Raw genomic sequence first — 51,947 nt, 5'->3', positions numbered from 1 at the left:
GTATAAAAGGTTAGTGAAACCTAAAATAAATAAAATAAATAAAACACACAGAGCATGCTGCAAAACATGGCAAAATCGTTAATTGTGATCACATTGTTGGTTTGATCTGAGCCATAATTTCAACTGGCCTTTGAAGGTGGCGAGACTCGGGCATTCTCTGATCGAGGGAGGTAGATTATTCCAGAGAGTGCTTCCCATGAAGGATAGGGTCTTCTGACTAAAGGAAGTTTTTCTAAAGGGGACCTCACAGACCTTGTTCGTAATGGCCCGGGTGACACGGGTCGAATTGGCGGTCGCACGATATTTGATAAAGTCAGCAAGAGGAGGCGGCGCCAGTCCATGTAGAACTTTGTATATTAGACAGGCAGAGGTGAAATTTCTAAAGTTCTCAAAACTTAGCATGCCATATTTACGTATGATATGGCAGTGGTGATGAGAAAAGGGTTTTTTATCTAGTATTTTCAGGGCTTTTTTATAGAGTAGTTCGGCTGGTTTGAGGATGGTTACTCCTGTCAGCGACCAGCTAGTTATACAATAGTTCAGATGCGAAAGGATCATTGAGTGTAAAAATAAAAACGCAGCGTCTGTGGACAGACAGCTCCTTATTTGTCTGAAATTATACAGGTGGAATTTAATTTTTTTAGAGATAATTTTAATGTGATTGCTGAACGTTAAATTGGAGTCCAGCATCACGCCTAAATATTTAAACTCGTTAGCTACTGATAATTCCTCTGACCCCAGGAAAACATTGGAGCGCGAAGGTGCAATGTTTTTTTTAGAAAAGAACATACAAACGGTTTTTTTTGCATTCAGCACGAGACAAGATTTAGTTAGCCATGCCTGAATATGAGAGAGAGCTGAAGATAGGACACGTGCCGCCTCCACTGGGTTTTTAGCCCTTGTGAAAATAACTGTGTCGTCAGCATAAAGCTGGACATCTACATTAAAACAGTAATCTGGGAGATCATTAATGTACAGGGAAAAGAAAATTGGGCCCAAAATTGACCCTTGGGGGACCCCTACTGGACAGCTCAGGTAAGGGGAGCTGACACCGCCAACCACAGTGCACTGCTCCCGGTGAGACAAATATGATTCAACCCACTTAATGGCCTCAGCAGAAAAATTGAAGCTGGACAATTTAGAGAGGAGCACACTGTGGTTGACGGTGTCGAATGCCCTCTTAAGATCGAGGAACACAGCTCCCACACAACCATCCCTGTCCAAGGAGCCTTTTATTTTCTCCAAGAGCAGGACCAAAGCAGAGTCAGTTGAGTGGTGTGGACGAAAACCAAACTGCATGGGGTGCAAGGGGGTCTGGCTCGTCTCAAGAAATTCTATAAGTTGTTTAGCGACCCATTTTTCAATGATTTTAGAGATTATCGGTAAAATACTGATGGGTCTGAAGTTGTTCATGTCAGATTTATCACCAGCTTTGTAGATTGGGGTAACTGAGGCCAGTTTCCATGCCTTTGGGACGGTTGAGTACTTAATGGATAAATTAACTAGATGCATAATAGGTGGCGCTAATGTCTCTTTATTTAATTTCAAGAAGCTGGTGTTAAGACCATAAACATCTTTAGCCTTAGAGCTGTTCAAAGCACTAATTATGTCAATGACCTCAGGTACAGAGATTTCCTGGATGGTAAAAATTGGTACTCCATTGACTGTAGGGTTATTCACCATATTTACAGAGCATGTGGATACGCCAAACTGTTTCGAGATGTCATCAATAGATTTTATGAAGAAGGTGTTGAGTTTTTCAGCCAAGGTGACAGGGTTGCTCACCAGCCGATTGTCGACATTTAATTCCATAGCTTTAGAGTCCTGTTTCATTTGTTTACCTGTCAGTTTGCTAATATTTTGCCAGATCTTTTTGCTGTTCCCCCTTGCACTTTCCATAACAGTAACAAAAAAGTTGGCTTTCGCCTTCCTTAATTCAGCAATCACCTTATTTCTAGCTGAAACAAACAATTGTCGGTCAGTGCCTAGCCCAGTTGTAATTGACTTTTTAAGCAGTAGGTCCCTGACTTTCATCAGTTTCAAACATGACGAGTTGAGCCAGGGGAGGGAGGTTGAGTTCCTCCTCCTATGGCTCCCTCGTCTGGAGAAACCGAGGATTACATCCTTCAACCTAGAATGAAACATATCGCTGCTGATGTCTGCATCATCACACGTGGTGAGATTATCCCACTCAATATCTTTTAGAGCTCTTGCCAGATTTTGTTCTTCGTTTTTAGGGACAATCATGTTTGTACGGTTATCAGAAGTACTAGAAGTACTAGAGAATGGGTTTTGGAAGCGAGATTTATTAAGTTTTCTGGAGAAGAAAATCGCATTATGGTCCGAGATTCCTGTTAACAGGTTGTGTATTTTAGTAACATTTCTAGGTTTGTTCGAGAAAATTAAGTCAATTTTTGATTGAGATCGATGAGTAATTCTAGTCGGTTGGTCAATTAACTGAGTAAAATTAAAATAATCCATAATTGATTTCAGGCTTTTTCTATCTTTTTTCGCGTCCCAATTTATATTCCAATCTCCAATCAAAATAATTTCTTTTTTGTGGTCACATGATTTAAGGAGCGTCTTGAGATGATCATAAAAATCAATTTTAGCCGAAGGCTTGCGATAGATGCAGACAATCACCAGCGACATTTCATCGGACAGAGAGATATTTACACCAACACATTCTAGACTAAAATCATTGGGCCATATAATCTGGTTGCATTTCAGATGTTCCCTAACATACAAAATTACCCCCCCACCCCTCCCCTGACCCCCCCTATCCCTTCTAAAACTAGTATATCCCGGTAATGAGATAGCAGCTTCTGGTGAGGAGCTAGTTAGCCAAGTTTCAGATATCCCCAGAAAATCAATGTTAGAGTTACATAGCAGGTGTTCTAATTGCTCCCGTTTAGGTAGCATGCTACGGGCATTTAGATGCCCCCCGAACAACCCCCCCTTTTTACATACAGGGTCCCTGGGACGTATCCTCAGTGATGTACCCTGGGGTCATAGGATGTTTCGGGTCTCGCAACATCATACAATAGTAGACAACAAATAAGCAGAACAACGCCTTAAGTCTTTAAATAATAGTGAAATCATTTTTCTAATTCTGGCTTTCTGGCTGCCTGGGCTGCAGCACTTTCACCATGGTCCCTAATCCATACCACCCCACCCCCTGCGCGGCCACGCCCTCTTCTACCTGCTCGGAGCTTTTTCCCAGAGTGGGGGAAGGGAGCTGGAAGGTGGGTGCTGAGGGTGCTGCAGCACCCCTTGGTAGCAAGAAATGGGATTTTCGAAATTGTTGGATTTGGCTGTCTTGTGTTTATACCACCGAGATGCATTAAAAAACAGTTTGTGCTTCCCAGCTCTAATCTTATTTCATACGCTCTCTCTTCAAAAGTTTTAGATTTTCATCATAATCTGGTTTTCCATAATAATAATAATAAGTTCAGTTGTTATGCCCGTGTTGCTGTCTGTTGTAGTGTAAAACGACTAAAGGGAGAGCAGGTGCTAACATGAAAGTGAGTGAGAAAAGGAGAAGATACTGAATAATGACATCACAACAGTATAATCCTGATGTTAATTTAAAATTAAATATTCTTCTAAATATGGATGAAAGTCCAAAAACGTCAAATTTTCTTCGCCGCTGCCCTCGCGGGCAGCACCGAGAGTCCCTTTCTTACAGCACCCCCTACCTAAAAGTACTTCCAGCACCACTGGGGAAGGGACATTCTGAGCCTGCACTGCAGTGGTGGAATTAGCTGCGATATCATTTTTATTATATTTTCTTTGGGGGAGGGGGGGGGGGGGGGGGGCACCAGCAAAAATCTTGCCTAGGGCACCAACTTGGTCAGGCACGCCACTGGTGCAGAGTGCTGAATTTCGTGCAATTCGGCATAGTGCCACCTACTGGCAACACAAAAAGCAGTTTATCTTGAGAACCGTTTGTCTGATCGACTTCAAACTTCAATATCATCTAACTGTGGTGCCGGAGCGCCCATCACCCTGCCCACCCTGTACATTCTCAAGTGTACGCGTACAGACCCAAGGTGTACGTTCTCAGACCGGATGCTTTCTAGACCTACTCCTTCAAAAATAAAAGCCGTTAGTGCGAGCGAGGCAGGCGAGTTAAACACTGATGTTAGCTATAGCTAGATAGCAAAGTCCGCATTAGCAAGCAAGCAAGCTAGCTTTGATACGTCCCGGGGGACGGCTGCTACCCTGGGAGCGGTGCTTAAGTGTGGGCTACTGGCCCAGCAAGGTCCGGCCTGTGGTGCCGCGTCTATGTGCCGACGGTGTCCACCCGCTATGCTGACCACCCGCAATACCGACCTTAGGTTTAGGCGTGGGGGGTGGGAGAGGTTAGGTTTAGGGTTATGGTCTGGGGGAGGTTAGGTTTAGGCGTGGGGGGTGGGAGAGGTTAGGTTTAGGGTTAGGGTTTGGGGGAGGTTAGGTTTAGGCATGGGGGCTGGGAGAGCTTAGCTCCAGCCAGTCCACCGACACGCTGCACGCCGCATAGCTCAACTGGTTCTGCTTGTGGGCTATTTGCATTGCAGCCTGTCGGCACATAGATGCGGCACCGTGCCGACAGACCGCAGTGCCGACAGTCCGCAATGCCGATAGCCCACAAGCAGAACCAGCTGAGCCAGGCGGTGTGCAGCGTGTCGGGGGACTCCCAGCCCCCACGCCTAAACCTTACCTCTCCCACCCCCATGCCTAAACCTAACATCCCGCAGACCCTAACCCTAAACCTAACCTCTCCCACCCCAACGCCTAAACCTAACCTCCCCCAGACCCTAACCCTAAACCTAACCTCTCCCACCCCCCCACGCCTAAACCTAACATTAGCATTGCGGGCTGTTGGCACTGCAGGTGGTCAGCATAGCGGGTGGACCCGGCCGGTGGGTAACATAGGTCCCTGGAGGATGGTAGTACTACCAGGACCACAACGTTTAGATTGGAATACCAGGGCCACAAGGTCCTGGCGGGGCGGGGGTCTGTGTGTAGTCTGGGGTTCTTCTGGGAGTTCTTCATCCTAAAGAAAGACATTAATGCACACAAGCATAGAATATCATATACCTATGCCGATTTAAATTAATTAAATATCGAGTCTTTTATTTTTGAAGGAGTGGGACTAGAAACATACTGCAGTCTGTACGCGTACACTTCCGTGTCTGAGAATGTAGAGGGTGGGTGGGCCGATGGGTGCTCCGGCGCTGCAGTTAGATGTATCTCTCAAACTTGGGGAATGTGCTGCTGGGAACTCGACATAGTGCAGTGCCGAATTTAGTGCAATTCGACATAGCACCACCTACTGGCAATACAAAAAGCAGTTGTGCGCTCCTCGGAACCTGATGGAGTGCGGTGCCACATTTCATGCAATTTAGACACATGCATAGTTATAACGCCACCTACTGGCAAGACAAAAAGTGGTTTATCTCAAGAACCGTTCGTCCGATCAACTTCAAACTTGGTGGGTGCGCTGCTGGTAACCCGAGTAGTTGTAGTGTTGAATTTCGTGCAATTCGACCAAATGGATCATGGCTTTCACATATCTCCAGGACTGTCTGTCCGATCAACTTCGAACTGGGGAACAGGCACTACACTAGTTAACTCTAATGCAACAACAATAACAAGAAACCATTAAGAGCAATTAAAATGCTGCAAAAACATACCGCACTGATAGAGAAATGTGCTCCTGTACTGCAATTACACTTACTCAGACTTTAAGCGTACACTCACACTCACTCACACACACACACACACACACACACACACACACACACACACACACACACACACACACACACACACACACACCACGTATCCACATCAGAGAGAGAGACATGGAAACATTTTAACGCGTTAACACACAGCAGCAGTAGCCGCTACAGCATGAACAGAAATGCTGCGGCCGGCTCTGACACTGTAAGAAGATACAGTATATATATATATGCTGTCGCTGCCATGTAAGCCCTTTTCCAGGAAAAACTTATGTCTTGTGGCTGCATTGAATTCTGGGCTACTGAGGCTACTGTGTGTGTGTGTGTGTGTGTGTGTGTACATCATACAGCATTTTCCCCTGTATGATGTTGAATGTTTGTGCAAAGTCTAGGAAGAAACATACAAAAACACTTCAAAACATGTCACAAAGCAGCACAGCACCTGCCAGTGTAGGCTAGTTACTTGATATAATTGAGTCAATTCATAGTTGATTGGATGTTAACAGGCAGGTCTGTGTTCTGTTTACAGGCAGATGACATAATGCATTAGCTACAGATAGATGATATGGATTTAAGATAAGCCACAAGCCACTTACTATTAGACGGCATTTGTTGTGATCTCCTTCAGAAGTCAAAATGAGGTGGAGTAACATTAAACTTTCTCAAGCACAGAGAACTTTCTTTAAACATATCCAAAGGAGAATTATTTACAGCTTGGGAAGAATTGTGCCAACACAAGAGATGGTGTCATTATACCACACCTAAGGGTTATGCTTCACCCGATGCTGTAGGCGGAGGGCGAGGTGTGGAATAATGAGTATATATCACGGCCTGAAGTGATCTATTGCTTTTATAATATATGGTTACCAAGTAGGTAGGTAGGTAGGTAGGGTTTATTGAAAGTTAAAGGAATAAAAACAAATACAAAAAGCCCCCTTTTCCACATACGGGAGGGAATGCCACAGTAATGCAATTCCAATACATTCGAGGATAAAAACAAAGAAAAGTCCAGGACTTATTTCCACTGTGGTCCTCAGGATGGAAGAAGATAGACAAAGCAACATGAAAAATAAGGCAGCAACACTCACAATTATTATTATTGTTCTAGAGGGGCTATCTAACTAGGTTGGCCAACAGCCACTTCTTGACTGCTCTTTTGAACTGGCTTTTGGACCTAATGGATTTGAGAGATGCAGGCAGCCCATTCCAGGTAACTGCTCCAGAGTAGGCAAACGTGCATTTCCCTACTAGGGTCCTAAATCTAAGAATGTTTACATTATGCTCACTGGCCCTAGTACTGTGACTGTGGGAGTGTGACTCTAGTGAAATAACCACTGAAATAATTGGGCGCTAGGTCCCAGTGAATGCCATGAAGTAAATTAAGCTTCAGCATAGTCACTCTGTCCTCCACAGTGAGCCAACAAAGGGTTTTAAAGGGTTTTAAAATGTTGAACATCTAGGTGAGCAATATGAAAATGATTATTATTATTATTGTTATTGTTGTTGTTATTATTATTATATTTAAATGTCTTAAATCTGGAAGAAAAATGACTAGGCCTATGTGGGCTTTGTTTGTTTCAAGTTGTGTTCAGCCACAGCTATGCCGTTTTACGTGCGATCAGGCTGAAATCTTCAGGGTGTGTAAAGGGCACCCGTGCGGGTGACCTGAAGGAGCCAGATTTTTTAATTAGGCTAATTAGCTAATGATGTGATGTCATCAGTGATGATGTCATCAGTGATGATGTCAAAAGTGATGATGTCAAAAGTGATGTCATAAGGGCGCACACACACACACACACACACACACACACAAGGAGGCATTGTGACAAGACCACACACACACACACACACACACTGATGATGTCATCAGTGATATCATAGTGTATATTTAGGCAATAGATCACGACAGGCCGTGGTATATGCTCATTATACCACACCTAAGGGTGGCGGTATATTACCACCACTATCACATGTTATACTGTAGTTAGCAAAACACTGAATTCCATTTGATGTCTCCAGGTCAAGATGCAGTTCTTTACAATAATTAGTATTGTGGATAGTCATCGTTTTATGTGAATAACATTTAGGGTAAAGCAAGATTTAGCTATATTTCAAGAAAAGTGGCAGCAGTGTAGAAGCTAGTGTAGAAGTGAGTGATTTAGCTAATAACCATAAAAGCACAAATAAATATACCGTATTTACCCTCTTGAGAAAATTTGCAAACGTCATTTGCCACCCAGAAATGCGGAACCCCGCGGCAGTTAATAGTATGAGTTGTGCCAAACAAATGTTAATATCTCAAAAACTATACATCACATCGCTTACATTTTGACATTCTGAGTGAGAGCAGAATTAGCTCAAGAGTTTTGATGTATAATATATTGTAGCGAATCAGGTAATCGCTAGCATTGTGATGTTTCCGTGCGTACCTAGGAACTAATGTGTGTGGGTGTGTTCCTAGGGGAAAGGGGGTATATAGGACCAGCGGCCGCGTGCCGGAAGTGAGTCTAGCTATGCGAGCGAGCTGACCGGTTGCTGTGTGTAGAGCTAGCTGTGAAGCTAGCTGCTAGGAGCTGAATGAGCCTGTGAATAAAGAACCTGTACCAACTACAACTCTCCGTTCCTTGGCGGATACACGATCCGTTACAATATGCATGTCGTGTTAAAGTTGTGTGAACTGTCGCAGTTTTTAAAATGTAAACCGGCCGGCTAGAGTCAGACACTCAAGCCTCGCGCCACTTGGCCTCCATAGGGTTCCATTGCTGTTGCCACCCAGTGACACGGTTTGTTTACAAAAATGCTGCTCGGCTGATCCCTCGTATTGATGGTTAAACGTGAATAATGACATCACAACAGTCTAATTCTAAGGCCATCTTCAGACTAGGAGGCCAAATCTGATTTGTGAACTTTAGTGACCTATTAATGACTTTATCCAGATTGGTTTTATGAGTCTGGACGCTCCAAGTCTGATTTGTGTCACTTGTCCCAAACCACATATGGAGGTAGTTTCCAATCTGCTTTCGACTGATGTGACTTGAGTGTGGACGCGCAGATCCACCAAATCTGATTTGAACGTCACTCGCAACTCGTCATCAAATACTTCTGCGCAGGAAAACCACGTCACCAACGTACGTATTTACTGATGCCCACGTCATTACCATAGCAACCCATGCACATAGGCTGTTTAGGTCTCTGGACACACAGATCCGACTTGAAAATCAGATTTGTGGCAGTGCAGACACACTCCCAAATCAGATTTGGGAAACCAGACAAGATAATGATGATTAATGACTTTATCAGCAAATCGGATTTGCCTGTAATGTGAACATGGCCTAAATGTCCTAAAATTAGATATTGCTCTAAATCTGGCTTCAAATGGCCAACATTTTAGAAATAGTTAAACCGATTGATAGATAAATCAATCAATCAGGAGTGGATTCAGCACACGTTATCTGGGCAGATTGATTGAATCATTGCACATCTATTCAGACCTTAGGTCGCCGCCGAAAATGTTTAGCCAGTCGCCGCCAAATTTTCCCCCCTTCAGAATTTTGGCTTGCATGACGCCCCTGAGAATATAGGAATAGGTTATAGGTTATAGTGACTAGAAACAGAGTGTGCGCTCTGAACTGGCAGTGGTCATTCCTACTGTGCCTCGTCATTATCGTCGTTGTCCTCCTCCTCATCGCCCATTTCTACCGCGCCTCGTTAGTTTGCCCTCGAGGTCTCACCTGATTCGTGGGCTCACATACGCAACTCATGATTGGCCCTTCAATTATAGTAGTGGAGATACCATGGGGGGATCATACTGTATCACTATAATCTTACAATTGTGTATCACAGGCTAGTAGTCCCTTCCATAGGGATGTTATAACCTAGTGCAATGGTTCTCAAACTTTGTCAAGGACCCCTAAACTGACACAAATTAGACCTGAGACATTTTGTCCCAGGTTCCCCCTTTTGATAAGATTTTAGCTTTTGTGACAACCCTCCCACTCTCCTGGCCCTGTCTTGCAGGAGCCTATTGGGGTTAGGCTGATTGGGTGCACCTGGGCCTATATTGGGAAGCCCTTCAGACCATTCAGTCTCTCTCCCTCCAGTCCTCACTGATGCACATTTTGTTCTTTTTATTTGTTTAATGTAGTTTGTGTTATTTTCCCTTAGTTTTTCTTCTTCTGTAGACAGTTTTCACGGAATTAGGAAACAGTTTGAAAAATAGCTTACTTCCTGTCAGCTATTGCATTAGCATAATAGACTGTATACACTGCAACAGGAAGTTAGCTAGGGGCAAATTAGAATGTTTATGTTTGTCTATAATATAGAAGGTATTATAATTTATTATAGAGTCACGTGTCTGCATAGGTTTATGATCCGGGCGAAAGTTATGGGCAGGTTGGACAGTCCTGGAACCACCTGGAAAGTCCTAGAAACCACCTGAGGAGAGATACTGAATGGTCTGAAGGTCTTCATATGAGTGGGCCCAGGTGCACCCAACAACCCCAACATCAGGCTCCTGCAGACAGGGCCAGGTGAGTGGGAGGGTCATCACACTTTTAGATGTTTTATTACAGAAAGTGTATGAACCCCATGATCAAAATAGTCATCCATTCTGTCATTGTGTTACTTGTGGTTGGAATAATAGTGAAAATAAATTATTATCCTTTTTGCTGGGGACTACAGGAACCCCTTCAAGGACCACCAAAAATAATATATGATTAGGAATATGATGTTATTATCACAAAGAGCCAAGTGATTAACCTTTAGGTTATGAGCATAATATCCTTCATACAAACATAAACAGGGTTTAGTGCCATTAATTTAGTCTCAGAAGAAAATAGTGGGCTGTATGTACCACAGCAGAAGCAACTGCTGACGTCACCATAAATAGCTAGCTAGCTAGCCCACTCCAGTTGTTTTGGGAGAAGAAAAGGGTACAAGCGGAAGAAATACCCATTTTCTTTTCGGATTTTATACGTTTAAGGGTCAAGGTTTAGCTTAATACATTTTCAACGATGTCGACCCCGGCTAGAAGACGGCTTATGAGAGATTTTAAAAGGTACCCCCGTAACGTTTTGGCACTCATCGCTTCTGTTGGTGTGTTTAGCAACGTTAGCCAGCGAAGCTATCGTTAGCCAGCCTAGCACAGTGTTCGCTGCTGTTGCAGACAGATTATGAAGCTAGATCGGGGTTAATATGAAACATACACATGACTAGTTTCGCTTCCTGGCATCTTTATGATTCACAGACACGTTTGTCTTTTCTTAAAGCTAATCAGATGATATGTGAAGACAGCCTGTCTGCTGTCTTTGTGTGTCCAGTGTTGTTTGTTTGGGTAAATTGGGTAGCTAACTGACGTTATCTGAGTTAACGTTATGCATAAATCGGCAGGAGAAAATGTATGTACTCTCTAACGTTGGGGGGTTTAACAATTTATTGATGTTCTTTGAATTGTCACTGATTGGGGGCTTTTGCTGTGATGGGACGAATCCCAATGACTCTGCCTGCCTTCAGCTGAGTCTCGCGTCGAGGCTACTACGAAGACAACAAGCCATGGTGGGTTTTTAATTCTGCTGGTGAATTAGCCTCACAATTTGACTATTTCACTCTGAACACTCAATCAATTGTCGAATTTTGAGGCTACTGGTGAATGAGCATTGAACCGGTCAGCAACCAGATGTTTCGAAAATCTCCCCTAGCAGCAGAATCGATAGATAGGGCTCTTGGATTTAAACTAGTTTTGAACTACTTACTACTTTAAACTACTTTTTCATTATTGGTGTCTACAAAAACAACATGAGTGATTGAATTCTATAGACTACAACAACAATTAGGCTACCATAACCTGAAGATTACTGAATTTAGTTAATTGATTCAAACAATTCAAACAAACACATTTGAACCCAAATAGCTGCAAAAAGAATGGAAGCTTTCCATGGAAGCATTCGAAAGCAGACCAAATTGCCCCCCTCAATGTGTGACTGTCTCTCTCTTGACATACAGTACAGTAACAGGTTTTATTTTGAAAATCGACAGGATGTTTTATTTTATTATTCTTGTGAATTCCTGCCCAGCTCGATCTGCTCTGTGCTGCTTGACGTAACTCAAAGAGGGAAGCAAAAATACACAAAGCGCAAAGCCACTTCGGGGACGCGTCTGGTGGACACACAGGTGTTCACTAGACAGCCTTCGACCAGCTCTGGCGGCTGTAACGCAACACTTCCTGGTGGAATCTGCCGCTAGAAGTTGGTAGACGCAAATAAATGAAAAATAAGTGCACTACACCAGTGGTCAAAAAAGAAGAAGAATAAACATAGGCTATAATATTATAGGGTGTGTGGTAGTGAAACATAGTTTCAAGTTGACGTTTATTTATGTTTGTAGTTCAAACAAAAACATAAATACTGTATAGAGACATGTCTGGGAACGCCCACAAAATGTTAAACGGCTGGCGCGCGAGTGGGGTAAAACCGCCGATATATCTCATGGGCTGACTCACCAAAAGACGGTGCTGCGGCTCTAAACTACATGTTTGGGGGTTCTAGAGCAGAACACAAGACGTCTGCTCAGATGTGCGTTTACTGCTGTGCTTAAATCACCGATCGTGTCTGCCTGGACTGGGCTATCAGCTAAATTCTAACTTTGCTGAATGGATAGAACGGGGGTTTTTACCCCACCCTGACCACGCCCCCAACCAGGCTGAGCCAGCTATTGTGGGCGTTCCTAGAGCCTACCTGGCAAGGGCTGGGTAGTCTGGGCACCTTCCACCCCGCTTTTTGTCATGGGGCGTAAACCACGGAACCAGAATGAACACCGGAAGGCAGTGCGCCAAAAAACATCTGTGTTACTGTTAGCTTGATGTCTCTTCCCTCGATTAATTGTCTGATGCAAAGCTTCTGTATTGGCTTAAAAGATGTGAGATTGTGAATCCGCAATGTTTCTAAAAGAACGTCGGTACGTCCATCTTTTGTTTTGTTGTTTGCCGTTCTGATACTTGGGTCAAATTGTCAAGTTAACGTGAAAGTTGACGAGCTAGAAACGCTGCCATCCGGTCTAGGGCGGGCTCTAGGCCGGAACCAGTAGGGTGACAAAATCAATTGTGGGCGGGAGCCAGGCTCTTTCTCGCCGAGAAGAGCCTGGTGACGCGAGGTTAGGGCTGGGTGTAATACCCGCCACTCTCAAGCTGTTGGCTTGCTACATATGGCATCCTGACCTGAGTGCGTTTGTGCGTGTTGCGCACACACACACACGTCAATGGAAAAAAGATGCTAAGCTATTCTACACATACAGCCCTTGGCGCTGGTCGGATAAGGTGTCAGTGTAACTCTACTCTGGCCTGCAGTGCCCAGGTGGTAAACTGTAACAGACCAAGAACACAATGGGGTATTCCCTGGACCAGGATAATAGCAGCAGCTTGTGTGACCAGGCCAAGACTTGTTGATTGAATTCAGTCTAGCATGAATTTGCCCAACAACATCCCCTTGTTTGACCTCTAATTCAAATTATGTGCACAACGTGACCTGCGTGTATCACTTTTGTTTGATGTTCTGGCTCAATACCCGGGGTGTGAAATGTTTCCAAACTGTAACTTGATATATTTCCTTTTTGTTAACACATTCACTGCCAACAACGTGTAAACACGTTTTCAGAATCCAGCTGTTGACTGCCAACAACGTGTAAACACGTTCTTGGCATCGATTTTTTTTTTTTAACGGGGGGTTGTGCATCTAACCCTTTTACATATCTTATATAAGTATTGGACGTGTACAACGTGTACAACCCATTCCACCGACCCACTAAGTGGTGACAGTGCTTTCCTGACTAGAGGAAGGCAAGCAAAAAGCAGTGTGACTGAAGCCATTCTCATGAAGGTGGATTGGCGAAGGCGCTTTCATTTCGCGCTGATTGCTGGCGGTGCAGGATTGCAGATTTGCATAGTGGATTGCGGGTGGGACACACTTTGAAACACGCAGCATAAATATGACCAGAATCGCAAAAGCTTCATCAAAGCCCTCAACCAAAACTCCAAGAAGCAAGCGAGTCTAACCAGACTTCCTCAAAGAGCGGCCGCACAGACAGGCTCACACCCGCACAGCAGCAGCAAAGCAAACTGGTGACAAGCGGGGACTGCCCCCTAGTCCGACACCAAATTGGAAACAAATCCCATTCTAAAAGGCTTTTAGAATGGGATTTTCAACCCATTCTTTTTTGTTTCTTTTTCGCTATAATTTAGAGTAATTTAATTTCTATTCAGAAATTTATTTGAGAGGTCGAGAGTATGAGAAAGTGCATTTGCAAAGGTAGGAAAGTGCTTGTGACATGGCGCTGCAGCCAAAAAGAACGCCCACAGGAGGGAGGAGTTGAGCAGAGGGAAGTTTACTGCTGTTATGGAGGAAATTACTGTTCAAAACTATTGTTTAGGTCTTACTGATTTCACAAAAAGCCGTTTATCTCTGAATATTTTTTCTGACGCTAAAACCATGCTGTATTCAACTGCTAATGCTTACATAACTACTAACTCTACAAACTAACTCTTTTAGACAGAGAAAGTACACATTCTATTAGTACTTTTGAGATATTGTATGTTCACAAACTCCAAGCAGAAAATAATCCTCGGCTCTTGTAAAATGAGCCACAATCCTCAAAAAACGGCTTGGCAGAAGCTACCTACAGCAAAAAAAAACGGCTGGCAGTCAATGTGTTAATGCATATCAGCAGATTATATTTAACCAAACTTCTTACTGTGCTCTGCTGAAACTAAACATGTAAGGGTCAGCTTAACCTATTTCCACTCTCTCTTTTCAGCATTCTTGCATTTCATCGTATTGAGTCAAGTTCATATCTTAAAACAATTTGTATGTCAGTCATAAATAGAAATTCATTTAAAACTCAAATTGCCACTCACTATTTCAATAGTTGTATGTTTGATCTCCCTAAGATGAAGCACTCCCACAGGCGTTGGTCAAATAGGAGTTGCAAATATTTTTGTTTGTCTTAAGCTGCTTGTTCTACAAGTCTACTAAATAAACTAGACTACTACCAGATGTGTAGGGTTTACTTGATCACATTGTGTCTGCTATGTTGTTAATCAAAGAAAAATATACAAAATTGACATTACACATTCATGTGATTGTCCAAACTTTCTGGCACTCAGTGTTAAGGAGTGAGACATAATCGCAGAGTAACTCATGATACTATCATGATACTTTGCCCTCGATAACGATGGTATCACATACATTCTGTGATAATCGATGCATTGCAGGAAATTTCGATACTGTAACTGAAGAGGAAAAATACCCCTAAAAGGCAAAAAGCAGGAATGATGTATTTATTCACAGAATTGACATGAACCAATGTACAACAAAGTGCATACTGCAGAGTGCCTCTTTACCACTCACTGCAACTTGAGGAAGGATACAAAATAACATTTCTGGATAAATGTCACAATATTGCGGGGCGGCTTTAGCTCAGGAGGTAGAGCGGGTCGGCCAATGACGCAAGGGTTGGCGGCTCGATCCCCGCTCCCACCCAGCTGCCGTCGTTGTGTCCTTGGGCAAGACACTTAACCCTCCTTGCCTCGTATGATTGGCATGAATGTAGACATGAATGATGGTGGTCGGAGGGGCCGTTGAGCGCCGATGTGTGGCTGCCACGCTTTCGAACCACCGGTACGAATGGTGTGAACGAATAATGATTCTGTGAAGCGCTTTGAGCACTTGGAAAGGCGCTATATAAATCCAATCATTATTATTATTATTATTATTTATTATATGGTATTGGTATCACAATATGGTATTGGTATCACAATATAGTCTCACGATATGGCACAAGTGTATTGCTAATGTATTGCAAGAGGATCACAATCAATATTTAGATTTTATTTTTCTTCTTCTTTTTTTCCCCCACCCCTACTCACTGTATTGTCTTATGTGGGAAACGCCCCCCACATGGCACATGCAGGATTGAGAAATACAAGAGTATTTTGCAAATGCTGTTGGCTCATGAGTCATGACTAGTAGAGTTACACTTAATCTACTAATAAATTAGTAATCCCCAATTCCAAGTAAAATGAAGTGACAATCTCTCCATGAGGCCAGTTGAGTGTAGCATCCCTCCACCAGCAGAGAGCTCAGGCAGATTACTTTAAATTAGGTTAATTGCAGTGGGTCGGTCTGCAGTCAGGGACTTGCACATGTATCTACTAAAGCCCTAGATATACTCCCGAGTTGAGGGCGCGTAGTAGTTGTGTTTATACTCGTTTCTGGAGTCGCGGACAAGGATGTGTGAAGAGAGAGCGGGAGGGAGAATGGGGGGGGGGGGCGAGAGAGAAGCCAACTGCAGATCTCAAAAGCAGGTAATCCACTGTGGTTGTGTGCAGTGAGGGCACAGTCTGCCTTCTCTTGGGAGCCAGGTTTCCTTTTGGGGGCCTCTCGATGGCGAGGCTGTGCTCACTGAGTCTGTGTACATAGTCAAGGATTTCCTTAGTTTTGGGTCAGTCACAGTGCACAGGTATTCTGCCACTGTGTACTCTCTGTTTAGGGCCAAATAGCATTCCAATTTGCTCTGTTTTTGTGTTGATTCTTTCCAATGTGTCAGATAGTTGTCTTTTTGTTTCCTTATAATTTGGTTTAGTCTTATGGGGTTTCTGTCTGGTGGCTCTGCTTGTGTTTGTGGGCAGAGTCCCAGAACCAGCTGGCTAAGGGGGCATCTCTCTACAGTCTCTCTGTGGGTGGGAGCTTTGTTATGGAGCGTGTCAGGGTCACTTTCTTTTAGATGATAGTAACATTTAAATGCTCTCTTTTGAATTTTCATAAGTAGTGCGTATCGTCCTAACGGCCACATTCCACTGAGTCCGTGTTCAGTCCGTCTGCGCTGCTGTACGGCTTCGGAGCCGATACGTTTCCACTCTAATCATTGTGTCAACTCCCACCTACTCCGCTGCGTTGCGTGTCTACTCCGTCCCAGCTCCGACGATCCGGAGCTCTCCGAAGCAGATACGCAAGGCTTCTATTTTTCACGGATGTCGGAGCAAAGCTGCAGCAAGTTGGGCGGAGCCAGGCATGGAGTCAACAGGGCAGAGGTGCTTACTGCTTACAGCATTCAATATCAAGCCAGAGGACAAACATGTATGAGGAAAAGTTAATCATTGAAGTGGAAAACCACAAAATAATATATGACACGACACATCCTTTTTACAAGGACAACACCAATCAAGTCCACCAATATTTTGAGCCAGATTTGAATTGGGATGTCCAACTTGATGTTTCTTCTGATGGCATCTCTCTCTCTTTCTGCTTCTGTCTCTCTCTCTCACCCAGACTTCAAGAAGACCCCCCTACGGGAGTGAGCGGAGCGCCATCAGAGAACAATATCATGCTTTGGAACGCTGTTATTTTCGGGTGAGTCATGATCCCCTCTGCCGTACTGTGCCACAGTGTGATCGTGACGCAGGGATCTTTTTATTTTTTATTTCTCCCCGCGATGCCCCGTTCATTTTATGACTTATTTTTTTCTGCACTCTCCAATTCATTTCTAATCCACACAATATAGTTTTAAAAAAATTTCATTTTATGTTTAATTTGTTTTGTGTGTAATGTCTCCCCCCACACCTAAAGATTTTCAAATCGTTGAAGATTACCGTATACAAATCTTGAGAGTCCACACACCTCACGACAGAGATAACCGATTTTGTGTATGGAGTATGGAGAGCTGTGTGTGTTGTGGAGTGTGTATGGAGAGCTGTGTGTGTGTGTTGTGGAGTGTGTATGGAGAGCTGTGTGTGTTGTGGAGTGTGTATGGAGAGCTGTGTGTGTTGTGGAGTGTGTATGGAGAGCTGTGTGTGTTGTGGAGTGTGTATGGAGAGCTGTGTGTGCGTGTTTTTGGTGCCAATTCTGTTCCTTTCTGCGCACTCTTCTCTGCAGCCTGCAGACTTTTTCAGCACCACTGTGGAGCACACATCATGCGCAGCCCAACATTGTTATTTTACAATTTTCTGTGAGACCCCCCCCCCCCCCCCCCCCCCCCCGCCCGCTCCGGTTGGTGATGCGCTCTGCTCGCCTGTCGAGTTGTAAATATCAAACATGTTTGATATGCCCGATTCACAGTTAAAGTTAGCAACAGTCTTTGAACTCCACACACTACAGGATAATTTGGGCAGATTATCGGTCCCAACGAGGCTCAAATCGGGAGCACCCCCGAAATAGTCGGGAGGGGGGAATCTTGGCCACAATCGGGCAAATTCTCGTCAGGTCTGGGGGAGGCATTACTGAGCGATCACTGACTTAAGGCAGGTACACACCAACCCGACTTCAAAGGACTACCGGCAACGAAGGCCGACTGTCGCGTCGCCTGTGTCGAGGCCAAAAAGTCGCACTTGAACAGAATGTATAACTTGCACATTGTGTTTTAATCAACCCTTTTCACAGCAGCCATTTTGAAAACAAATAATAATGTCAAAAATAATAATAATAATAATAATTGATTGGATTTATATAGCGCCTTTCAAGACGCTCAAAGTGCTTCACATATCAGGGGAGGGAGGGGGAGGAAACTCAACTCATCCACCACCGATGTCATGTGTAGCACCCACCTCAAAGCAGGGTAAACAGGTGTAACCAATAACATTAATGATCCATTCCATTAGATTTTAGGCGTTCCAGTGCCAGGGCCCTCATTAATGTTATTGGTGAGACCTGTGTTTACCCTGCTTTGACATGTCAAAATGGCTGCTGTGGAAAGGATCTATTCGCCCTTGGCTGTATGAGGAGCTATGATCTACTGTGTGTTGTTAGAGGACTCCCTCTACACAGGCCTAGCAAGCCCTTATTGATAGCAAGTGAGGCTTTTGGCTTTTGGAAATAATATCATTGCTCTTCTCTTTCTCTCCTCTTGTTTCTCTCTTTCTGTCTTTCATCTCTCCCACTCTGTCTGTCTCCCCCCCCCCTCCTTAACTGTCTCTCGGTCTCCCTTCTGCAGGCCTGTGGGAACACCATTCGAAGATGGTAAGTTGTCCATTTTGATTGATCTGGTCCATAAAAGTGCATGTTCAGTATGGGGGACATTTATCCTAACTATGAGTTTGATTTAAATTCATCCTTGCTGTTATTATTGTAGGATGGCATTATTGAAGCGTTGAAGTGTTACAGAAACATGGTAGACAAAAGTCAGTGAGTGATGGTGTGTATGTAGCCGAGTGAGCCGTCTGACCGAGCGCAAGAAGACACGCGCATACATACAAACACACATACATTTACTTTTCTTTTGTAGAAAATCAGCATACAAATAAAGTCTGGTCTAAATTATCAAAATGTAAAGCCTTAAAGTATTAAAATGTTATCAGAGTTTCATCATGTAATCACTTTTTTAAATGTATAAAAATCCCCAATAATTATAGTTTAATTTTGATGCAGATATGAAAGAAGATGGAGGCACTGAGGTGTTGTTGATTCTTAACATACCGACATATTAAGTTTTTTAAGCAGCGCAGAACAGAGTTGCTATTTGGCCAACAGCTGTGAATGTGAGCAGCAGTAATATTGTTTTGATTGCATGACTTGACATGACATCACAGTAAGTTTGACCTACATGCATGAATGAACACTCATGGATGAATACAGAAGAGGGAGAACACTGTCACATATATTTTGTCTTCTTCGTATATCCTTTCATAAACAGAAATGGACATCGCGTCCCTAAAATATTCATTTCGGTTGCTGAACTTTCATTAGCCATGTTCAATTGGAAATTAGTCTTTCAAATTTGGTTTTTAAATTTGGCATGTGCACAAATACAAACTACAAACAGTACTCTCTCTCTCTCTCTCTCTCTCTCTCTCTCGCTCTCTCTCTCTCTCTCTCGCTCTCTCTCTCTCATATTAAATGACTGTGAAGTCAGGCTTCAGAAGTGCTGATTCAGACCTCCATACTGTTTTCTCCTATTAGTCATGTCCCTCTGTTATGAACCTGTGGAGTGGACATCTCTGCCTCCGTGAAGGATTAGCTTCTCTCTACGGGAGCCCACAGTATTTTTTAGCAACATCATCGTTTCTCTCTATCTCCCTCTGTGCCCCTCTCAATCTCTCAACACTGTTTTCTCTTCACCAAATTGCTTTGTGTTTGTGTGTCTCTGTCTCTCCCTCCCTCTCTCTCTCTCTGTCCTTCTGTGTCTGTGCAGGAACTTTTAAGCTTGTGATAGAGTTTTCAGAAGAGTACCCAAACAAGCCACCCACAGTTAGGTTTGTCTCCAGAATGTTTCACCCAAATGGTAAGTCTTATACCCTCTCCCAACACACACACACACACACACACACACACACACACACACACACACACACACACACACACACACACACACACACACACACCATCTTCATTGATTGATTGAAACAATGTTCTCCAAATGTGGGGGGGAAATATGAGCTTTTACTTTTTCTTTCAACGGCAGAAAGGCAGCTACCGTGGCTTCTATTGTACGGCAACCATTTTAGGGCATCCTCGTCAGTCAGAGTATAGGCTATCGTTCCTCAGTCTAAAGCGTTGTCAGTTGTCATGTCTCCTATAGTAAACCATCGAGTGTGCTCTGAAACACCTTCAGTCCTCACACGAAAACGCTGTCATTCCTCCTGCCTCACTAAAAACGTTGTCGATCCTCCTGCAGACTAGCTGTCAGACATCACTCAAACTAGCTGTCAGGCATCACTCCTCACGTCTCACACAAAAACGTTGTCGATCCTCCTGCAGACTAGTTGTCAGACATCACTCAAACTAGCTGTCAGGCATCACGCCTCACACAAAAACGTTGTCGATCGTCCTGCAGACTAGTTGTCAGACATCACTCAAACTAACTGTCAGGCATCACTCCTCACGTCTCACACAAAAACGTTGTCGATCGTCCTGCAGACTAGTTGTCAGACATCACTCAAACTAGCTGTCAGGCATCACGCCTCACGTCTCACACAAAAACGTTGTGGATCCTCCTGCAGACTAGTTGTCAGACATCACTCAAACTAGCTGTCAGGCATCACGCCTCACGTCTCACACAAAAACGTTGTCGATCGTCCTGCAGACTAGTTGTCAAGCATCACTCAAACTAGCTGTCAGGCATCACATGAAAACGCTGTCATTCGTTGTTTTTGGTTGTTCTTCCGTGTGGGGAAAGAATGCCTGTGAAGTTAGCAAAAAAAAATTACAACTTCACTTCCGGTTGAATGCTTTTGCCTTTCAAAATAAAAGCACGCGTTTTTTTTATATTTACAATAGATTAAAGTAGTAATCTATGAGACCCAATGGAATTAACATAGTAACACTAAGAGGAACATCTAGTTTAATTGACAATAGACTATATATATATTTAGATATATATATTTATATTTCTTGAAATTCTTTCAACACAAAGACCGGAAGGCTAAATTTGGACACATGTAAATGAAACATAAAAAGTTAAATGGCTTTAAGGTAGATTCCTAGGATACTTCTTTATTGAATGGGAAAGCTTATTTAATTATTTAATGGTAAACTGTTGTTCCATCAGGCATAAGATATCCAAACAATGTAGGGTGTGTGCAGAAAACATTTGACTTCTACAATAGCCTTGGTTATGGCCTCTTGGTAGACATCCAAAGAATAGCAAGTAGAGGTGATGCACATTAAGCAAAATGGAAGGTTTTGGTCTTGTGAAAAGTTATTAGCAAAATTTAGATACACAAGTGTCTTGTTGATGACCACCAAACATAACCAGCAACCTAAGGACATGTTGAGGAGCTGGGCCATCGGTGTAAGACAGGGGTGGCGAAACTTTTTTGGTTGAGCCACAAACAGAAAATATAAACAGTCATGGGCTAAACAATATAAAGCGTGAGTTTTCAACCAGGTAGGCCTACACTGTAAGCAAACATCCAATTTGTAAACCAGAAAACCCCTGGGCCATCAAACATTCATTTTCCATCCAAATAAGTGAACAGTTTTGACATGGCAGTGAGTGCTCACCTATGGTTAGCTCTTACTGTATCATTTCAATGATTGTTTCTGTCAGAGGTTAAGACCGATAATTCACCAAAATAACATGATTACACTGACAAAAGCAATGAACTGTGTATTGGCAAGCAACAAACATTTGTAGGAAATGCATGACATCATGGGAATACTATGGCTAGGCTAGAGTTCAAGGCCCACGTGTCCACCCAAAGATTCCAGGATCATTGTAATAGACTGAGTAATCATAATGCCAAAGAGGAATTTCACTTTGTGCAAGTATGCATATCACATCAATTACAGAAGATTGAGCAAACAGAAATCAATCTCAAATGATAGTGTCTAGAGAGGGAAAACACATGAAACTTGAAATGACAAGCAAACCAGATGAAACCTGTTAACACGTTTTAATGTAATAAGAAACATTTCACAGAATGGTCAGTCCTCCACTGGAATGCTTTCCCCCCCTTCTTTTCAGTCCATAGCAAACACTGCAACAGGAAGTGAGCTGGGGTTCAATTTAGAATGTTTTTGTTGTCAATTTAAAACATCTATACGGGAGAGTTTCTACTTTATGGAAATTTCAAAAAATAAAAATGTCAAAATCCCACCACGTGAAGGGTTTTTCCAGACACCACACCTTTACAGAACAAGAGCAACCAAAAAGCTTTAAAAATAGGTGCTAGGCGAACTCACCAATGGCTTTAGGCGGCGTTCACGACCAAGGTGCTTTTTTCATGTAACGTTATGGAAATCATGTTGAGAGCGCTTCCATTGTGCACGGAGAGTTTTTTGTGCGCTTCGTTTTGTTTTTACCTGCAGTCGCCTGCAGTACAGTTTAGGACACAACAACCACTTTGCTTCGTTGAAAGGACATCACACACATCTTTGCTGCACAGACTTCTAAATGAATGGACTGCACTTTCAAGTAAATATGTCACTCTGCCTCTCTCTGATGGTCCCGATAACAGCCAGCCACTCTGCCTCTCTCATGGTCCTGATAACAGCCAGCCACACTGCCCCTCATGGTCCAGATAACAGCCAGCTACTCCGCCTCTCTCATGGTCCTGATAACAGCCAGCTACTCTGCCCCTCTCTCATGGTCCTGATAACAGCCAGCCACTCCGCCTCTCTCATGGTCCTGATAACAGCCAACTACTCTGCCCCTCTCTCATGGTCCTGATAACAGCCAGCCACTCCGCCTCTCTCATGGTCCTGATAACAGCCAGCAACTCTGCCCCTCTCTCATGGTCCTGATAACAGCCAGCCACTCCGCCTCTCTCATGGTCCTGATAACAGCCAGCAACTCTGCCCCTCTCTCATGGTCCTGATCACAGCCAGCTACTCTGCCTCTCTCATGGTCCTGATAACAGCCAGCTACTCTGCCTCTCTCTGATGGTCCTGATAACAGCCAGCCACTCTGCATCTTTTAACGTTTTGAAATTACATAAAGCCTTCACGTGATGAAAATGGGTTTATCAAGTATTTTGAGATTTTGACTTATTTGGTTACTTTAATCTCTGTAGTACATCTTGGCAAATAATTTTCATGAAACACAGGGGAAAGTATTTATTTTTATGGTCTTGTTGGAATGTCACTGTACAAAATACGTTGTGGAATGTTATGCCATTTGTTCTCACATTTTACTTTTAGACACATAACAGATTAAAATACTCTATACTATCTCAGTCATTCGAAAAGTTATATATAGGGGAGAGTTGATATGCATATTGGACAACGTCAAATTCCACTGTGTTATGATTACTCACTGTATTAAAACGAACCTTTAATCTGGACACTTGGGCCTTGAACTGTAGCCTAGCCTATTCATAGCATTCCATGATGTCACATGCATTTCCTACCAATATGGTGCTTCACAATACACAGCTCATTGGCTGCTTTTGTCATTTGAGTGTAATCACCTGCCAATGGATTATAATCACCTGTTATTGACCTACAAAGGACAACTGTTATACTGAATTTTGGTGAATTATCTGTCTTAACCTCTGACAAAAACAAGAATTGAAAATAAAAATGGAAAAGATACATTGTCTTTTTAAATAAATAAATTAGGAGAAAAAAAATAGGAGAGCACTCAAACTACTGCACCGTCAAACTGTTTACTTATTTGGATAGAAAATAATGTTTTGATGGAACTGGGGGTTTTAACTGTTTCTTCCTAACTGCAGCTGACGTCATCACTTATACACATGACTTGTGTATCTAAATTTTGCAAATAACTTCACAAGACCAAAACCTTCCATTTTGCTTAATGTGTATCACCTCTACTTGCTATTCTTTGGATGTCTTCCAAGAGGCCATAACCAAGGCTATTGGAGAAGTCAAATGTTTTCTGCACACACCCTACATTGTTTGGATATCTTATGCCTGATGGAACAACAGTTTACCATTAAATAATTAAATAAGCTTTCCCATTCAATAAAGAAGTATCCTAGGAATCTACCTTAAAGCCATTTAACTTTTTATGTTTAATTTACATGTGTCCAAATTTAGCCTTCCGGTCTTTGTGTTGAAAGAATTTCAAGAAATATAAATATATATATCTAAATATATATATAGTCTATTGTCAATTAAACTAGATGTTCCTCTTAGTGTTACTATGTTAATTATATTGGGTCTCATAGATTACTACTTTAATCTATTGTAAATATAAAAAAAAACGTGTGCTTTTATTTTGAAAGGCAAAAGCATTCAACCGGAAGTGAAGTTGTAAAAAAATGTTGCTAACTTCACATGCATTCTTTCCCCACACGGAAGAACAACCAAAAACAACGAATGACAGCGTTTTCATGTGATGCCTGACAGCTAGTTTGAGTGATGCTTGACAACTAGTCTGCAGGACGATCGACAACGTTTTTGTGTGAGACGTGAGGCGTGATGCCTGACAGCTAGTTTGAGTGATGTCTGACAACTAGTCTGCAGGAGGATCCACAACGTTTTTGTGTGAGACGTGAGGAGTGATGCCTGACAGCTAGTTTGAGTGATGTCTGACAACTAGTCTGCAGGACGATCGACAACGTTTTTGTGTGAGACGTGAGGAGTGATGCCTGACAGCTAGTTTGAGTGATGTCTGACAGCTAGTCTGCAGGAGGATCGACAACGTTTTTAGTGAGGCAGGAGGAATGACACCGTTTTCGTGTGAGGACTGAAGGTGTTTCAGAGCACACTCGACGGTTTACTATAGGAGACATGACAACTGACAACGCTTTAGACTGAGGAACGATAGCCTATCCTCTGACTGACGAGGATGCCCTAAAATGGTTGCCGTACTATTGGGCTTTATTGGGGTGTAAACAAACGGAACAAGATGCTAGGAGTACAGTACACATTTTTAGCTGCGACCAGCACAAAAATGTTCACCACCATTTAGTGGGCACCGTTTTCGTCCTAGGAGGCTGAAATTTGGCTGTGTGTGTGTGTGTGTGTGTGTGTGTGTGTGTGTGTGTGTGTGTGTGTGTGTGTGTGTGTGTGTGTGTGTGTGTTCGTGTGTGTGTGTGTGTGTGTGTGTGTGTGTGTTCGTGCCATTTGGCTAAAAGGGGTGTAGCAATTTCAAAATGCAGGATGGCAGAGAGGGCTGAAATTTGGCAAGTAAAGGTGCTGACAGGGTTCCGCGCAGCCTCGACATGGAGCCTTGCCGCCGACTAGCGGCGACAGCGAGACTGTGCATACTCGAACGTAACTCGGCCCCTGGCTGCGGTACACGTTCAAAACACTAGGTGGCTTGTAGTACACTCATGTCCATTACATACGATGCGATCGTGTTGTTTACCAAGAACTTGCAAACATGTCGGTGGGGGGACATTTTATTGTCCCTCCATTTCAAAACTCATTCCGGTGAGCCTGCAGAAGGCTTTGCTAGATGAGGGACAAGCACTGTTGAATGAGGAAATGTAATTTCCTCATTCCTCACAACAAGTACGTCAGCAGATACGTGCACGGTCCAAGGCAACGGCCAATCACAGCTCTCGTGCTGGTCACATCACGTCCGCATTGACGCCGCAGAGTCACATTTTCGAGGAGCTGCACGCCGGGCCAGCTGCGGGGACCCCTCGGGCACATTTCGAATTGCAAGGTGACAGTCAGAATAGGGTGGGCTGCCCCTACCATCCTGCATTTCAGAAATTTGCATATGTGGTCGCAGCTATGCGAATTCACGCATGTTTAGTTTAACCTCCCTTTTGAACAGTCCATGTCTTAATAATTATCTAAAGGCTAAATTCACGCAAGCACTCATCTCCTTACCCACTCCATCATTAAAGTGGATTTAACATTACAATCTGTGAGATGTGTTTTTCACCCAGTCTGTCCATTTTATTAAAGCCCCTTTTTAGATTGGCCAAAAATCCCACTAGTATCCACAAACTGAAACTACTGCCATTTTCTTCAGTCTAAAGCCCCAAATGCACAGAAAGCATTAATTGACACGTCAATTGATGCTCCTATAGCGCACTGCAGGCATCAGATACCAAATACCTACAGCACAGAACCAGCAGTATTTTGGGAAAAGGTCACTGTATATGTAGGCAGGCACAAGTTTGTATGCTTTACAGGTACCGCATTAATTTTCTCTGATCCCGAGTTTACTTGGCTTCTGCCTCGTAAGACATTTTTGTGGATGCAAATTTAAATGAGTGATGAATAAAAAGTTGTCCCATAGTTTTGAGCTCCTGTCAGTCAGAGACTGTTGGAATCTGTCGTGCAGTCAGAGGGGAGAAAAAAACAGTAGGCTACGGCGGGGGGAAATGCAGCAATCCAGTCTGTCCAAACTTTCGCCAACCTCATCAAGACATCCAGGGAATATACTGTAGGCTATATTTTACTAGCTGATGTGCTTAGAAGAACATTCTCACTTTGTTCATGTCTTGCTATAGTGTAGCCGTAGTGACACGTTATATTTTATATGCTTGCTATATTTTAAACTGCCGTGAGATTTCTTTGGGGAGTATATGAGGTGCGTGAGACAGGCGGGGATGAAAGTGGCTGCACAGAGAGGGAGAGAGAGAGATCTTTCGTCGCTGCTGGGTCCTCATTTGATGCTCCAAAATTGAAACAAGTTGGGAGTCAGGCCGTCAAGGCAGATTGATGTGCCTGATAATGCCTCTAGTGTGTGTTCGGTCGTTTAAAACAACAGATGGACTTCAAAATGCCAGCATCAAGACGCTTTCTATGCCGTTTAGCCGATAGAGCGACCCTGCAAGTGAAGTGGGTTATTTAACGCCTCGTCTCGCCATGCCACAGCTGGCGATATAAATGTTGGCAGTGGTCCAACATGTTATTTTCCATCCCGTGTTCTTCTTCTCCTCTCGATTTAATGTATTTGCCTCTCCTTTTCCGGCATGAGTCAGTGATTCAGTGATTCCCACAGGCGGAAATTTGACTTTCTTAACAGTTAATTACTTTAAAATGTGACCGAATATGCTGACAGAAAAAAGAAAGAAAAGCGTCTCACGGATGAGACAACTTTCACTGCAGCGCTTGTAATGTAATGTAAGTAGGTTATACTTAGCTCTTTCAGAGAGGTTAGCTCTTTCAAAATAAACCCCTTGTTTTAATGTTATCATTAATTTAAAATTTTTAGTAATTCCTTACAGCCACAGTTTCACTCCATGTAATCTTAATATCCACATTTTGATACAAGGTTTGCGGCTTCCTTTGTTGAAAGACCCCTTTTTCCTCCAACATGCGCAGTAGGACTATTTACTTATTTAAATGACATTATTTTGAACGTTTTACCCGGAAGCTTCCATTTTGTTTTGGCTGACCTGACGCTGGGCAGCTGTGGGAGAAGGGAGGGGGGAGAGAGCCCCCTCAGCGCGGAGAAACTGAACGGGTTGAGAGTGCGATCTAAAAGTTTAAAGGTGATGCTGCTGTTGCCCCCTGCTGCTTTCCTGAGTAACAAAAAATGGGTATTAGTGGGACGTTTGATGTAAAAAAAGGTATAAAAGATCACAGGTGTTCCTGATATTTTGTGCACTTTCGATGAAGACCTAGTAGGTCGTTACGCGTTGGTCTGTTTATTTGCCTGTGCTCGTCATTAAATATTTGTTTTTACTCAAGACGGAGTGCCTTAGTTTTATTCCATGATAGTCTGCATCATAACCTGGGGATTGACGTCAAGCAAGACTTCCTGGATTCTGTTTTTCTAATAGCATTACCTGCCCCACTAATGAGCACCTGTCGGATGAGCCATTGGATCCATGCAGCGCTTCCCTCTTCTGCTGTATACTAATACAACACATTCGGCATCATTGACTGATACAATGAGTGATTTTGCTCCTCCAGAGACATAAGACCTGTGGTTTGTGTGATGCTCATCTCTGCTGCTTATCTGTGTGTTGACAGTTTATGCAGATGGCAGTATATGTTTAGACATCCTTCAGAACCGCTGGAGCCCCACGTATGATGTCTCGTCCATACTCACCTCCATCCAGGTTGGTGTGACGTGTGTCCATTCTATGAGACCAGCTGTTAAGGGCACTGTGTACACTGCAAAGATTAGTCAGGGAAGGAAATTAAACTCTTTGCCTACTACCCACAGTGGCTGATAAATCCTCAAATTAACCAGCCTTTTACACAAATTGTTCTTTTTTTCTGCCCCTAGATTTTTTTAATTTCCGGACCTGTGAATGATGTTGAGTTACTTTACAAAGTGCAGAGCAGCGCATCAGGCAGCCAATCAACAGCCCGGTTGATACAGAGTCAGTGTTTAACTTTGATTTGATTGGCCCACAGTCAGAGAGTCTACGGTGGCCAGCAGGGACAAAGTTTAAGACTAGGTAAAGACCAAAGTCTGTATATAACCAATGTTATCATCTCAAACACCCACCAAGTTTACCAGCTTTTGGCCCTTAATGAGAGTTAATTTTGGACCCCGCAATCAATATCATTTTACTGCACATTTGACATTTTACATCATCTTGTCTGTTAACAACTGTGGAAAAAAGTGGACGTTTCTAAATTAAATTAGTCAATATTGCCTGTATACCAATATCCTAAAATTATTAATTGCAGGAAATACATATACTGTTAAGTTCTATACAGGGCTCCCATGGGTCCTTGAAAGTTTGTGACTTTGAGAAAACATAAATAGACATGGATCGTTGAAAGTGCTTGAATTTATATATTTTGTGCAAGAATAAAAAAAAAAGTTCTGATTTTTATTTATTTATTACTTATCATGTAACACAGCACAATTGAGAAGTGTGGGAAAAGTGTGGGAAAAAGCTCTTGCAGAACCTGATCTGCTCTGGATGCTGCGGGTGAACAGACTGTTGAAGGGGTGTGTGGGGTCTTTGGTAATGTTCAGGGCTTTGGATATGCAGCGTTTGTGTGCTGTCTCCTGGATGGTTGATTCTCTCCGCCGACCTCACCACCCTCTGCAGAGACTTCAGGTCCATGGCGTTACTGTTTCCACACCAGAGGGAAACGCAGTTGGTTAGGATGCTCTCAATGGTGCCTCTATAGAAAGGGGTGGGGGGGGTGGGCTCGCTTCATTCGCCTGTTCCCTGTCATTTTTGATGAGACCCACCACTGTTGTGTCATCTGCGTACTTTATGATGTGATTTGAGCTGGATTTGGCGCGGCAGTCGTGGGTTAGCAGGGTGAACAGAATGTCACTCAGGACACAGCCCTGGGGGGAGCCGGTGCTCAGTGAGAAGGGGAGTTTGTGCTGGTTAACTAGTTCTGGTTCATCTGTTAATGTGTGTTTTATTTGCCCAGTCGCTGCTGGATGAGCCAAACCCAAACAGCCCGGCCAACAGCCAGGCGGCACAGCTGTATCAGGAAAACAAGCGGGAGTACGAGAAGAGGGTGTCGGCCATCGTGGAGCAGAGCTGGGTGGACATCTGAACTGCTGCGCTCTCCGAATCTTCCTCTGTCACCCTCCTCTCCATCATCCCTGTACTACTTCAATCTTTTCATTTTTACCTCATCCAGAAAAGACGACCGCCACGACATCAGAAGAACTCAAGTGCCACCCAGGGGAGAAAATAAAACACAAACAAAAAAACACACCGAAAACAACCAAACCAGAATGGACTTTAACTTGCTTGCCAATATATTTGAAGAAAAAAATTTGGGGGAAGGGAGGGAGACGGGGTCAATCTTATATTTGTGTTTCTTGTCCTTTTTCATTTTTTATTGCATGATGTGAAATAAGTTATTGCTAACAGAATTTGTAATATATCTTTTTGTTGTTTGGTTGGATTGATGCTGTTAGTGTTTTCAGTTTTTGCTGATTTTTTGTTTGTCTTCGTTTTGTTTTGTTTTTATTTTATTTTTAACGTCTCCTGGTGTGAACACAACGGGCTGCTCGGAAAGGCCGGCTTGATGATCGAAACGCCATAGTCAAAGAAACCGCTGTCAAAGTGAATCAAATAAGATGTTTTTTAGTCAGTAAGGTCTTTAAATCTCCAAGCACACCACACACTGAGGAATCTGATATGAAGCCAACAAAGACAAACATTTCTAGGTGTCTTTCTTGTTTGAAGAGACATGCAGGCTGGCAGGTGTCACAGGCCGCATATGACGCCCAGCTTTTATCTTCCTCACTAGAGTGACGTTCAAGAGCGAGTGTTATGGGATGGGAAGCAAAGGCAAATGTGAACACTTGGGACAGGAGAAGCATGGGCAATGGATCCCAAAGTGGCTACTAGGCTCAGTGCAATTGGGTCTCCAAGTCTGTTGACCCAGTGAGAAAAACAAGTCTGATTTAATGCACACTGTTCATTGATGCTTGACATGAAAAAAGTGTTGGGACTCTTAAGTTAAGGGGTTCATGCTTGACATGAAAAAAGTTATTTGGTTGTTTCTTTGTAGGTAACAGTGCCTTGAAGGACAAGTATACAAGAGGACAAGACAGGAAAACTCATGAAAGGGGCTCAGGCACGATCCTCCCATGTCAGTTTGACATAGCCGTGTTCAGTTATTTAGCTTTTATTCTCTATTTTCTACTACTTATATTTATGAGGGATGCAAACTCATGGATATTGAAAAAGGTGATTGATCCCAGGGCAGACACAAAATCCTTCACTTGTTTTATTTTGGCATGAAAAAGGTGACTAAATTGCATCATTGAGTTATGAGTTGACACAACTCGCACCCTCTGAAGTTTGCGGCCACACATCACTTTACAAACAAGATGACTTGCTTTGTCGCCCCTGACATCCGCCAGCCTGAATGAAGTGTCAGTGCTTTAGATCCTGGTCTCACAATTGACACAACTAAATAATAAAAATCTCCAAACTTCACAGGGCAGCCCCACTGCCTTAACTCCACTTTAACTACTGTACAGGCACTTCAGTTAATCCGGCAGTTAATTTTTTTGGGGGGGGGGGGGGGGGGGGGGAGTGGGGTGTAGAAGACTACACCAAATTTACAAACCAAGCCGCAAAAGACAGACAAGAATTGCAATTTGAACCATCTTTCAACAGTGTGACATCAATTGTTTCCCAAAGGCCTAGGTTGTTTTCACGCCTGCATTTGTCTCCTAGATGTATGTGGTACCCAAATTCAGTGGCAACTTGAGACGAGTATAAAATTACTTCACTGTCCCACAATTCCTGCTAAATACCCCATGGAAGGCAGACTTCATTAAATGCAGAGCTCTTTTTTTGTTTTGTTTTTCTGAGATGGTATAGGTGATATTGTGGCTAGTGATTTATTTCACCTAATAAGCAGAAGGGATATGCTATAAAGTTTTGTGAATTTACTTAAAAAAGGAAAAAACAATGTATACTTATAATATGCTGTATAAACATAATAAAAATACATTTTTCAGACTTTGAGATGGTTTTGCTGCCAGTTTGTTGCACAGCTGTCTTAAATAATTTCTCTTTGCATTTCACAAGTTTTGACCTCTAATGCAATTTATGAGAATGAATATATTTTTCATTTTTCTGCCAAATAGCAATCACCCAGTTCTTTGATTTGCATGTTTTAGTAGTTTACCATTCGCTATGACAATAACCATTCCAATAACTAGAAGAAGGGCACATCGACCAGTAGTTAAGTCTGCTGTGATGTGTACATTTTGAGTCGGATCAGATCCGCTCCAAAATCGTTTCATGAAAATCAGCTCAGTAGTTTTTTGCTGTAATCCTGCTGAAAGAGAGACAGACCCCAGGAAGACTAGCTGTCATTAATTTTCCAGGTAAAGGGGATCCTAATAAAACAAAATAAATGGCACTGAAAACATAACCAGTTTATAACCTCCTTGGCGGAGGTAATAGTGATTAAACTATAAGAGTGAAGGAGCAGAGGAAACAGAGTTCATGGATTTTATAAGATATTTCAGTGTTTTCTTGTGGTTTATTTTTGGAAAGAACCATATTAATTTCTACCCGTTTACCGGCATTTTTGTGTCAATCGAATCAAATCCTCTGCCATGTTCCTAAGGCTAGAGGTCCAAAAATCACTACCATCTTCAAAACACTAATAAAACGGCATTGTCTTTATGACTTTAGAAATTATGACACTAGTGCTGAACACGAGTGCTGAATTGGGACAGTAGCGCATGAGCAGTGAAGTTTTTGATCAGTTTTTGTTGAACAGATTGCTAGAAATTGCTGTAGCGACAAACATCTTTGAGGCAGCTCAGATTTACGACAGTATTTCAATTTCATAGAAATATATACATCAACTCTACTGTTTTAGAGCAAAATGTCACCCCCACTGTATTTTCAAACAGTTCCTAGTTATTTGAGGTTTGTGTGGCAATTACAAGAAAAACAAAAATAATCTTTAAATTGTTCCTGAAGAAAAGAAAAGCAAAGCAAAACAAACACTCACATGGAAAAAAGGATGTTATTTATTCTACGGCAGACAGGGGGCAGTGCTGCACCAGAATGACAAGAGCCAGTGTCATTTGTCAGGTTCATGCTGACAAAATATCCTGAAAGAATTATTTTACTGTACAAAAATGTTCATTAAAATGTACACTAAAAGATTTGAAGACGCCACTGTCCTGGGATTGAATCTTGCTGAAAGTGTCTCAAATGTGTCTTCCCACTGTCTCCATATACAGATCCTTTCCAAAAAATTAGAATATCATGGAAAAGTTCGTGCTTTCCCATAATTCCTTTCAAAAAGTGAAACTTTCATAGATTATAGATTCATTACACACAAAGTGAAATATTTCTAGCCTTTATTTGTTTAATTTTTCATAATTTTGGCCTACAGCTCCAGAAAACCCCCAAAACAGTATTTCAAGTTACTTCTCAGTTATGACTGACTCCAGCCTCAGTCCACTCCCTCTGAATCTCCGCCATTTTTTAATCGTCTTTGCTTGACAATCCACCGAAGCCCACGGTCATCCATGGTATTTCCATGATATTCTAATTTTTTGGAAAGGATCTATAAGCAATAACAAAATGCTAACATTTTAGTGGATCACCCACTCTGCCTAAAAACAAAACAAAACAGCATTTACATTTTCACACAATTAAAGAAACAGTAATGTGTGGTATGTGCAGGCTGTACACAACAGCTGATCAAGTCCTCGCATTCTTCAAGCTCCAAACAATCTTCAGTTATTGATCCAAAACAAACCAGAAGACAAGAAGAAGATGAACAGTCCATCCAGTTGGTCCGACCCGGTCACCGACCCTGTGAGGTGAGAGAGGCACACTTCAAGAATGTACTAGGTCTGTCTGTGTATCTGTGTGTGTGTGTGTGTGTGTGTGTGTGTGTGTGTGTGTGTGTGTGTGACCTTCGCCTCAATGGTGTTTTAATGCCATGGCATGTTGTTTTCAGCTGTAAAGTGCTTTGAGTGTTGAGAAAGTGCTATAAATCGTATGTATTATTATTAGTAGTAGTAGTAGTAGTAGATGTACCTGTTGTTTCTTCATAATCTCATCTCTTGTCTTGAAGACTGGAGCGTCCTCCACCACGACGCCTTCTGCCATTTCCTTGACTTTCTCCAGCAGCTCAGTGCTGTATCTGACAGAGACAGAGACAGAGCAGGCATGTCAGCATGTTAATCAACACTTATCCACAATGCATACTGAGACTTTTAATAGATTTGCTGCAGAGAATAAGACAATTATCCAAACAATAATCCAAGGTTTTATCTGTCAGGTTCAATCCCGACCACCAATGTGTCCATCCACGTGCCCCTGAGCAAGACACTGGAGCCGTACTTATTACTTAATCACTCATTGGATATAAGTGTCAGTTAAACGCCTATAGTCCAGGGTATCGGATATGACGATTTCACACTTAAAGCCCTAAGGAGGTTAAATGTTGTCAGCACACTAACGTCACCGATTAACCAATGTCACCAATGGCTGTAGCAGCCTATAGCCCCTTCTAAACATGCGGCTGTGGCTCAGGAGGTAGAGCGGGTCGTCCACTAATCAGAAGGTCGGTGATTCAATCCCTGGCTCCTCCAGTCCGCATGTCGAAGTGTCCTTGGGCAAGACACTCAACCCCGAATTGCTCCCGATGGCTGTGCTAGCACCCTGCGTGGCAGCTGGCCGCCTTCGGTGTGTGAATGGGTGAATGTACGCACATTGTAAAGCGCTTTGGATGAAAGCGCTATATAAATGCAGTCCATTTACCATTCCATTTACATGCAGTGAAATCCAGATTATGACCTAGTTTTCGTTTAATGGACGATTACAGGAGCAGGGAGCGTATCTATGTTCCAAGGGTCCTAAGTTCCGAAGGTCCGATGTCCCCCAGTCCAATATTCTGTCAATAAACATTAACCCTCCTATTGTTAGAGGGGAGGCCCACAGTCTCAGACTTTGAAAACCCCTGTCTTAAGTGAATACAGAGCTGGGGAACATCTTCAGGTTCTCATTATGTGAGTCGGGGAACAGATGACCCGTTGTCATATTCCCATTATGTGCCATATAAATCTGGGGAACATGGGACCCTGGGAACATGGGAATGATTCCCAGGAGTAGGCATGGGTCGATTTCCGGTTTTACCGGTTCGGTTCGGTGTACGAGCCCAAACCGGTTTGATCACGTGCGAACCGAAAAAAACGAAAAGTCCATTCTGATTGCACTATTGTTCGTATTAGCCTCTTCTCAAGTTGCACTAGTAGACAAAAGTCTTATTTTGTTTATTATGTTGATGTTTGAAGAAAAGTTAAGCTGAATAGTTATGAGAAATAAAAACAGTGTGTTGTTACAGTTAAAAGGTTCTGCTTATTTGTATTCAGTGTTCGTGCTGGTTGGCAGCATACCAGCTTAGAGGTGCATTATCGCCACCAACTGCAGCCGCTTTGATACGTTTTTTGGGGGAATATCGAACCGGTTTCAAAATGTTCAAACCGACCCATGCCTATTACACAGGTGTCCTGCTTCTTTTTATTCAGTATCATTGCTGGTTGACAATACCAGCTTAGAGGTGTATTATCGCTATCAGGTGGACTGAAGTTGCACTACAGACAGTTATGAGCCACACTTGGGAGCCCTGCTTAAAAAAAATAAAAAATAAAAATAAAAATAATTACAAAAAAAATACCGGTTCGATCCGGTTTAGACGGCAATATCGAACCGGTTTTAAAATTTTCAAACCGACCCAGCCCTACCCAGGAGCAGCTCTTAGAAACTCGGACCAGTATATCGGACCGAGGCAGTTAATGCTTCATGTCCATCCATTTTGTCCATACAGTTTTGGCTTTTTCCCGGGCCGGACATCAACGACATGCCTTGTCATTTCTACTGCCCACTGATACAAGGCGTAAGCTGGAAGTATGCTTCCCGCATCGTCGAGGACTGCGACTGTCCGTGCAGAAAAATGACGTCAAATCAGCAGACACACCCCTCCGCAAGGCTCCCGTGCGGATGGTTTTCACCTGGCCGTGCATGTGACACCCCGAATTTTGTAACTACGCGGACGCGGCTGGGCGGACAAAGTGGAGTTTTCAAGACTCCCACTCACTTCCGCGAGCAGAAACCCACACAGAGTATACAAGCTCCACACGTTTTCTCGTCAGGATTCCGTGTCTCTCATTTCCGTGTGGCCGGGCCAAACGTCAAGCATGTTTCCAGCTTTAGGAATCGGGAAAACACAAGCTGCTCTGCGGGCTTGTGAGCCTGTAAGAAAGTTACCGGTGTTATGCCGAGTTCTGCACCCCCACAGAGAATTGCATCCCCAGTGCCACCATATTTTGGGGCTGTTTTAACTTAAAAACAGGGATGCAAATCTTGGCAGGTACAAACTGCAGAGACTTGCATCCCCCTCCATAAAGCCAGGAGAGACCCCCAGGCCTCGAGGTCACCTGCACCCAGATGTTAAGCACCAAAGTCGGCCTCCATGAGCCAGAAGAGAGCCCCAAGCATGGAAGTCACTTCGGCATGGATTTTACGCATCAAAGTCGGTCTCCATGAGCCAGGACAGACCCCCTGGCCTGGAGGTCACATCTACCCAGACAATTGTATAATTTTTAAACCGTTATGTTTCCGTATAAATCATTACAATATGCTCCCGTGAGGTGGGGATGCATTTGGCGGCGAGGGTGCAAAACTGCATAACACCTGTTTCAGGAAGTAAAACTCGACCTCAATTTCACTTTGCACTAGAGCCCGAACAATCTGGATTTTTGTCACCGATACCGATACGGGGGGGGGACAACCGGCGGCCGATATGGTGATTTAAAACAAAAACAAATTATGGAATGAAAATATATACCTTTCCTAAGTGGATTTTGCACCGATATGACTATGCAGGGCTAGCCTACTCAGAAGGCTGCTTTCTTAAACAAATAACTTTATTAAATAAATATTTAACATTATTAACATGAATTAAATATATTAAAAATAAATAAATAAAACAATTTGAAATTAAAATTAAAATATTAAACATTTTAAAGCAGCTACGAGCAACTTTTTTATTGTTTTTTATTGTTATTAAACAGTATAATTATAATATTGATGCATCACATATTACCTATAATAGTAGCTGAGACCAAAGCCGTGTGAATTGGAGTTTGCTCTCTTGGTGCTTATAGAGTCTCTGTCTGCTTCATCAATGTTACACCCGGACCGTCTACAACCGGAAGTGAAACGAAACGGTTTACGGCAGCTCCCTGCTTCCGCCGGCTCTGCCTAGCAACGCACCATAAACAAGCGAACGCCAGCTAGCTACAACCAGGGGCTAGCTACTCTCGCGAACACCTTCTAACAGTTTGTTTGGAAGTTATTTTGTGGTTATGGCCGAACTGCGAGATCATGATTACGTCGCCAGTGCAAATTACGTGGCCGGTGCAAAGAAAAATTATTCCCCGTACCGACCAACAAAGAGAACGCAAGAGGACGCATGATAAATCACGCGATAAAACAAGCATCAACATAGGTCACGCATTCAGCAGATGGGAGAGAATTTCGGGATATGAAGGGTTTCAAAACAGACGGTGAAGTGGCTGTTTTCCTCCTAGACAGGTATGTGATATGTATATTTTATTTCTGAAATACTGTAGAGGACGTGATTTTGCTATTTACGTTGTATGCTACCATGCGTCGGCTAACTGGAGCTCATTGTTACTGTATTTCAGCTATCGACCAATGCAATCAACACCATGTGTGTATGCTTTTGTTATAAATGAAGCCTACTGTATGTTCCATTGTATGCCTGGTAGATAGCACCACAGCATGATGGATGCAAAAGGCTAACGTGATGTAACGTTACCTGGGAGTTATACAGTTATGTCACGGTGTAGGCTGCATTTACTGTAATACAGATTTGGTTGATAACGCTACTTTTTCGTTTGCCATTTCAACCGTGCCAAAATACGTTACATGTTGCTGTTGGTAATCAATGAGTCTAGTGGTATATAACGTAATGTTACACGGTTGGGGAAGCCATTTACCCGCAGATATATTTAGCCTACAGTTGATCTGAAATTGGAAGAAACTCTCAGCCTCTTCACAAAGAGCTTGGTAAACCTAGTTTACCCTCTTGTATCAACGTTTTTGAAGATACAATGGTGATGATAACGTTAGCTTTCTCGACAATATTACTATTACCGAGTGCCCTAAAGAGTTTCACTTGGTGCTAACGTTTGGCTATTACAGTAACTATGAACGCGACTGTAACAAAGTTTACTAGTTTTTCCAAATACTTTTCAACATCCTCGTCTGACATAATCTATTACGTAGCCAAAAAATAGGTAGATTACCTCGTCGCTCTGCATCCTGAGAAACAGCAGGGTTTGGAAAAAATGAAAAATAAACTTGGAGCGTCTTTCATTCATTCACTGGTCAAAGGAGAGAATGAATGGAGGCGTGGAGTGTTGTGATGTTGTCGGGAGCCGGGCAGCCAGCAGTTTTACGACAGTAAACAGTACCACTTTTGTTCAGAGAGGGGCGCCAAAAACAACCCAATGAAACAGTGAAAAGTTGCTCGTAGCTGCTTTAAGAACAGAATTTTTATAATGCTGTAAAATCTTGACAAATTATATAGCCATGTAGTCTTCACAACATCCTGTGATAGTCTATCGCCCTGTTCAGAATCGGTCCCTATGACAGAAATAGTGGATAGTGTGTTCGCCATTTTGTAGTGTCCAAATTCTCAGCTGCTAATTTGTTTCACTATAGTCCACTATAAAATACCCACAATGCACAGCGATTTCTAGTGAACAGTGAATGTACCCTACATCAATCACCTAAATGCTACAAGACTTTTCAAACATATTTCATTGCAGGATGACGACATCAGTATGCCTACTGATCTTGAAAATGTTTTTTAAAAAAATCCTGAAATCCTGAAAATAAATGAAATGTTCAAATAAATCTGGTCGGGAGGCACTAATTGCAACTCCTTTTTGACTTTCACTCCATTTCTTATTTTGTAATGTCATATTCTTCAAAAAGGTGGGTTAATCATTGCCAGAGATGGGAAGTAACGAAGTACAAATACTTCGTTACTGTACTTAAGTAGATTTTTCGAGTATCTGTACTTTACTTGAGTATTTAATTTTCTGACAACTTTTTACTTTTACTCGTTACATTTTAACACAAGTATCTGTACTTTTACTTGTGTACATTTTCAAAACAGGTTCGTTACTTTTTTGTTTAAATGCACGAGAATGTAATTTAAAAACGAGTAGAAACGGGAGAACGGAGCAGTAATAGACGAGTTTCCCAGCGCTGCTGATAAAAGCTCATTCCAGCTCCGCCAATAGTATGACTTGGCACTCCTCCGGGGCGTGGACAAAGAAGAGAAACACGGATGTTCTCTGAGGGGAGACACACGCAGACATTAGGAGCCGTGCAGACAGCCAGCACTTATTAGCGCTCCTCTTTTTGCAATTCATTCTCTATAAGTACGCGCTTAGCGCGCATCTCTTTCAAGAAGCATTTCATCGCGTTTAAAACCTGGTGGTGTTTTTTTTAGCGCAGCGCTCTGGGCGCTGAAAGCTGAGGAAAGTTTAACAGGAAAAGTGCCCTGCTCCTCTTCACTCCTCCCACCTCGAGTCTTCTCCCAGGAGAGGAGGATTTTCATATCGCTGCTGCCAGAGTTGCCAATAATCTGGCTTTTCCAATCGTTCTTTTTTAAATAACCGCTCCCTGCGTGCATGGCCCCTTATGGTGTTGTTCTAACACATACATTCAGTTTGTGCACTGTCAACATTCAGCTAATATGGAATATGGTGGTGTTCTAACACCAGAGACAGTTCTGTCTTAATAATAAACCTTGAATTTGTGAATGTGATCAACCTGTGGACATTCAGTTCCTTATCCATTAGGTATCAGTATCATATCAGTCTCGAGTATTGTGATTCTGCACTTTGTAAGGGACACCTTGTATCCAGCAGTTAAACTTGTCTAACTATTTGCACATTCATATATCATGGAAATATTAATGAGGGAGGACTAGATATGATTTTAATGGGGGGTTTTTTGTGTGGAAAAACCATAGCACACTATTTAAAGTAGAGTTTTAAGATGTGTAAAACATTTGTAGGGGATCTTTTATCCTCAAATTATATTCTATGATGTGAGGTTCAGTCATTCAGAAAGTTACGGTAAAAATACTTTTACTTTTACTTGTTGGGTACATTTCAGAGCCTGTACTTTTTTACTTGAGTAAAATAATTGAATCAGTACTTCTACTTTTACCAGAGTAGTTTTTTACACAAGTAACTGTACTTCTACTCAAGTACAGAATGTCAGTACTTTTCCCATCTCTGATCATTGCATAATGCTATCGTTTTCTCTTGTAGTCTGTAGGCCTAGGCCCTAGGGGGTACTTCAGAAATCAGGGAAAGGGGGTAGGCTACTAAAGCCCCAAAGAGTTTGAGAACCACTGTTCTAATTCTTTCAGATCAAACTATCTATATATATTGAAATTATAATATAAGCCTACACCAACGACATCATTCTGCAATTAAATACGTTTGAAAAGTGTTTTTAGGTGATTCATTAATTATCCCCTACCTCCGACATAACGGATGTAGCGTTAATCTAGCAGCTAACGTTAGCTGTCCGATATAGGGCGCATTCACGCTACAATGGAAAGGTAATGTGAAAGCGAGGTGTTGACGCACCGACAGCCGAGGAAGACGTTGTTGGCCCAGACCATGGACAGAGCCAGCAGCTGGTCGAGGTGCGGGTCTTCGTAGTCCTGGATGTTACGGAGGATGAACTCTCTGCGGGCCGTCCAGTGTTTCTCGCTCTCTGACACCCCGCGGTACCCCTCCACCTGATCCGCCAGGGCTCGGTTCTGCTGAATGAACTCCTGCACGTCCAGAGAAGCCATGTTTGTTTCTCTTCTTTCACAGATAACTACTTCCGGTCTACTCATCTAACACGGAACTTATCTTTCAGCGTCACGTATTTTTCAACACTGACCCACAGTGGTTGAGCTGTGAATTACAACTTAACAATTTACTGAGTGCAGTGGGCTCCGGAGGACCCCCAGGGGTCCTTGAGGGGGTTGCAGGGGGTCTCCAGCAAAAAGGGGGATAATTTTGTTTCACTATAATTCCATCCATAAGTAAGACAATAACAGAATGTATGACTGTTTTGGTCATGGTCATTGACTTTCTGTAATAAAACATCTAAAAGCAAAAAAAAACTTATCCGATGGTGGTCCTGGTCCCTGGGACAAAATCTTATCAAATGGGGGTCCGTGGTCTAATTTGTGTCAGTTTTTGGTCCTTGACATGAACAAGTTTGAGAACCACTGGATTACATGCAGTGATTGCCAACGCTTTTCATATCAAGGACCCTCATTTAGTTTACATTTATTGGGGTTTTGTCTCTCAGACCAAAATCTGAGAATATTTTATTTATATTTATATTGCAGGGGTCCCCCCCACTAACATTATCATACCCCCCTCCCTGATCATATGTCACTTGAAAGGACTTTATATTTTGCTCTTTATAATTTGTAATTGTTTTACTGTATTGCTTTATCTTCTACTATTGATGTGACCGCTGCACTACATACTTGCACTAATAATTCATCGTTTGTAATCTGATTACTTTACTGTGGCTATTAAAGTGCATCTTGAATCTTGAATCTTAATTTTCTGTTGTGGCAGTTTGAGTTTCTGTAGGTAGCACACTTTTCTTGTGTCTGAATATCTACATTAGGCCATTTTGTATGGATTCACACTTCGTTTGCACCTATAGACCTTATTCGATTGACGTCACTCACGTACGGGCACGCCCACCACCGCCATATTGTTGACATAGCGCTGCAGCTTTAAGTGACAACCTATGTGAGAGCAGCGTTTATAGGAAGCTAGCCGCCGCGTTACCTGTATCGTTCCAATTGTGTTCGGATGGTGACCTGCGTTAGGCATGGCTGTAGTAATGACAGCAATAAAGTCCCCGTGGTTTGTTTGTGTTTGTTGTGAAGGGAGCGTGTAACTGACCGCTAAACTCCTATCGTTGTTTGATTTTGGTTCCCTTTCGTAATTCGTACTTTCACATTATAAGGGGTTATTTTGTTACTTAATAGTTTTATTTTTTACCATGGATTGAACTTAAACTGCATATTTACCTGTAAACCTCCACAAAATGGCCGACAAGGGGGTCTATAGTATTGCCCCTTTATGTCATGTCAGGTGACTGGGAAACCCTGTTTTCTATAGGCCTACATCACCACCTGTTTTGGGTGGCCTCATTAGCATGGTGATGAAAGAGAGCACATGTAAGAGTTTGGGAGACTGAAACATACTAGAAGGAAGTTGAAGGAAACAAAATGTAAATCCTTGGAGGTATGTAGAGTATAGCTAATTTGAAGTCGTGATTACAGTTATGTTGTTTGTTTCAAGTTTGATGGTGACATTTACCTTTTAATTTGTTTGTCAGTGTGCCACTGAGCGATGTCCGTGACAAATCTACAAACCCTCGTTTAACACCCTTGGTGGGCGGATTGAGGTATGCTCGATTGTTGGTGTTATCGTATTTGAATGTATTTTTGTCAGGTCTGGTTGATTTGCTGTTGTGTGTTGTGGACGTACTTTACCCCCCTTTGATTTCTGATATGTGAATTAAATGGTGTAGCCTGACCAACTTCAATGTTTTGGCACTTTACATTTTGCACTTTACACGGTGGATAATTAGTTTTAATAGTAGATCATTTATTAAAGTTGCATTTTAAAGGTCTGTTTTCCATTGAATGTTTGCATTTTATCCATTTACACTTTAACTTGGGGAAAGGTATTTTTTAATGGTTAATTGTCAAATAAACTTTGCATTTTAACAGCCATCATTCAATTTGATGTGGAACCTTATATTGATATTTTGTATATGTTTGACCTTTATTGATCCCTTGTATATGTCTGACCCTTTTATAGTTTTCACAATGTTTACCATGTGACCAAGAAAAAAATAAATTGTGGATCACCCGTCGAGACTCCCCGCCTCCTGTTTGTTCAAACCAAGGGCCGTTACAGAGCGAGACGGAGGATACGTCAGCAGCACAGGAGATGTGTGGATAGTTAGGAGAGACAGGTGAAACTTTCTGACAGCTCCTCACAGCAAAGTCTGTTCACCTTGTTTTTTCTTTTGTTTATTATTACAGGCATTAACGGCAGTATACAAACAACAACTCTGGGTTTTTTATTGCTGTCATCACTATCGCTATTTTGTAATGGAACAGAAACGACAATAAGGCCATTACTATAGTTGTCAGCTGCAGGACGGTATGTCAACAATATGGCGCTGTCCAGGGTTAGCGAATACGGTCTCTTGCTGAAGTTGAAATCAGGGTATCTTATTCTATCGTATTAATTGTTTGTCTTCCTTTTGCAGCTGGACCTGTGCATGAGATGTTGCTGGTTCAAATCCCTGGAGTGGCTGGGGAAACCTGCCTCAGCAACCAGACACCAAAAGGTCAGCAGAAGGCTGTGGTTTTACTGAGGAGTGAATGTATGTAACTAACTATGAATGTGAAACAGTGTTTCTGGAAAAGAGCGGACATGCTCAGATAACTTTCCCTGGGTAAATAAGGCTAAAGAATCAAACACCGGGTCAGGATTTCACAAAGCAGGATTAGGAAATTATGTTATGAAGGAAATGGTCTTCACTGTTAGAATCATAAACCTAATCAATAAAAGATGCAAAGTGTCTGTCTGTCTGAGTGTGTGTGAATGAGCAGAAGTCTGTTGGGCAACAGCTATGCCATTTTATATGTGATTAAGCTGAATCTTTCAGGAAGTGTAAAGAGCACCTTCTGTGACCTAACGGAGCCGGATTTTTGAATTAGGTAATTAGGGCCGAATTGGCAAAAATGGCTAATTAGTGGCCAAATGCCTCAAGACAGATCAGCACCATGGAGAGCTCCAGAGCGGAGGATCCCACAGGTGCTCCAGAGTGGAGGAGCCCACATGAGCAGAGTTGTAATCAGTCAGTTAAGTGGACTCTACAGGCTCTTTTCACTAGCCTAGGTAAACCCAGCCCCCACGTGACCTGCTCTCTCAGTTCCCAGTCACATAGTGACTGAGAACAGGTCTGAGAGCAGGTCACGTGGGGGATGGGTTTACCCAGGCTATCTTTTCACAACAACCGTTTTGAGGTGACAAAGCAGGTGTAACCAATAATAATAATGAGGGTCCTGGCACTGGAACATGGAACCATCATTAATGGTATTAAGTTAAGGTATCCTTTATTTATCCCCATGGGGAATTTCATCCTCTGCATTTGACCCATCCTCTACTAGGAACCTTCCTAGAACTAGGAGCAGTGGGCAGATGCAGTGCCCGGGGACCAACTCCAGTTCTTTTGCCATTGCCTTGGTGCACTGACAGGAGTATTAACCCTAACATACATGTCTTTTGATGGTGCTTAGGAAACCGGAGCACCCGGAGAAAACCCACACAAACATGGGGAGAACATGCAAACTCCACACAGAAAGGACCTGGGACGGACCGGGGTTTGAACCCGGGACCTTCTTGCTGTGAGGCAACAGTGCTAACCACTGAGCAAATTGGTATTGCTTACACCTGCTTACTTCTTGCTTTCCCACCTCAAAACAGTTGCTGTGAAATGGGTCTATGAAAACCCTCTGGGGAGAGAGAGGAGAGGCTGCATGCCAACTCTGTGAGCGAGGCCTGACTAACTGGCCCGTCACACAGGGGCAGGTATTCTGCTACTAGATTAGAGTACATGTCTGTCAGTCTCCCTGAAAAATCTCACAGCTGTTTGAACTTCATTTTGTTTTCCGTACGCTGGTGAGAGTTGTCATTCTGTTTCCACACAGTGTCAGCTTACTGTGAGCGTGTTAGCAGAGACACGACGGCGAGCTCGCCTACTGAAAACACTGGAGCCGTGTGTCTGCTGCTGCTTCACTGTGTGGGTGTGTGCTGATTAGAAAGGGGAATCCCAGGCACACATACATTTAGATACAATGGGTATGTGTGTATACACACACACACACACAGACACACACACGCACACGCACACACACACACACACACACACAGTACGTACACTCATGTACATACAGGTGCATCCATAATTGTACACCCACAAAGCAAATAAACACTTGGGTTGCCTGTGACGTCACATCCTCTCTCTCTCTCTCTCACTCTCTCTCTCTCTCTCTCTCTCACACACACACATACACACACACACACATACACCCCTACACGTATGTACTAGGGGTGGATACAATACTAAAACGATACTTGAGTCACGATACGATAGTATTGCGATATTGCGATATGCTAGTATTGCGATATATTGAATATTGCGATATTTCGATATATTGTCACTCCTCCTAACTCCTTTTCCTACCTTTTCCTTGACTTCACCGGAAGTAAAACATGCAGTGTTTTTTTGTTTTGTTTTGTTTTTGCCCCACACATAGGCTACATTATTAAGCTTCTCTGGACTCAATACGCCACTGCAGGGGCGGACTGCACCATCGGGCGCTTCGGGCAGATGCCCGGTGGCCTGGCATGGCCTGCAATTTTTTTTTTTTTTTTTTTTTTTTATATCGATATTTGGCATCCAACTATCGATACAACATCATCAGGCAAAATATCGTGATACCATGGTGTATCGATCCCCCCCCCCCACCCCTAGTATGTACTGTGTGTGTTTGTGTGCCTGCATGCGCACAGCATACACACACACACACACACACACACACACACACAAGCATACACACACAATTACTTTACCCACTATACTTGTGAGGACCTTAATTAGTAGTCATTACCTAATAATAAAATAATTGATTGGATTTATATAGCGCCTTTCTAGATACTCAAAGCGCTTCACATATCAAGGGAGGGAGGGGAGGGAACTCAACACATCCACCACCGATCTAACCCCTAACCTGAACCGTCACCCTCACCACTACATCAGGGGTTCTCAACCTTTTTGAGCCGTGACCCCCAAAAAACTTTAGGCTGGGATTTGCGACCCCCCTCCCGCCGCTATCCAACTCAATGACAGGGCACACGCATTCACACACTGATTTCACTCACTCAATGAAACTGTTTATATAGCTTATTAAACCATTGATATGGGAGAAAAATCTTTTTTTCTCATCCTGCGACCCCCCAAAATAATCTTGTGATCCCCTGGGGGGTCCCGGCCCCCAGGTTGAGAACCACTGCACTACATGGCCAATTAACCTTTATCCTAAATTAAACCTAATCTTAAATCTAATCTTAACCCTAAAACAAAACCAGAACCCTAAACTATAAGTGCAGCCTGAAAAATGTCCTCACTTTCCAGGAGATTCCTCTTCTCGCTGTGCTTGTGAGGCCACTCGGTCCTCATAAGTATAGAAAGACAAGAACACACACACATGCACTTTCACCTCCTCTCAAATTTCCACAGAAAAAGTGGCCTGCGGCACTCTTGAGTACGTTATACATTGGGCCGCTTCCAAGCCATACAAGTCGCCACTTTATTGAGTGAACGAAAGCATTAAGTTTATAGCCTGCCTCTCTCCCACTCACTCAGCCTGAAATATACACTGATGCTGAAATAATACACTGTGTTCCAGCGGGCCCTGGCAGGCGCTGGTTCTTGATGAGTCACCTAATGTATGCTTACTCGGGAGAACAGTAAAATTAAGAGACGCGGAGACAACAGGTAGTCCTTTCAGCCAGGCCAGAGGATTAGCACCGGGAAACCGTCTGCGGATCAACTGCAAGGTCACTGTGGAGCGGGGGGAGGGGGGAGGGGGGAGGGCTGTCATGGTTATGAGCCCGTATAGCAGAGGATGAGATGGGGATAAACTAACACACAATTAACACATGATGGCCCTTCAGGGTATTTGCGGGTGTCTGGCTATTTGAAATGTTAAAAATGTCAACATCTGTTCAACATCTACTGGACTCAACAGATTTTGGTGAAAAGTTATGAGATGTTTTTTTTTTCAGGTGCCTTATACAACCAATGTTTAGCAAGTCATTCCTAAATTAAAGACATTTGATTTTCTCATGAATATTTCTAGCTAGACTAAGCCGCACAACATACATAATACGCACAGAGAATCTCAAATTTATAGCAAAAAGTCAAGGAAAGGATAGAGAGAAGGACAGAGAGGCAGAGCTCCAAAGCCTTGTGAGTGCATATAAATCAAAGTAATAACACAATTAATACACACTAAACTAAGCTACAAAACAAAAACAGAAATTATTTGGTTTCAATGTGCCACAATTTTCACATGAAATTATTCAAACTAAAGTCATATCCTGACAAGGCAATGAAATTGAGCTCAACAACAAACAGCTTTTAACAACATTCATAAAACGAGGCTAGGTCGATGGCAAAAGTTCGGAAGTCGATTATATCGCAAAGGGTGCGGTCTTGCAAAAAAACGCGAAATGAGTTTTGTGTAGGACAGTCCACATGCTGTGTGATGTGGTTTGGTGAAGATTAGACAAAATTTGAAGGAGAAATAGCGAAAAAATGCTTTTGGAGAACATTCAAAATGGCGGAAAATCTAGTTAGACGGAAATTGGTGGGGCCTCTATCAGCAGATGCGGAATGACCCAAGGAATCCAGGGAAAACATAATTTTGGTTGTAGATGCTACGGTTAAAAAGTTATGGACCAAAACATAAAGAGGGCTGTTATAGCACCACCTAGTGGTCAACAAGTGTAATTTTTCCGCCCATAGTAAAAGGTGACTCTGTGAACCTACCTACCAAGTTCGGTAGCAGCAGGTCTTATGATTTCTGAGTGGGACCAAATGGGCTTCCAAATGGTCTTCCAAATGGGTTTGTAAATTGGTTGGACAAACCCTGTTATAGGGCCTGTGCCACTGCGTGTGCTGGCCAGAAAAGAAACATGTAAAGATGTGTGGTTGGCAGTCAGCCAGAGATTTGGAGCGGGTATTATACACATTAAACGTTCACATTTTTGTATTGTGGTCCTGGATGCAGTAGACTAGCCTGGTAAACCAGCCGGTCACGTGAACTCACATTTCATTTCGTTCTACCAGACCATCTGGCCTCAAGCCCTGGGAGGGTGTTTGCAGAAATTACAAAGTGTTGTAACCAATCCACGACCCGCCTCATAGTTGATATCGTAACCGGCCAATCAGGAACCCCGCTGGCAAAACAGTAATGGCTGCCTCCGTGGATGTCCACCTCGAGCAGTGACGTCAACATTCGTCGTGTTTAAACAGCCATAAAGTGTAGTTATTGCAGAAATAGACTCAATAACAACAATTAAACAAGTACAGGAGTGTGCAACAGCGGAGTTTCTCAGCGGAAAATATGTTTTTGCCATGTTCCCGAGTGGATTTGGGTTTGACTGGATCCAATGCTGATGGCTGAAGGAGTTGTCTGTCAAGGCAAGTACACCTGCCCAACTTCCATCCACTGCAAACACTGCGTGAAAGCTGGAGGCCAGACAGTCTGGTAGAGTGAAATGAAATGTGAGTTCACATGACCGGCTGGTTTACCAGGCTAGCAGAAGACACCTATTGTAGCAGGAACTACCACAGAAGCTGTTTTGACTATGCCTGGGGACAGGTTTGCCAACACGTCAGCATTACAAGATACAGTCACGAAACTTTACAGGTGTGTAATTGACATCAATGATGGCAGAGTTCGGAAATGGGGGTGATCCCAGAAACATTGGCCTCCCAACTTTACGCCCCTGGCCCACATTTGGCCCACATTGAAGAAGAAGAAGAGCTGGACGGACAAACCTGTCTTTATTGTCACATGACAACCCAACACACGCATGCGGCCAGCCACACACACGCTGGTGAAATTTAGTCTCTGCATTTATCCTATGCAGGCTTGTCCTTCTTCCGAGGGTCAGATGATGATCTTCTGCATGTTTTTAGTGGGGTTCCATAACAATGTTGTATGGAGGAACCCCAGGGGAGCACTTGGAGAACATGCAAACTCCACACAGAAAGGCCCTTTTAACGAGATAGCCCACCCGGGCACTAAGCACTGAAGACATGGGGGGACACACCCTCAACACCCATAGTGTCCCAGGTGGGAATCGAATCCAGGACGTTTGTCGCAGCTGGTGTGATCCCCTTGCAAGATGGTCTCTAGTCTTATTAATATTTCTACTCATCTATCATACTGTGGCCCATATCACTTAATGTTGATTTTATTGTATCCTGGTCTGGTTTTAAATCACAGTATGTGCATATGTTTTGGGTGTACAGTATATTGTGTTTTAATGTGACCCCAGGGGAAATTTAGCTGACACCCTTGTGTACAGCTATTATCAATAAACAATAGCAGCACTTATCTTGGGTTAGCCTGATGAAGATGCTGTTTCCTTACCACAGCCCAGGAGGTGTTTCCCCAGGAGTTGACCTGCAATATGGCCGCCAGGGAGAGAGTTGCATCACCTGAAACTGGTACAAAGAAGCCTGCTGAGAGGGGAAAGTACACAAAAAGTAAGTAAAAGTAATAGCCTCAATAAGAAAGAATCACCAATATCCTGTAGCCTACCTGAAGATGTGATCATTGGATGTAGCTGCCATCTATTCTGACTTGTTTAGCATCATGTCAAACAGTAGGCTACAATAGATAAATGAAAAAGGCAGGAAAAATATTTTCACAGAGGACAAGAGAACAAACTTGTGATTTGCCTCATGTTTTATTCCCCTCATCACCTTGGGATCCTGGAGTCTGTTTGCTCCAATCTAATTCATTAGTGTCTAACTTTTTTTTCCTGATTTTACTCACTCTCTCTGGACCCAAAGACATCAGCAAAAACATGATGTCAATATAACTCGCCGGTCATATCATTATGAACGCCCTCCCTACCACCTCCATCACTGACAATACACACACACACACACACACACACACACACACACACACACACACACACACACACACGTGTGCCCCAGAGGACAGCACTAGCCAGCGTTACTGTATTTTTTCCACTAATAAGGTTGCATTTAATTTTCATAACCACACAACCAGGAAGAAATCAATAAGTGAATACAGACATGAAAGCCCTGCAGCGCCCTGCAGCGCCCACCTGGTGTCAGTTGCGTGTGTATCGCCACCCAAATATCCATGTCAAATGCAATTAGGCTAATAGGAGGGTATATATCCTAGTTTCTTAAACAATGGGTCAGGGATTCAGGACCTAAAATAGCTGGCGGGCCCGACTGCTGTTGGATCCCTGCATGTCAAGAGCACTATAGTTTTAATGAGTCTGGGTCCCAGGGTGACAGACTACATTTATCACTTCGCTCCCAAGCCCAACATGCTTAAGCACCCCCGCTCTGCAGGGAGAGTCAATGTAATGTCAAGTGTAGCCTCATTCTCACACTCAGTCCTGCACCAAACCACAGCGGTGGCATTTTACTACAATGTTCAAAAACACTCTTCCTGGTTTGATTATAAATGAGAACAGAGTCTGTTTTTGTTTGTTTGTTTGCTTTTAACCCAGAAGATTAATCATTGGATTACACCAAGTCCCTGGGCTGCAAAGTGCCATTTAGCAACTAATTTAGTCTCACATTCAAACTTCAAATCTTATTTTTGTTAAAACAAGAGAAAATGTCTTTCTTGATGTCAGACAAAAAAAGAGAGAGGCAGAAAATCACACGTGATTCTACAAAATGATTGAATCAAGTTGATTTGCTTTGGAAACAGGTGAGATGACCAAACCACACTGGCAGCTTTTGGGACTTGTTTTAGGGAAAATGTACGATGTTAGGACTCAATAATGACTTTTGACTCAATGACTTTTTAAGATGGAGATTTATTTTTTGCAGTGTGAACGTTACATCTTTCAGAAAAGTGTTTGTTTCCCTCCCGATAAGAGCTACACTGGAGCTACACTGTGTCATCTCCGGTAAACACACACATTACAGAGTATAAGCTCATGACTGACTGAGCAGAACAGAGAATGCTCATATAGAAATAGCACTGACTTGTATTGGAAGGTTGGCCCGCAGTAAAAGAAGATTTAGATGGACTTTATTGATCCTCCGCGGGAAAGTGGGTCACTGCAGCCAAAGGTGCCGGTTTCATTTCAAGCTTTACTTCAAGTGAAACGTTCAAACTGTTGGCAGAAAATCACAGTCTGACATACTTTATAGATATAGCATTCACAAATACAACTCTGTCTTCCCTCATCTCATCTGACACAAACAAAATACATAATTTTACCTCAACATTTCTGCAGGTATGAAGTCCAAGGCACATCAAACATTCTCCAACAACTGCCAACATTGGTGTGCCTTGGGCTTAAGAGAGAAAGAGGAGAATTATTGGTTAGTGTGAAATACAGCAAGATGTGGCTTTAGCTTAGCCTAGCTTAGCTTAGCTTCGTTTCGTTCGTTTCGTTTCGTTTCGTTTCGTTTCATTTCGTTTAGTTACAGCCGCCAAGGATGTTATGTTTTCAGTGCCATCTGTCTGTTTGTCAGTTTGTCAGCAGGATTATGGAAGACTTCATGGAAGGGTGTAGCATGGGCCAAGGACAATTTTGGAGTGGATCTGATGCAACTCATATAAAATTTGCATATGGCCTTGGCGGAGGTCTGCACTCTCCAAGTGCCATTCCAGTTGAGTTGAGTTGAGTTGAGTTGAGTTGAGTTGAATTGAGTTGAGTTGAGTTAATTGACAAAGACAAGAAGCAGGATTAATGTACAGCTTGTTCGTTAAGGATAAGTTATTTCATTGCAGTCCTTGATATCAGTAGGATCTCTGATCTAAAGGCAAACAATCAAAATATGAAACATGGCAGTGTATGTTCATGTCCAAATGCCTTTAAATTCAGGCATTAAAAGGAGTTTCAAACAATTAGGTATTAGACAAAAAGTAGACAGTCTCTACTGTAATCTATCAAACAGCCACATACACCAGTCACATCATGTATTCCTGCCTACTAAACTATTAGGCAGCCCACCTGAGTGATTTTACTGCATGGAAAATATGATAATAGTTTGTTTTCATGGCATAAGGCATTGTACGGTGGCTGCCTGGTGACATCAAGATATTTTTTTATTATTGCGTGGGAACAAGACAAGTAAGTCGTGGCCAGACTTACTAATGCGTGGCCACGAGATAATTAAGGTGTGGGAATGAGATATGAATTATTTCGTGGCCACACATTAGTAACTCGTGGTCACGACTTAATTACCTCGTTCCCACGCATTAGTATCTCGTGGCCACAAGATACTAATGTGTGGCCAGTGGCCACGCAATAATACAACATATCTTGATGTCACCAGGCAGCCACAGTACATTTGAATGACTTAGCTGATTCTTTTTTATGTCATTTTTGGACATTTTTGTCTAGTTGATACTAGAGAGAGACGGGAAAGATTAGGATAGGGGAAAACATGGGACAAAGGTACCAGATTCAAAC

General features: G+C 42.8%; 2 protein-coding genes across 3 annotated transcripts; one reads left to right on the top strand and one right to left on the bottom strand.

Annotated features, from left to right (window-relative positions):
- Positions 1-10,645: 10,645 nt before the first annotated feature.
- Positions 10,646-31,484, top strand: ube2b (ubiquitin-conjugating enzyme E2B (RAD6 homolog)). The gene is made up of 6 exons (XM_083639993.1): positions 10,646-10,782; positions 17,042-17,122; positions 18,699-18,724; positions 19,896-19,985; positions 28,055-28,143; positions 29,432-31,484. The coding sequence occupies exons 1-6, from the start codon at positions 10,739-10,741 to the stop codon at positions 29,558-29,560; spliced, it is 459 nt and encodes a 152-aa protein (XP_083496119.1). The 5' UTR covers positions 10,646-10,738; the 3' UTR covers positions 29,561-31,484.
- A 755-nt stretch (positions 31,485-32,239) lies between these two features.
- Positions 32,240-40,425, bottom strand: cdkn2aipnl (CDKN2A interacting protein N-terminal like). Of its 2 annotated transcripts, none has more exons than XM_083649053.1 (3): positions 40,212-40,425; positions 33,544-33,643; positions 32,240-33,316 (listed from the first exon to the last, which is right to left on the bottom strand). In XM_083649053.1, exons 1-3 carry the CDS (start codon positions 40,421-40,423, stop codon positions 33,308-33,310), a joined length of 321 nt encoding a protein of 106 aa, XP_083505179.1. In that variant the 5' UTR covers positions 40,424-40,425; the 3' UTR covers positions 32,240-33,307. The 2 variants fall into 2 exon arrangements, with proteins under 2 accessions (XP_083505179.1, XP_083505178.1); XM_083649052.1 differs by having other exon boundaries at positions 32,246-33,316; positions 33,544-33,649.
- Between the last annotated feature and the right edge of the window lie 11,522 nt (positions 40,426-51,947).

The sequence above is a fragment of the Poromitra crassiceps genome (genome assembly GCF_964638095.1).
Source record: "Poromitra crassiceps genome assembly, chromosome: 1".
Classification (NCBI taxonomy): Eukaryota; Metazoa; Chordata; class Actinopteri; order Beryciformes; family Melamphaidae; genus Poromitra; species Poromitra crassiceps.
The sequence above is the reverse complement of the archived record's forward strand: the minus strand, read 5'-3'. Positions and strand labels throughout refer to the sequence as shown.

Excerpts from the sequence above, each read along its gene's own strand:
- cdkn2aipnl (XM_083649052.1), bottom strand. The coding sequence starts at position 40,423 with ATGGCTTCTCTGGACGTGCAGGAGTTCATTCAGCAGAACCGAGCCCTG. Across the intron at positions 33,650-40,211 it reads AACGTCTTCCTCGGCTGTCG|ATACAGCACTGAGCTGCTGG; the intron begins GTGCGTCAACAC and ends TGTCTCTGTCAG.
- ube2b (XM_083639993.1), top strand. The coding sequence starts at position 10,739 with ATGTCGACCCCGGCTAGAAGACGGCTTATGAGAGATTTTAAAAG. Across the intron at positions 17,123-18,698 it reads TGGAACGCTGTTATTTTCGG|GCCTGTGGGAACACCATTCG; the intron begins GTGAGTCATGAT and ends TCCCTTCTGCAG. Across the intron at positions 19,986-28,054 it reads CAGAATGTTTCACCCAAATG|TTTATGCAGATGGCAGTATA; the intron begins GTAAGTCTTATA and ends GTGTGTTGACAG.